General features: G+C 39.3%; 6 protein-coding genes across 6 annotated transcripts in view; 4 read left to right on the top strand and 2 right to left on the bottom strand.

The window, feature by feature from the left end:
- LOC308083080 (monocarboxylate transporter 1-like) overlaps positions 1–4,135 on the top strand; it is a gene marked incomplete at its 5' end in the record, with an annotated part of 5,008 nt that extends 873 nt beyond the window's left edge. The window contains 4 exon segments of the mRNA XM_080425216.1: positions 2,282–2,425; positions 2,624–2,955; positions 2,958–3,390; positions 3,530–4,135. Coding sequence (XP_080281342.1) covers positions 2,282–2,425; positions 2,624–2,955; positions 2,958–3,390; positions 3,530–3,765 — 1,145 coding nt within the window. The 3' untranslated portion in view covers positions 3,766–4,135.
- A 2,496-nt stretch (positions 4,136–6,631) lies between these two features.
- On the top strand, positions 6,632–16,611 carry LOC308082491 (uncharacterized protein). Its single transcript, XM_080424253.1, has 34 exons — positions 6,632–6,754; positions 6,873–6,916; positions 7,024–7,188; positions 7,344–7,411; positions 7,530–7,603; positions 7,700–7,758; positions 7,846–7,912; positions 8,152–8,225; positions 8,321–8,429; positions 8,873–8,967; positions 9,043–9,227; positions 9,331–9,398; positions 9,482–9,543; positions 9,630–9,746; positions 9,881–9,985; positions 10,287–10,390; positions 10,487–10,604; positions 10,724–10,794; positions 10,907–10,988; positions 11,449–11,511; positions 11,597–11,659; positions 11,739–11,801; positions 11,898–12,014; positions 12,098–12,208; positions 12,307–12,399; positions 12,491–12,565; positions 12,679–12,756; positions 12,885–12,992; positions 14,321–14,395; positions 15,030–15,110; positions 15,236–15,301; positions 15,764–15,868; positions 15,993–16,037; positions 16,193–16,611. The coding sequence occupies exons 1-34, from the start codon at positions 6,724–6,726 to the stop codon at positions 16,331–16,333; spliced, it is 2,982 nt and encodes a 993-aa protein (XP_080280379.1). The 5' UTR covers positions 6,632–6,723; the 3' UTR covers positions 16,334–16,611.
- Positions 16,612–18,962: 2,351 nt separating this feature from the next.
- On the bottom strand, positions 18,963–29,046 carry slc5a8l (solute carrier family 5 member 8, like). The gene is made up of 15 exons (XM_080424082.1): positions 28,640–29,046; positions 27,988–28,053; positions 27,674–27,725; positions 24,164–24,231; positions 23,251–23,405; positions 22,780–22,920; positions 22,336–22,465; positions 21,954–22,042; positions 21,550–21,662; positions 21,082–21,149; positions 20,822–20,908; positions 20,407–20,588; positions 20,031–20,140; positions 19,696–19,781; positions 18,963–19,102 (listed from the first exon to the last, which is right to left on the bottom strand). Exons 1-15 carry the CDS (start codon positions 28,991–28,993, stop codon positions 18,983–18,985), a joined length of 1,821 nt encoding a protein of 606 aa, XP_080280208.1. The 5' UTR covers positions 28,994–29,046; the 3' UTR covers positions 18,963–18,982.
- Positions 29,047–39,307: 10,261 nt separating this feature from the next.
- Positions 39,308–41,197, top strand: tshba (thyroid stimulating hormone subunit beta a; the record flags this gene model as incomplete). The annotated part of the gene is made up of 2 exons (XM_080423505.1): positions 39,308–39,469; positions 40,922–41,197. The coding sequence occupies 2 exons, from the start codon at positions 39,308–39,310 to the stop codon at positions 41,195–41,197; spliced, it is 438 nt and encodes a 145-aa protein (XP_080279631.1).
- A 3,969-nt stretch (positions 41,198–45,166) lies between these two features.
- On the top strand, positions 45,167–52,402 carry slc25a55a (solute carrier family 25 member 55a). Its single transcript, XM_080424120.1, has 10 exons — positions 45,167–45,280; positions 46,530–46,652; positions 47,025–47,150; positions 47,839–47,894; positions 49,260–49,350; positions 49,451–49,569; positions 49,682–49,877; positions 50,166–50,320; positions 50,437–50,512; positions 51,150–52,402. Exons 2-10 carry the CDS (start codon positions 46,633–46,635, stop codon positions 51,307–51,309), a joined length of 999 nt encoding a protein of 332 aa, XP_080280246.1. The 5' UTR covers positions 45,167–45,280; positions 46,530–46,632; the 3' UTR covers positions 51,310–52,402.
- An 889-nt stretch (positions 52,403–53,291) lies between these two features.
- On the bottom strand, positions 53,292–64,964 carry LOC308082151 (CD9 antigen-like). Its single transcript, XM_080423814.1, has 8 exons — positions 64,644–64,964; positions 61,723–61,825; positions 56,899–56,996; positions 56,043–56,117; positions 55,855–55,947; positions 55,675–55,746; positions 55,242–55,325; positions 53,292–55,042 (listed from the first exon to the last, which is right to left on the bottom strand). Exons 1-8 carry the CDS (start codon positions 64,710–64,712, stop codon positions 54,977–54,979), a joined length of 660 nt encoding a protein of 219 aa, XP_080279940.1. The 5' UTR covers positions 64,713–64,964; the 3' UTR covers positions 53,292–54,976.
- Between the last annotated feature and the right edge of the window lie 7,125 nt (positions 64,965–72,089).

The raw sequence follows: 72,089 nt of genomic DNA, 5'->3' as shown, positions 1-72,089 counted from the left end.
GGATAGGTGCTTGCATAGAGTGGAAGACCAAAGCTGATGTTTGGGCTTGAATGCAATGCTGAATGATGTCAGCCACTCAGGTGTTGATTTTCAGCTGCATTATACCGTATTCAAAGGGACTCCCTTTGTCCTACAAGATGCCCATGGAGCGACATCAAAGGACTGTCCTACATTAAACTTTTGCTTACTATGAAGTTAGTTAAATTGATATTGGTATAAACTGTACCCTATTTAATCTCAGGAAATGTAAGTAAAGTTGCTTTTTAAAAAGAAAACTATGTTATACAGCTTCAATTTCAACTTAAGCAATTTCATTCCATTGTATTTATCACCATTGTACTAAGTCTAATGATCACATATTCATTGCATTCAAAACAGGAAGTTTAGCTATAAGCCCTCATTACCCTAGTATGTAACTGCCATGTTTCCTGTAAAGCAATCAGTGCTGCGTATTGTTCAGCAACAATATTCCTTTTAAAAAGCAGCACTTAACCCGACTGTTAACAGTAAAGTATACAGTATATTTTTTTTAGGCAAGCTTTTATGTTTATGTGTTTGTGTTGTGGAAGTGTTGGAAGAACCTCTTGAAGGGTTAATAGTTCTCAGTGCTTTCCTCTTTTAATAGTGCATTGCGTGTTTGATTGGCACTGGACTGGACACTTGAGTAGCAGTACGTGATGAACACAGGGGTTGTGTAGGCTTATCTCTGACCTTTGTTCAGTGCCAGAACATGCCAGTGAGATTTGTACCAGGATGGCAATTCACTCCTAAAAAGCAAAGGTTATGGACTACAGTGAACTGTCTGTTTAGTTGCATAAATCAAAACAAGCCTAGCAAGTTAGGGTTTTATTTAACTATGAAGCAATGTATTCTATTTTAGTCAGCCTGTTAGAGTTTCTGAGCACACCTCTTCATGAGAGGTTCATTAACCACCTGCTGTTCTGCAAGGTACTTTTGTACTCCTTAAATTTTTTATTCATTACACTCATAATTCTCTACATTTGTTCTGTATCCAACCTTTTTATCTTGAGCAACTCTCCCTACGCGATGGAAGGAAAGAACTAATTGTTAGAGTGTGCGCTGCCTGCTTTACAATCTAAAAACCCTTTGTCTCGCTCTGTGCTGGCAAATGAGTCTGGACAACCTCTAAACAAAAACTGTCAGACTCTGTTTAAGTTAATTGGGCAGTGCAGGGATTTGGCAGGCTGACTGAAACATCTTCTACATAAATCCTCGTTCTCATTTCGACCTGTTATTATAAGACAGAGACAGAGAAGTTATTCTGCCAATATATGCTATATATATTTTACAGGGGAATTGGCATTCCAGGGAAATTGAAAGGGGAGTTTTTGCTTGTTTTCACTGTCCCCCAGGCAATTCTATAGAATCAACGCTAGAGGGCAATGCAAGCCAGACATGAGCCCCACACCACACACCCACGCATGCACACGCGCACAAACGAGCACGCACACACGCATGCGCACACACACACACACACACCCACCCGCGAACAGCCTTATTCCATGCAGTGCGTGTGTGTGTGTATATATATATATACATATATATACATATATATAAATATATATATATATATATATATATATATATATATATATATATATATATATATATATATATATATATATATATATATATATATATATATATATATACATACATACACACTTGTGATAGAGAAGGGCTAAATAAACTGTAATCGAAAGTGTGCACTCACGCTTCCTCACTCACGCTTGCACACACACACACACACACACACACACACACACACTCACACAGTGTTTTCAGTGGCCTTTTCCGAAAGTGTTAGAATTCAATTTAAGTAGGGTCCTGTAACGGATTTGTTTTCCTGCAAAATGGAGGAACCTGTGAACCATAATATATTGATGCCATTACACTTTGTTTTCTTGTTCTTGTTTTCTTTGACATGAGAGATCACATTAGTAATGGTTTGAAAGGACAGTTACTGCAGTGCAGCATTGACAGCAATGATTGCAGAAGTTGTATGAATTCACTACACAACAGCTGTAGCATTGATGCCCTCTAGTGGTCAAATGTAACCTTTTTATTTATGGAGCGATTTGATTATGGAGCTATTTGCCAATGTTTGCACTGTGTGTGTGTGTGTGTGTGTGTGTGTGTGTGTGTGTGTGTGTGTGTGTGTGTGTGTGTGTGTGTGTGTGTGTGTGTGTGTGTGTGTGTGTGTGTGTGTGTGTGTGTGTGTGTGTGTGTGTGTGTGTGTGTGTGTGTGTGGGGGGTCTAGGTCCTATTAGTAGCATCCTGGTTAATAAATATGGGAGTCGCGCTGTTATGATAATGGGAGGATGCCTGTGTGGAACAGGCCTCGTTGCTGCCTCTTTCTGCAACTCTATTCAACAACTATACTTCTGTATCGGAGTGGTGGGAGGTACGTCGTAAATAATTTTCATACTTCTCATGGTTCACTCATGGTTTATTGATCTCTGTCACCATCTAGTGCCCTATTAAAGAATGTAACTGTTACAGAATGAGATATTATGTATTTATATATTATAACTAAAGATGTGTTATTGTCAATACAAATATACAGCTAACTTTTCCATTGATCTCTTTGTCTATTTTGTAGGTCTAGGATTGGCATTCAATCTTAACCCTGCCCTCACAATGATTGGAAAGTACTTCTTCCATAAACGGCCCATAGCTAATGGAATTGCCATGGCTGGAAGCCCTGTCTTTCTTTCCACATTGGCTCCTTTAAACACCTGGTTCTTCGACCAGTTTGGTTGGAGGGGGAGCTTTCTCATCCTAGGAGGGTTGCTTCTAAATTGCTGCGTTGCTGGTGCCCTGATGCGACCAATAGGACCAAAGCCTGTGCCACCTGTCCAAACTACAGAGAGGAGGACTGTGTCACAGGTCATGAACAGCTTCATTGACTTCAGTCTGTTCAAACACCGTGGCTGTATATCCTGGGTAATTTTATCCTGTTCTTCGGCCTATTTGCGCCCCTGGTGTTCCTCAGTAATTTTGCAAAGAATTTACACATCCCCAAAGAGAAGGCAGCTTTCCTACTTTCTGTGCTGGCTTTTGTTGACATGGTTGCCCGGCCCTCCATGGGCATGATCGCCAACACCAAATGGGTCCGCGCCAGAATCCAGTATTACTTTGCTGCTTCTATCTTGTTGAACGGCGTGTGCCATGTATTTGCCCCTTTATCAGTGACTTACACAGGCTTTGTCATCTACGCTATGTTCTTTGGCTTTGCCTTTGGCTGGGCAAGTGCAGTACTGTTTGAGACCTTGATGGACCTGGTGGGGACGCAACGCTTCTCCAGTGCTGTTGGACTAGTCACAATTGTGGAGTGTGGTCCTGTATTGCTGGGGCCTCCTTTACTTGGTGAGTGTATTGTTATTAATGGGATTGAACATGTATCTATCTATCTATCTGAAATACAACAGTATTTTTATGATATTTGTTACATGACTGACAATGATAAAATGATAGTAATAGCCTACATCTCTTTTGATCTCCACAGGGAAGTTCAAGGACGTCTATGATAGTTACACGTACACCTACCAGGGCTGTGGAATCATCCTCATCGTTGCCAGTGTGTTCCTGTTTGCAGGAATGGGACTCAACTATCGGCTTCTGGACAAAGAGAGAAAAGAGGAGGAGAGGATGGCCAAGGTGAAAGGCAGAGGAGAGGGGTCCAGTAAGGGCAGTGCTGCCAGAGAGGTGGCAGAGGTTAAGGCTGCAGAAGACACAGTCTAACTCAGTGCTTTACTGTGTACTGTTGCCAATTAGATGTGATATGATATATGAATAGTATGAAATATTGATGCTTGTCTTCAGCAGTATTCAGGAAAACATTGTAATGCACATTTTATGCTACTGTTTGATGCTGCAGTATCAGATGCCCCTGCAATATATTGATGTACTTCAAACAATTACAATATAATTGATGTACTTCAAACAATTGCAGTCTATGACCTTTTTTGAAAGTTAATGCATTTGTGAAAGCACTTGATCACAGTATTTGGTTTGCTTGTTTTTTTTAATCTCTCTCCCTCTAACCCCCCCTCCCTCTTCTGGGACACTTTTGTAAAAAGAAAATGTACATAAATAAAAGTATTTGAAAGGACCAAGTGGCACTAATAACTCCCAGAATATCTTCCTGAAGGTTATTCTTATACTTTGTTTGCATATCCCATTAATAAACATGCTGGGCCTTGGGTCCTGAAGGCCTATATTGTTTCAATATCACTGAACTATGGTCACAAATAAACTGAACATGTGAGCACTGACATTCATTGTACAGTGTATGTTTTTGTGTGTGTGTGTGTGTGTGTGTGTGTGTGTGTGTGTGTGTGTGTGTGTGTGTGTGTGTGTGTGTGTGTGTGTGTGTGTGTGTGTGTCGCAGTGAGAGAGAGAGAGAGAGAGAGAGAGATGGATGGATGGATGGATGGATACATACAACTCTGCCTTATCCCATTACTATCTTACAATATAGTAGTTCAGCCCTATTTAAACATTGGCTATTTGTCGCGATGCCACGAGTTGTGAGCTTGTAGATAGATCTGCTATTTAAAAAAAAAAGATTTTTATGCGTTTTAGACATAATATGCAACTTGTGAAACTGGACACATTACTTTTGGTACTTTAAGTATATTTTTATGCCAATACTTTTGTACTTTTACTCAAGTTATTTTGAATACTGGACTTTAATAAAGTATTTAAAAAAAACAAAGTATTAAAAAGTAGTAAAAAGAAATGTGGACGTATTTCCAATTTTCAGTACTTTTACTTCTACTCCACTAGCTTACATCTCAAAGGCAAATATAGTACTTTACTCCACTACAATTATTTGAAAACTTTAATTACTAGATTTTCATTATTATTACAAAACACACATTAACCACTTCACCCTATATATCTATTTCGGCCATTTGTAAATAGCAGATCTACAAGCTCACAATGCATCGCACAGTGTGAGCTTGCAGATCTGCTATTTTAAAAATATTTTTTATACATTTTGTGAACCTGTGAAATGGAACATTCTGCATAATGAGTACTTTTACTTTTAGTACTTTAAGTATTTTGATGCCGATACTTAAGTACTTTTACTCAAGACATTTTTTAATACGGGACTTCTACTTGTAACAGAGTAGAGTATATCTACATTGCGGTATTGAAAATGTGAGTACTTTTTCCACCACTGCGCGAGGCGCATTTCAAAATCAACTTCTCGCGATGCGTCTGCGGTTCTGGTAATCAGCCTCCTCCCTGCGCTCGCGCTGCACCTGACCTAACTGCTGGCAGTCCGCCTGTTCATCGGATCAAAAACCCGCAAACTATCATTAATAACTATCCTTAACTCTAATTTAGCGTTTGTTTTGGAGTTATATTCCACTTGGCTGATTATTATGTCCTTTAAAGTTGTTGACTTGGGTTAAAGGTTAGCTATTTCGTCGTTGTTTTATAACGTCACTATAAATGACTGATGAGATAATTTGACAGTTGATTTCTTTTTTTAATGCGTAGCTGCTAACTAGATTAACAGCTATAGCCGTCAGTTGTGTACGTTATTCTAACTGTTTAGATTAAAGCGATTTCAGTTTAATTTGACCAGAAAGCCTTACAATTTTAATTTAGTGTTAGTTTAAGGGGAGGGTGTAAGTATAAGCCTTGATTTATATCCGTCTGTTCGGCAAGCGACACCGTTGTAGTTGTAGCCTACTACGCAGTTTAATTATACCAATGGTTAAAACTCTTATGACGTTGTAGGAGTTTTGATGGTGTTGCTCGCCGCAAATAGCAGATTTACAAGCTCACAATGCTCTTTGTTGTGAACTCGTTTCTTGTGTAGCTATTGCCATGTTGTTGTGTGTAGTGGTGGAAAGTACTGTACTTAATTACACATTTGAGGGATTTTTACTTTACTGGAGTATTTCCAATTTTCAGTACTTTCTTCTACTCTATTTTTTATTTACATCTAAGAGGCAGATATTGCACTTTTACTCCACTACATTTTTTAAAAAACTTTAATTACTTTGTAGATTTCGATTATTATTACAAAACATGCATTAGCCATGTCAGCCCTTTATACATTTCGGCCATTTGAAAGATCTACAAGCTCACAATTGTGAGCGTGTAGATCTGCTATTTTCAAAATATTATTTATACATTTGAAAACATTGGTAACTTTTGGTACTTTAAGCACATTTCGATGCCAACACGTTCGTACTTTTACTCAAGTAAATTAAAAATTCCGAGTATTTCTACATTGCAGTATTGATACTTTTATTTAAGTAAAAAATGTGACTACTTTTTCCACCACTGTGTGTAGCTATTGCCATGTTGTGTGTATTGTCCTGTCCAGGATGGAGAAGGACAAGCCATTCAGCTTCACTCTGTTGGTGCCTCCCAGGACAGGAGGACACCCAGTTAAACCTCAGGAACCTGTGAATGACTGTGGAGGGTTCATGCAAACATTGCAGCAGGCATGTTCTCCTGAAGGGTTTAATACATCATACATAAATGATATAATACTGTACTCTAAATAAATGAGTGTAACAGCAAGGTTAGCCAAATCAGTTACCAGAGTAGGAGTATTAATCTATGGTACGGTAAATTATTAATACTACTATTATGTTTTCCCACTAGAGCTACAGTAAATGTGTTGACAAAGAGCGTGCTTCTTCTCAGAGTCTGGTTCTTCCCAATTCAAGCATGGCTTTGCCAACTAAACCTACCAGAACAGGTACAGTACTGTATCTTTAATTTTGCACCACACAACATTTAATTTCAAAATTTCATCTACCATTATAAAATACTGCACATTTTTTAATTATCATGGTTTATTCTGTTTTCTTTAAAAGATGTTCCCAAGATGAGAGTTGTTCCGGCTATGGAAAAAGAGGTGGTAAGAAATGTGGAAGAAGTACTTACTATGGTAAGTAACTAGGCCATTACAACAACTGTATCCCCCTATTTGTTTGTTCATAATCCTACTTGTGTAATATTTCCCAGGATAATGACAACCCTGCACAGCTGTATTCCAAGGCATTTGAAGAAGTTGAGAAAATAAAGTCTTGGAAAGTCAAGGTTGATGCTGAGACCATGCAAAAAGAGAGGAGACTGCAAGAAAACAAAAGAACTATTGAAAACCAGCGAAAAGCTATTCACGAATTACAGGTCTGTGCATTCAATAATATGACATGCCTATTATTGTTTTTAATATATCAATGGATAATTAAGGAAAAAATCTTCAGTTTTAGTTCACCCCCCTTTGGCGTGGTTGCATGTCAAACTGCATTGCTGTACTATGTTGCTCTTTCTGAAATTTACAGTTTGGAAGTGAAAGTCTCAGCATAAAGTTGGAGGAACAGCTCACCGAAAACGAGGATTTGAGGAACAAGTATATTTTCAAATTTTTGTTTAGTTTTGTTTAAAAGAAAAATCTATATTTAACTGTTGGCTCAGTACAAGCTCATTCAACTTTAAATTTTGATTTATGGTGTGGCTTCTCTATGCAGGAATAATGTTACACGAAACTTGTGTAATATACTGAAGGATACCTTTGAACATTCGGTTGACCGCATACATTTATGTAAGTAAAATATGTCAAGTATGCCAAGAAACAGATTTTTCATTCTTCTTTTAAAATAATTACACATTGACATTTAACATTTCCTTGCTATTTTAGTTGAATCTGAAAGAGAGGAAAGCCATAATCTCTTTCTTCAAAATGACGAGAATATTCAGGTAAACATTTCTAGGATATTAAAACCAGACGTAAGTGACTACAAATACATTACAAAGTTGGTTCTAATAATAAAACTTTTCCTATAGAGAATGATTGCTGCATTTGAGGACCTTCGCGTTCAAGCAGAAGCTGATCAACATCAAATGCAGAAAGGTACTTATTTAGTGAATGCTTTGCAGGCTTTCCCTCACTCTGGAAACCACAGAGACTTGAAGACTCCTTCTTACAACCATGAAAATCAAATGCATATTAAATTGAAATTATAAATGTATAAATATGTCCATGTAAATAGTATTGATAGTGTCATGTCAAGGAAAATTATGTGTTGTAAATTTGACTATAATTTGATGAAGACAAATTATAATTTTACTAATTATTTTGGTATTTTTCAGTTAAAGAGGCTCTACTGCAAGTTGAAGGCCTGAAGGATCATTTTCAGCAAGAATATAACATGGAACATGAAGAGGTTAGTAAAAAGAAGGAAAAAAATATAATTTTAACAGTGCCTATGACCATCGGATAATAAGACTAGTTAAATAATGGGGATACACTCCTTCACAGGCTGCAGTACTTCAAATTAAGTTGAAGGATAAGGAGACTGAACTCCAACAAGTCTCTGTTAAACTTCATGACACCAAGGAGAGTTGCAAACAACTGCAAGAGTCAGCAAGTAAGATTGATATTTCAAGATAATGAGCTGCTATTAACCACTTTAACCCTATATACTACTGACTTTTTTATACTCTTAACTGAAAATAGCCGATGTAAAAGCTCACAACACATCCAATTTCAACGCTTTGTGAGCTTGTAGATCGGCTCTTTTTGCAGAATGTTAGACTATTTTTGCCAAATGTTCACCTATCATGAGTCATGACATAACCAAAATAGAGTTGCTAGGGTTCAAGTGGTTAAATAAAAATGCAATAGTATCATGAAATAAATGGTGGCCAATAGAGAGTGCTATAGTACTATACTGTATTTCAGTTATTCTCTACTTTATGCTCTACTAACTTGTAAGAATTAAAACATCTTCCCAGCATGACCCAAACTACTAAAACACTATAGAAAGATATGATGGATCATATTAATTATTATTTACTAACCACCTTACAGACCAACACTATGAACTTCTGCAATGCTCAAAAAAGGAACATGACTCGCTTCTTCTAAAACTAAAACATGCAGAACAGCGTGTTAAAGAAACAGAGGTAAGTCATGTTATGTCTTAAGCACTGAATTACAAATAAGTTGTATGGCGCACTAACGTTGTTCTTTCTCAAAAGGAAAATCAGATTGCTATCGCCAGGGCGCTGGAACAGAACAAAGAGGAATCTGCTGATATTATTTTCAGAAAAGACTCTAGCTTGATGGAACTCAACAAAGTCAAAGATGAACTAGAAGATAAGCTGATTGAGATTCAAGCCACTGCCCAGGAGTTGCAGAACTCACTAACACTTGAAAAAGAAAGGTATGATTGTACTGCACAGACAGTTGTCAATATACGTTACGCTTGTGTAAACAAGGATTAACACTGTTAATTACATACCGTATATTTTTGCTGTTATTTCAAGGGCCATGGAGCTTGAGGTTCAACTCGCAACAATCAGCAAGGAGCTAGAAAACAAAACTGTAGCTCTGGGTAAGCAGCATTTAGTGAAATGTGTTGATTTTCCATTGATGTTCTCTACCTGTGAAATTAAGAGAAAATATTTTATCCATTAGGAAAAATCCTGGCGCAATGTGAACAGAAAAATGGGCAGATCAAAATCGTTGAGGATGAACTGGTAAAGATTTGCTAGTGTGCTTAGCTCCTACAGCATTTCACATAATATGTGTTAGTTGGCTGAAGACTAAATTAAATTGTTTTTAGATCTTAAAAACAAAATCCATTGCATCTCTGATGGAGAAGATTGAAGTTATTGAGATCAGACTAGAAGAACTCAAAGCTGAGCTTTCAAGGAAAAATGAAGAAGCCAAGCTTATCCAGGTAATGCAAATGCACACCTCATCTCAGAATTAATAATAATAATTGTCTGAAGTTGTTTTGAAATGTCTGTTATTTAATTTCAGTTAGTGTTGTAATTCAATACTAGTAATTGATGTATTTTTCTTGCCACACAGAATAAAGTTGTAATGTTGTCTGCTGAGAAAATTCAGCTGGAGAAGGCTTGTGAGGAGGTGGAAAACACGCACAGTGATTTAAAGCAGAAGACTAACATGACTGAGGTTTGGTTTGACCACATTTAACAAAATTCTCTCCATACTTTCATTAGATACTGTACCGTGCGCCAGCAACACAGGCGCGAACAATTGGGGATAAACAACTTGCTTATTCAACTATGTGAATCATAGCGTCTGAGTCTGGTTTTAAAATGCAGAATTTAAGTGAATAATCCATGCATAGTGCTGGATTTATTTCACAGAAGTTATTTCTATGATTGCTGCCAATTAAAGATGGCTGTTCCACACTTTAACATTAACTAGAGGCATTACCACCTAATGTTCTTGGTATGTTTCCTACTTGCAGATAAAACTACAGGAAATGGATGGCAGGTTATCTGTTGAACTGAAGAGAAATGAAGCCACCATGCTTGAGATGAAACAACTGAAGAGCGACATAATGCTACATGAGTGAGTACAGTATATATTGTACATATACAGTCTCACATTGGATGATACATTTCATTATGATATGTTCATTGAATATTTCGGTAATGTCTTGTCCAGGGCAAAGTATAAAGAACTATTATCAGGATTTAATGAACTGCAACTTGAGAGGGATACCATTCAGGAGCAGGTTGAGAGTGGATCATCTGAAGTAAAGACTCTTGAGGATAAGCTGAAAGTGTGTAAACAAGTTCAATATGCCTGTGTATATCGTAAATGTCTATTGTTCTTAATTAAAGATTTTCTTTGACAAAATGCAAATGTAATGACAAAATATAAACTTATTTAACCGATCAGACGAGCAAGGAAAAGGGTATGAACCTCACCAAGGAAATGAAAAGACTGGAAGAGGAGAACCACTGTTTACGGTTAGTTTGTACGCTTGACCCATACATTTAATTACCTGGCATTATGTATTGTGTCCAGTTATGCTTAGAGACATTGAATACTGTTGTAATTTTAAGTTGTTTCATTCAATAGAGAGGATGTCATCTCACTGAACACCAGAATTGAGGAACAGTGTCAAGAAACTGAGAACTTGCAAAGGAACACTACAGAAAATGTAAGTGATTGTCAGCTGTCCTTAAACAAATGTATCGGTGCTGCCGGGCAGAAACCTTGTATCTCCATATTTCAACTTTTGATGTTCATCCATAAATGAATGCCCTACTTCGTCGTACAACAGTGTCATGCAAAAGTAGCAAAAATAGTTGATCTACAAGCTCACAACGTGTCAAGCTTGTAGATCGGCTATTTTCGCTGTCCGAAACACATTGGAAGCGGTTAAGTGTGTCTGTGGGTTTTACAAATATTGGAATATAAATAATAACTACATTTGGAATCCATTTTAACACAGGTTATTTAATTTTTTCATTTCCTGAAAAGTAACAGTTTTGGATATAGGAGTTTCCCACATGACAGTGACAATATGATTATTACTATCTTAAGAAACACAAAATTCCATGGAAGGTCTGTCAGTATTGGTGATATCTTGATTCTTTTAAATTTTGTCTCATTTCTAGTGTGAAGATTTGCAAAAGGAATTTAAAAAAAAAGAAAAGCAGATCAAAGCAGTTGAGTCAAAGGTAAGAACGTTTGGAGTAATACTTATACTGTAGCTATTATTATTGTACTGTTTTTCAGGAATAATCAAAATACTTTGACTTTCAGCTTTCCATCTTCAAGACCAAATTTGAGGCTAAATCCAATGAATATGAGGAATGCCACAAAGAGGTTTGTAGTGGATATGAAAATACATTCAGATACTTAACTGCTAGTTCATTTATTTAACGCTTATCTTGTTTGTTTTCAGAATAAAATGCTTAAGAAGCAAGTGTCAAAAGAGATTTCGAAATCCAGTCACCTTCAAGATGAGGTATGTTATGAGCCCCGTGATGCTAGTCAATAAATCGCTGAACCTTCCTCTCTTCCCACAATGTAATGTAAATGTGGGCTTTTCTTTTGATTATAGATCAGCAATCTAAAAGAAGAGACCCTTAATCTTAAAAGCCTGAATGAGGAAGAACAACTAAAATTGGTTGAAGATCTCTCATCCAAATCATCCTTTGCAGAGGAGCTTAAGAACGAGGTTGTTCTTGAAATGTAGTTTTATGGGTTTTATAGTTTCTATTGTGTAGAAAAAGAAAAATCATACATATTCTCCTTGTGTAGGTGCAAAACCTCAGACTTGCAGCCACAGCAGCCATTAAGAATAAGGAGGACACTGAACTCAAGTGTCAGAACAAAATAGCTGATATGGTTGCACTGATGGAAAAACACAAGGTGCGGTCAAGTTAATTTCTGTATTGGCCATCTTTGTCTTGTGTAGCTTAAATTCATCAAGCAATACTGTATGAGTATGAATTTTGTTTTGTTATTAGAGTCAGTATGACCGAATGGTTGAAGAGAAGGATGCAGAGCTTGAGGAAAAGAAGAGAAACGAGATGGAGAGTGTTGCCAGTAGGACATCACTGGTATGACGATGAAAAATTAAAATGGATTAACCAAGAGTCATTACCAACAGTGTATTTCAACACTGATTTGTTCTTTATTGTTGTTGTTCAGGAGTTTGAGCTTTCACATACTAAGACCGAAAATGATAGTCTGAATACTCAGCTGAAGAAAGAGATGGCAGAGAAGGTAATTTTGGTTATTAGTCTACCCATGAGTGCAATATATTTGTTAAATCGTTCTAATTCATTCATATTTAAGACAATTAAGTTTGAGTGACACTCTTTTCCAATGAATGTTAGGAAAAACTGCGAAATCAGTTAAATCAACTCGAAAAAGAAATTTCATCACTGAAAATAAGTGAACAATCGTCCAAACAGGTACACTACACATAATATGATCCCAGCTAATAAAAACCTCCTAACATTATTCTAATATCTACTGCGCATTACCCACTCACCATTGTTACAAAATGTGAGTTGCTTAAAAAAAAGCATGATGTTCACAGACTCCTCAGGAACCTTCTCTAAAGAGACATGTGTTGGACTCATTAAAGACAAGAAAAACTCCCTCCCAGAGAAAATGGCAAATAAATGCTGCAAATCCAAAGGTGAATGTAAGTTTGCTCTGTTTTGTTCAAGAGATGTTTTAGTAGATGGGTTTAGAAAATGGTGTAATTGTCTCCGCCAGGCCGAAAGGCATGGCGAGAGAGTATGTTTTACCCCCTGTCCGTCCGTCCGTCCGTGTGTCATTCTGTCATTTTGTGGACAGCTAATCTCTGGCACCGTTGGCTTGATCGCAGCGAAACTGTGCACACACACTCCCTGGATGCCAGAGCAGAACCTCTGCTCCAAATTTTTCACATGGGCCTTTTATAGCGCCACCAGGAGGCCGATTTGTGCAAAACATATTTTTGGACAGTACTCCTACAGATTTTGGCCAAAAATCCCCCAAATCGGTACACAGTATCTCTATAGTCATTAAAAGAAACGGCTCATTTCAGATTTTTCATATTCCATCCTGATTGGCAAAAATTGGCTTTCAAAGTTTGCAGGAGTACTCCGTTTCGAACAAAATGCCTCAAATCATGAACACAGCATGCAATTTCCGTGAAATTTTGCTCGCACATTCCCATTAGGCCGAGGAAGAAATGCCATTTGAAAATGTTCAAATCAGCCTCATGGTGGCGCTGTAACAGGCCGATTCGTGTTTTTACCTATAACTGCACCGATCAGTGTAAAACTTTGTATGCACACTCTCTAGAGGCCAAGGAAAAACCGTTGCCCTGCATTTTTCACATTTGCCTTTTATAGCGCCACCAGGAGGCAGACTTATGTAAAACACATTTTTTGATATTAAGCCTTCAGATTTGATCCAAATTTCACGCAAATAGGTACACATGATCTCTATAGTCATGTGATCAAGACGGATCTGTTTGATTTTTCATATTCCATCCTGATTGGCTAACATTGACATGTAATGTTTGCAGGAATGGCCCGTTTTGAACAAAATGCCGCAAATCATGAACGCAGCGTCCGATTGTGGTGAAACTTTGAATGCATATTTGCACTACGTTGAGGAGCAAATGCCACCCTTTTAACATTGGCCTGTTATAGCGCCACCAGCAGGTCAAATTTAGCAAAACACATTTTTAGAACAAAATGCCTCAAATCATGCATGCAGTGTCCGATTGCCGTGCACAGCCTAGGAATAAATGGCACCCTTTTCACATTGGCCTATTATAGTGCCACCAGGAGGCCATAATAACCTACCTGACCTGGCGGAGACTTGTGCTCCGAGGAGCACTTTTTCTAGTTTCTCCTTCATTTTTATGCAGGAAATGGCTGTGAATGCTCGAACGGTTCAACAATTTAACAGTTGAGTTCTGTACTGGTAACTTGTTTGACTAGTATTTTAACTGGCATTTATGGCTTTATGTTAAAGAATTCTGAGATCAACATCGTCAGAACCCCACTTGGGCATGCCACTAACTGGTTTGGAAATGTATCAAAGGTCAAGGTAAGAATTTGTTTGAGCGTCTTTATAGACCTCAATAATTTGTTGACTGTTCCCCAAATGAATATATAAACTCACAGAGCATACAATCATTTGGGGCTGTTATTAGTGCCATATCCAGCGTGTGAAATATAAATACCCTACAGCAACCAGTAGGTCCATTTAGCCATTTTGAAATCCATCTTGCAAATGATTTTGTCCATTTAGTGCCTTGCAATGTCTCCCTTTTGTTTCACATGCAAATACAGGTGTGGCCCAATAATAGCTAAAATAATAATGGAATAACACGTGGAAGCTCCAATTGCTCTTTATGTGTTGCTCTACTCTTTTTGATGTGCATAACATGGATAGTTTGTGACTGTATCGTTGATTTAAATAAAGCAATGATCTTGAGATTGCTTTGATGTCGGTGTGTGCCGAAATAATAGAAAAGGCGTTATCTGATAAAATAGGCTTTTCAATGTTGAGTAGTCTAAATAATTAGCAATTCTTTTTAGACCCCCTGTATGTTGCACTCTGGCCATAACCTGTATCATTCTGTATTGTCAAATGAGATAAATAATAATAATCATAATCATAATAATATAAGATAGATAGATAGTAAATAGACCCGCTTTGTAAATCTTCTGTGTCTAAGGAAAGTGACAGTGAAGCCAGCAAGACCCCTTCTCAGGACACCACAAAGGATCTCCATCCTTTATATACACCAAAAAACATGGTAAAACCTTTTACAATTTGTGTGATATCTTGCCATTCAGTCCACCATCTGAAGCTGCATAACATGATTGATAATACTGTAGCTCAATTTAACATTGTCTACCTTTTATGTCAAATGAACTTCAGAATGCAGATATCAAAACACCATCTTGGAGCACCACTAGTAAGAGTGGTACGACACCAAAAATCAAGGTAGAATCTGACAATATATAAAGAGACAATTCTCTGATGACAGAAAATGTTTACTCATTGTGTGGAGTTAAACAGCATGTGATCATAGTTTTTAGGATGTTTCTGTTTCATTGGAAATGGAGCAAGTGGATGTATGAGAAACTGACCGGTACTGTAGTCTGAATCGCTTCCTAGAGGCACGGAACACACACAAAAATATGTGTGTGTGTGTGTGTGTGTATATATATATATATATATATATATATATATATATATATATATATATATATATATATATATATATATATACAATTTTTTTAATAATATTATTTCTTATATATTAATATTTCTGAACTTCTAGTGTTAAACAAAACAAGTCAACAAATTCTAATATGTAATATCAGCAAAGTGCCTCCAGAGTGATCAAGTGAGATTTGATGTCCTGTTTTCCTGAGAGGTCTCAATCTGTGAATTACTTTGCAGTCCTACAGAATAAGAACACCCCCATCAACTGAGAAATCCACACCTTGGAAAAAGAGCATCCTGGAGCTTGACCCAAAGTCTGACAGCTCTGAACACGATACCCTGGTAAAGATAGTAATACTTCTATGACAGCAGATGTATTTTGTTTGGTTTATTATGCATTCAGATGAATTTCTGTGCAATCTTTTATTGGTGTGTTTTTAAGATTGCCTGTTCCTCTCCATGATAGGCTTTTGCACCTGAGCCAAGGTTATTTGCTCCACAGTCCAAGAAGGTAGTGTGATTTTGTTGATGTAATTTTTTTTAAATCAATTGTTATACCCATAATTGTAAAGAAGAAAGTCACTGGCATGTGTTGTGACTCACAGCTACTCATTCCTATTTCCAATCAAAAAGGGTATGTGTTTGTGTTTGTGTTTTTTGATTCAGAGCCCTGCCATTCATAAGTCACCAGGCAACTCCATGAAGCTGGCTGCAATGAAAAGGATGAGAGATGCTGGCTGGACTGCTGTCACTGGGACAGCTGACAGAAAGAAGAAGAAGAAGATCACAGAAAAAATCTTTTCATAGGTGTTCGTGTCATCTTTTAAGATGTGACTTTTCAACTGAGTTAGTAGATCTCTCAGAAGTTCACTAGTGTTCCCTAGAAAATCAGTTAATTATATAGTGTATTTCATACAGTAGTTCATACTGTATATGGTGTGTGGTGATTTTAGGTTCACCTTAGTTTAGACTAAGGTGAACGTGTTATGGAAATGTGGAAATATGGTAAATGTGTTATGGAGTTTTTTATAATTAATTTACTGTTGCCTAGTTGCTACCAATTTACCTTGTATTAATTCATTTCAAATGTGTGCTCAGTGCTGTTGCTGCATATGGTTGTTGTATTCCTTTTTCTTTACAGTTTGATATTGTTTATGGTTTCACTTTGTATGAAACAATTGTTATATTTGTATCTCTTTAATTTAATTTATGTAATTGTATTTACATTTGAATTCAATGTGATTTATTTGTCCTATATTAAAATATTGGACACAATATTGTACGCAATCTCACTTTATTCTCAACCATTATTAACCTGTAAAGTTAAAAGGTGAAATGACATGGTTCCATCTTTCCATGACATTGCTGAATAGAGAAGACACTTGATTGGTTAGCTAGCTAATAGTCGATGCCAGTGAAGCTTTTAATACATCCATTCAGTGAAAACATGTCATTTCAACACCTAGGATTCTTCTTCACTGAGGAACTCGGAATTGAGATTGTTCTATGGTGGTGGTTGGTTGATTGTCATAGACTCCATGGCCGTCATACAGTCCTCCAGAAATGACAAGAGTGTCATCTGCTGCAAAAAGATCTGCTGGAAATTTAAGTGCTCCTTAGCTAGTAATTACTAAGTTTTAATTGTTTGAATGATGAGCAGAATATTTAAATCCTTAGTTTCCTCAGTGTTGTAAAGAGATTAATGTAAGTACTGACATATGACATATCTGATTACATCTATGGAATATATACATTGATAATCCCAGTGCAAACACAAGTATAATGCTGAAGAGAATTGTGATATTTGTTTCTGAACTGAAGAACCTGACCTAACGAAGGAAAAGGGGAAAACATTCATTTGGGGAAATTTAAAACCAGTGAATTTTTTTTTACGCATTAACCACTATAATAAGGAACTTATAAGCCTACCTTGTGTGGCTGTGTACATTTTCTCAGAGGTTGTATAGACAGTTGGAGAAATGAGTGTAGATTGGGGTGTAGTCCTAATATCAGTCACAGTAGTATTTACTGCTGTGGTCATTGAAGATAACTCATCTGTTAAAGCAGTCCAAACCGTAGAGTGACTGGTATGTATGACTCTGGGTGTTGAGGCTGTGTCTCTAGTGAGAGTGATAACTTCATGGATAGTAGCCTACTGGTGGTAAACGGAATTGTGCCTTCAGTCATATTTGAAATTACTATGGCAGAGAGAGTCAGATCATTTTTGACACGCCATTGAGTTACCACCAAGCCTGGAATTTCGTCATTTTAGGGGCAAGGCCACTTGCCATTGGTGGTGTACATTTTTTGTGGGCACAAAGGCCAAATGCCAGGGCAGGAAGGCCATTAAATAAAACAAGATTTTAGTCCATTGAAATAATTAATTGAATTTAAGGTTGGGTTAAGGATGATTTTAAATGTAGACTATCTGCAGTGAAATAAATAAAACATGGTATTTACAATCAGATCCATGCTCAACCCTGCACCAATCAAAGTTACTGGATTGGTTTAAAGATGGGGACTCAGGGGAGTTAAGAATTCAGAATCTCAACAAAAGGCACTGGTGTCTACTGTCTACATGACAAGAAAGAGACACTGGTGTCTACATATTGACAAGAAAGAAACAGGAGAAAGTGGTACAGTCAGCTGGGGCATTAAGGCCCCTGTGGGATGCACCTGGTCACAGATAGAAAAGAACGCCAGTGACCGAGAACTCTGAAGGTCCCTTTTCGACGGCCTATACCCCAGTAGGGGTGTAAGGCTTAAGTAAGTAGCAAGAAAAAGAGCAAATTATCTTTGGTTAAAGAGCAAAATGTACCCTTACTTGTTCCTTCCCTCTAACATTTTAAACAGAATTATGTCTTCCTTATTATTATTCAATCTTGTACAATAAAAAGCAGTACCATAGGTCAACAGCAAAGCATTTTCACAGGTACATCTCATTAGGTTTCTTTGGCAAATAGATAAGGATCTATGTGGTAAAAAATGACCATGGTAGTTACAATGTACTGTATCTTACAAACTTCATATCTGTCAGATAAAGTCTTGAAAGACTTTGAAAGACCCTTTTTGAACAGTATAAAGATTTGGCTTCCTGGCGCACGTACGTACTGTCATTAAGTAAATTGTGCAGGAACAGAGAAAGTGTCAAAGAATTCATAACCTGTTGCCCCACCAACACAAAATGAAATATAATATTTTTGAACACAGATTTTGCATATTGGCAGCATTACTTAAAAAACATATACTGTACATATTTATTTCAACATAAATAGTTACATTGAAGTGTTAAAAGTAATCATTTACAGTACAGTACAATTTTCCATTAAAATGTACTAGCATGATTAAGAATACTGTAGCTTAAGAAAACTGTCTTATCTCCATTGAAGTAAGGAGTAAATTATTATGTGAGTATGAAGATGAACATGGCTGCCATGGTGTATTGACTTTGTGCTATCAAAATCGAGTAACTTTCTCCACATCTTTATCACTTTTGGCAAACTGATCATCTGTGAATTCAGTGTTGTCAATTCCCATCTTCTCATCTGACTCAGCCTTTTCTGTGAACTCAGATGCCTGTAAAGGATACAGAACATAAGGTAAGGCATTTTATGGGCAATTTGTTTTACTTAAGATATAGTTAGTTAGTTAGTTTCTTTCGGCCATGATATAACAGCTGAACATTCAACAAGATAACTATTGGCGGAAAAAGTATGGGCTGAAGCCGAAGCGTAGGCTATTATGCACACCTTATTAACATTCAAATTAATCTTCACAAAAGAAAAAAAAGGAAACAAAAGAGCAAAATATAGAAAACCAAAGTATCAACCATGCTGCAAATCTTATACAGTACATATCAGAACAAACAAAACTGAACAAAAAGAAACATTTGGCTACACATCAGTTCTTCACGTCTTGATGTGTCAAGACAGGTTGGATTCACACCGAGTGCTCGTGCTCACAAGAAGCATTATGTATCCAGGTATAGCAGAAAGTGACGCACCTCTGCACTTTTGAAAACACGCAAATGAGCAAAAAACTGGCTGAGCTATCAGGCACCCCATATATCAGAATTTCCACCCCAAAACAATGATTGTATTGTGAAACATAATTTCCACCTCCTAGAATCTTCTAGCATTGATTTGATCCATATGGACCAGTCTCTTTACCTGTGAACTGCTGAACCATTTGAAACAGACCAGGTCATTCTTGGTCACAAACAAATTCGAGTTCAGCTTCTCCTGCTTACAGCCACCTACACACACACACACACACACACACACACACACACACACACACACACACACACACACACACACACACACACACACACACACACACACACACACACACACACACACACACACACACACACACACACACACACACACGCACAAATGAACATCTAACTGGAATTGTTTTGTTGCAGCATATTGAACATGTAGACCAAATCATCTGTGTTTTGTCTCCATAGGGTACTTGGCTTAGAGGAGGGATAGCTCACCTGTGATGCTGCTCACTATGAGGCCAACAATCAGCGTGCACAGAGTGCCCACAGGACAGAAATAAAGGTAGGACAGAGAATACCATGTGTCTGCCAGGGCTGGCCTGTAACTGAGAGGGAGCACATTGGATCAGTCATTGCTCCCGCATGTGCGACCCAAAGGACATTTATTTATACACTTTTATGTTTATAGCATATTCTAATAATTATGCCACAGATTCTACTATGTATTTACATGTGTTGTAGTCAAATCCACTTCATATGAAATACAAGTGTCTTTGTGTCTTCATTCATCATTGCTATTACCACTGTCAAAGACCTACACAGTTTAACTTGCTCTTCTACAGTAAACTGAGGTGACGATAATGAGACTCACTCAGGCTGAGCACTGGTCCATGATGGAGCAATGGTTGTAAAGTTCTGGCTCAGTGTGCTGTTGCAGGTGTTGATGAATAATGGGAGGGGGTTAGTCTTCTCATCTGAGGGTGGGTACATCTGGGCTCCGATACCCACCCACAAAGTTATAATCAGGCCAAAGATTAAACCCGCAAGACTTCCCTATTCAAGAGAACACAATTACAATAATGTCTTACCACTATACAAGCTTTTAATCATTTTACCAGAATCTTTGAATTGATCCGAATGTTTCATCAGTCCCATAAGTGTGTGTGTGTGTGTGTGTGTGTGTGTGTGTGTGTGTGTGTGTGTGTGTGTGTGTGTGTGTGTGTGTGTGTGTGTGTGTGTGTGTGTGTGTGTGCGTGTGCGTTCTGCTAGTGTTAGGGAATACTTACTGTTGGGTTTGCTGTTCGGAAAAAGAGTCCCAATAAATAAAGACCAAGGAGAGGGCCGCTGATCATTCCAAATACAGACAGAGCTGCCTAAAAGAAGAAAACTGTCAGAGGGAATTGAATGTAATCCTTAATAACCAGCAACAGGGGGTGCTGTAAAAAGAATGTATGGTTGAAGTTGAATTCCTCATTGTCCATAAATAGTGCAGTGCAATATAACAGTGATGCTAATGCATGCTTTATAATGATGTATATAAGTTTACCTGCAGAATACTCCCCATTAGAGAAGCCACTCCTGCCATCCCAATGCACACAAAACCAAAGAAAACACCTGGAAATAGTTGGAAATTTATAGCATGATCATAATCTTATTAAAAGACAGCCCCAAAGACTACATAACACAAGTGAATTTACAGGAACAATTGATCCCTTGCGCACACACCACACACATCAGTACATCATTATTAAGTTCTAATCAAATGGCACCATTTTTTCCCACTGAAATCTAGCATATACATTTTTGAAATGTTTAAAAAGTAAACCCTTTTGTCAGTTAGTGTGCGTGTGTGCGTGTGTGCGTGCATGTGCATGTGTGCGGGCATGCGTGCGTGCGTGCGTGCGCGCGAGCGTGCGTGTGTGTGTGTGTGTGTGTGGTCGCCATTGCCTAGTATTCTGTAGCATATTACTATTAAATGATCAATTATGAATCGCAGCACTATCGCACAACTCACTCAGGCCCATGTTGATCCAGGACAGCTGTTTCTGTGTCAAGCCTTTCCAGAAGGGCCGTATGTAGTCCTCCACGGTGACAGCCACAAGGGCGTTAATGCTGGAGGACACAGTACTGTACCAAACACACTCTTAGTGAGAATAGCGTCCAGTAAGAATTCAAAACCATTACTGTGATTATTGTGTTACATTTTGTAATTTAGGACAAGTTGCTTTGTATTTTTCAGTGGGAGGGTGAGCCACCAGGTAGGAAGGAATGTAACCATGTTGGTCAAGCCTTCCCTATAGTACAGTCCTATATGTCCTTTATCTGCTAGCATCCCATGACTTAACACATTTATTCTCACCCACAATTATGCTTACATGCACCGGAAAGGATAAGCTGTGTTCATGTGTCAGGCCTTACCTTAAGGTCCCACTGTATGCAGCAGCCACAAATAAGCCTGGCACTCCAGGATAGATGGCCAGGGTATCCATCACAAAGTAAGGAAGGAGCTGGTTTAAAACAAATGCTGCTGTTTATTGAGTTTATTAGGATTCCCATTAGCCATGGTGCATAGCATCAGCTAATCTTCCTGGGTTTCACACATAACATAACAATAAACAAGACAATTACAAAACATTAACATTAAAAACTTGAAAGTCAGTATGCTTCCTTTTGACAATATGCTCATACATCCCTGAGTTCCCCTTTCCCAGGAAAAAATAACTTAAACAAAATCTGCCTTCAATTCTATTGCTGTTACACCAACCACATTAAAATAGTCACACTTCAATGTCACACTTACCTGGTCAGGGGTGCTTACATCACCGTTAGTGAACGGATCACAGGTCTTGTAAATAGAGTACATGGTGAGGCCAGAAAACACAGCCAGGCTCACAGTCACCCACAGTCCAACCAAGTTCACATACAGCGACCTGAGAGATAAAAGACAAACCTTTAATGACCTGACGAAGATGTAATCGAAATGTTGTCATTTTTTTTCTGTGCTTTGCACCCTGCTATTAAAGTAAAAAGGCTCCAATCATCCGAGTTGCTCCAGCGCCTTCTTTATTCAGTTATATGTGTCCGCACCTGAGACGCACCGGATCAGCCTGATTTCGGCGTGGGGCGCGGTGGAATATCCCTTTAATACAAACCTTTAAATGTTGCACACACTTTAGATCGCACATGCACACAACCCAGCAATTGACTAAATGAGAATGAATCCATGACGGTCTGAAACACTTACATCTTGGCATGTGTCATGGTTTTGCAGGAGATATAACGCTGCACCTGGGACTGGTTGATGGAGTAGATGGATAACCACATTATGCTGCCACCCACCACAATGGTCCAGAAAGTGTGACGCTTCAGGGGGTCTGGATCAAAGCTGGAGTGAAAGAAGAACTTAGAAATGGTACAGAATGGACTGTATGATGCCATCTACACTGCTCTGGGCATTTAGAAGTATCAATAAGTTAAATATTATTCATATTAGTACAATATGTTCCTCCTCCTTTGCTGTGATCATTTTTGCTAATTTGGAAACCAGATTCACTATTTTCAATTACTTTCCACTGTTTAATTTTCCTTTCTTAGGTACCTGATTGGTGACGCAGACGCTTGCCAACTATGACAGGAAAAAAAAACTCAACAAGCAAGTAAAAACAAACACTGAGAAAAAAATGCTGTTTGACCAGTGTAGCTGTGTGTACTTTACTCGAATGCATTGAGTCGGCCTCCATCACCAGCATCCTTCCAGATCTTTCCCAGGCCTCCCTGCAGCACAGCTCCCCTCGCTATGACAGCAACAAACCCTATTAGCATAATTATCATCTGCAGCACATCAGTCCAGATCACTGCTTTCAAACCGCCCTGTAACAGAATCACAGTCTCAATCATTCACTAGTTAAATAGATGTCTTCAATGACTATCAACCATATAGACTGAAATCGTGTTTGCTCCAATACAAATGATAAAGTCAACATATAATGTACGTAGGTCTACATTCTTTATGTGCCGAGAGCAACATTGGGACTGATAGATTATCAATCATATAATTTGTAATAAATGATAATAATTATACATATTTCATCCCACAGGGGAAATTCTGTTTTCAGCTTCACCCTGCTTAGTGCTTCTCAAATAAGCAAGTGGGGGGGGGGGGCAGTTCAAGTGTCAGGGACACCTCTGCACATTGCCGGGGCTCAAACCTGGGACCCTCTGCTCTCTACCTATTCAGCTATGGCCACCCCAATACATAAATAATGTAGTAATTTAATAGTAAGAAGTATTTGTTCAAAACAATTAAATTAAACGTATGCTCAATATACTGTTTATATACACTATTACTTTTGATTGATGTAGTGCATACTTCATATACTTACAATATGCAATTTATACTTATCATGAATAGAATGAACTGTATATTTAGATTTTATATTTTGTATAGTTGTTATTTTATTTTGTTGGCAGTTTTTGCAGTTTGTCCAGTTGTTTGCGTTGAATGTTAAATGGACCACAATGGAAACAAGCCTTTGGCTTTTTTGTGTCTCATCCATTTGGTGTTTTTAATTAGATTTATTTTAAAGATATCAATAAAATATTCAATCAATCAATCAAATACTACCAACCAAAGTGCAGTAGATGATGCAGACCACTCCTGTAGCCACCAACACTCCCCACAGGTCAAGCCCTGTGACTGAATACATAAATAAAAACAGTATATAATGTCAAATTGAAACAGCTTGAGTCAAAACAGCTGATGACATTGATGGGTTCAAATGAGACACACTTTACAAATTAGATACTCCTTTAAAACCACATTCAATGCGTACTTTGTGTTTTTATATTTAATACTTTTATATGAATTACTATTCAATTCAGTTCAATATAGTTTAAACAGGAGCACACTCATAATGCTGTGCCTATAGTGTACTGGGTAAATAGGAACGAAAGAAAGAAAGAAAGAAAGTTTTAGTAACTAGGCTACACAAGATATCTCAGCAGATTCTCTCTCAAAATACAGCAGTAAAAAAAGAGTAAAACGACCTTGCTACTACATAGAAACAAACCATAAATGACTTAACTGGAGCCATGCCTTTGATCTTAGGGAGTGATGGTCCTCTTATCTGTTCTCACAGGCAGAGGCCTCCCTTGGCACTTACTGTAGGGAGTAATGCTTATTCTGACTCCTTCCACTAATTAATAATGACCTCAGTTTGCCCAATGAAATTCTTCATATTTATTTTAAAACGTAAATGGAAATGTAAGAGGTATAGGAATTGACATTGGTTTTAAGAGTAGAGGGGATGTGGGAGCTTGGTAGTGGTCGTAGAATATGAGGGGTAGAAGAAAAAGTCCTTTTGCACACCTACGGAGACGTGCATGGGTCGGAATAATGAACTTGAAGAGCAAAACCGCACACTGTCTTCACTTACAAGAATGTATTACTGTAATAGGGATACAACGTTTGGACCTTCATCAGGCTGATGAAGGTCCTAGTGACCGAAACGTTGTATCCCTATTAATACATTTTTGTAAGTGAAGACAGTGTGCAGAACAAGAGGGGTAAAATGGTATGCACAATCAAATTACACTGAAATATGCCGCTCTATGCTTTTTCATTCTTGCTCTTCTGATACTGTACTGAATTATAGTACTAATCTGATGTCTCACCACCTAGTTGGAGATGATACATTCTATGGCCAAAAGAATTTAAGTAAATCATAGACTTAGTTTGTAGAACAACTTCAAGCAATAACACACTCAAGGGCATGTACTGCACATTACGTTTGTCTTTACATGAAATATTAGTTAGATATTGAAACTTGACTCAAGTGAGTGATTGACAATTGCAGATTGTTGCTAACTTGTAGTTTACACACAACTATTAACTGGGCTACAGTAAATACATTCTATTCATTTATATGATTGTTTCCATGTTGTTATCTAGACTAATACTCATACACATACAGTCACAGACAGTCAGTTTAGCATTTGTCAATAAACAGTTCATTCTGTCCTCTTATCTTATCATTCAAGATAAATTCTGCTTAGTCTAGTAATTGAATGCCCGATGACTGAAGTTGGTAACTACGGTGATTCACGTTTTTTTTTGTTGCAAAAGTCATTATAGTTGTCACGTCCTGGGTCTGGCCCCAGCCCCTCCCTGCTCCTCTTGGTCTCTGATTGCCTAGAGTGGACTCAGCTGCGGGTGGCAGCTGTGCCTAGTTGGCTAACGATCCTCAGAGACTATTTAAGACTGTCTGTGACTTTGCTCTGTGCTGGTTCATTATGTAGTGTTCAGGTTCCTAGTTTCCAGGTCCCCGTGGTTCACCTTGTAATGTATTCGCCCTGTGAGGTGTACCTATGTTTACATTATTATTATTTCAGTAAAGATGTTGTTAAACTGTCCACCTTGGTTTCCTGAGTCTACTTTAATGTTGAGTTCTGCATATGGGTCGCAAAACATCCGGGTCCCTGACAGAATGAACCAGCCATTCTGGACCCGGCGGAACTCCCAGCCAGAGAGAGCCTCTGTTCGAGACAGTTTCCTTTCCCCACCTTGTGGCCTCGAGTTCTCCGTTCCTGCTCCTGGATGTGTCGCCTTCTCCGTGGCCAGCTACACGAGATGTCACTGTGGCCGTCTGATGGGTGTCGACAAGTGTCGACGCCAGGGGGCCCTGCCTGGTGGGCCGTTTTCCGGGTGCCCTGCTGCCCAGCTGATGTCGCGGTTCTGCCGCTGTTCCGGCGTCGCATCTCCTACGAGTGGGGTCTGAGTTCTCCCGGGGTCCAGCGACGACGAGACGTCGCCTGCCGACCGGGTCGTTTGTTTCCATAATGGCTTTCTGGTTCGTCGCTGGAGGCGGGTTCCAGTTGGAGAGTAATCCCCGGTTGAGCTGCGCGTTCTGACGTTGTGGACTCGTCGCTGCCCAGTGCCTGCTTCCTCCCCGGAGGTCCTACTCCCTACTCCCGCGTGACGTTCTGGCCTTTGGGCCCGTCTGAGTGACCCGGGTGCCCAACCTGCGGTTCCTATGCCAGAGGGGATTTCGCCCAGCGTCACTCCGAGGATTCGTATGCCACGGATGTCAACTTGGGGTTGGCGTCCTATCAGCGCTGCCAAAGTCTTCGGGCCGGCCGGCGTGCCGCACCTACGTCGTCCAGAGGTATTGGCGAGCGGTGTTGGTGGTCCGGTCGGCACCTTCCCCGGCTGCTTGTGCCCTCTGCTCCACTTAGTGCCAGAGCCCTGGCAGCTACTCCCCCCCCCCCCCCCCCCCCCTTGACCCTCAAGGTTTCAGCCTCCAGGAAGAAACTCCAAATAGTCAGAGAAGACATAAAACACCATAAAAACACCACCGGGGGGCTTAATGAAGTTCTATCAACCTCATAGACACATGGAAAACAGAAAAAGTGCAAAAACATGGCACCACCTCTTTAAAATGGAGTTTGAAGTTACAATGGGTGTGTATAGGAAGGGGGCGTGTCTGATAAAATGAATATCAAATATGAAATATCTAAATTCTGAATCAAGCAACTTAAAAATTGTCTGGGAGGCGGCTGACAAAAGCCTGAGTAGATGACAAAATGACCATTTAAAAAAAAAGTGAGATATCCCTTTAAAGCTGCACAAAATGTAACTTTCCTCTTATACCCCTGATTTGAACCTGGTTTCCTGCGCAAGTGCTGATTTTGTTTTACCATTGAGCTAATAGAGCTTGCCTGCTTGCTCAAGGGATACATTGAATCTTGACCATCAGGTCAAAATACGTGTCAGATCCTGTGTCTAGGTGAGACTTGACCTTTGACACGATCTAAAAGTCTCAATAGAAGAGCCGGGAGATAAAATACAACCACCCCAATTGTATAAGTTATATTGTATTAACATACTCTACCATAAAGATTGGACCAAATTACATTTTATTCATTAAAAAAAAGGTACATAGTGCCGCTTTAACACTTTCTTTGGGGTCGACAAACTCCTCAGTAGTTTGCAAGTGCAATGGAGAACAGTAATGGGCATTTCAAATGAGAATAACACATAATGGACAAAAACAGCATAGAAAATACTACTTGCCGTCATAGCTTGCAAAATATCTAATATACTGTATACGTGTACAAGCAAAATGCTGTTCAAGACTTACTTTGGTTGAGTGCAAGAGCTGGGGCATAGATGACCATGCCAGTGTAAAGGATCTGACCCGGTATGGAGAGAGCCAGCCATTAGTTGATTGGATGTAAACAAACATGCCATGCACATTAATGAGCTGTGGGGATTCTGGGTTTCTGGATTAAAATGTGCATTAAGGAAACAACAACAAGGAACAAGGAAAAAGACAGATGTCGTTAAATATTGCAAATGTGCCATTATAAGCTGTGGGTTTTGTCCCTCTGTTTCCATTCCAAACACAGAAGGCATTTGACAGCTGTCTTCTCCATGGGGGAACACTTTAGTTACCGTTTGTATGATGTACATGGTTGTCCCAATCATCCGGATTGTCCTGTTGAAGCGCATTTCCAGGTACTGGAAAGGAAGGCGGCCACATTTAAACAGATGATTTGATTTGATTAAAAGGCACTTTTTCATCTACATTTCCCATATAACGTTTTTTTTTTTACTTTTTGAATTAGCACACAGTCTTAACCTAAAACCATGACTCATAACCATGTTTGAAATTCCAAAGCAACAGACTATTTTCTTGAGGTGTGTGGCCAGTTTTGTTTTGACAACATGTTTTATGGCATTTGGACACTGAATAACTCTTCATGGCCTTGAGGCCCTCGTCAGTTTCAACCCAAATTTTCTCAAGATCAATCATTACTCACATGAAAACGTCCAACTACTGGTTGCATCCCTGGTTCGATTCTGGCTGGAGATCTGTGATACATGTGTCATGCCCACACCCCCCGCCTTTAGATTCCTGCCCCTCGCCCTCAGATTCCTGCCTCTCTACTATCTCAATAAAGTAAAAGCAATGCTCATAGTTCTAATCTCCCACCTGTGAAGGAAACCTTTACTCTCCTGCAAATCACTTTTTTTCAATTGATAATCTCTGTTATACATTCACTGTGCATACAGTAAGTTGCAGTATATTATTATGTCTCCTTACCTCATAGGTGCTGGTGATCCCCAGTCTGTAGAAAAGGGGGACAAATATCTCAGCAGTAATGACGGACATGATGGCATAGGAAATGCCAAAGATCCAGAAGGCAGATCCAAACCGGTAGGCCTCGGCCGGCGTGCCTATCACGGTGATGCCAGACATAAAGCTGGCAGTGAGTGACATGGCGACTGGCACGGCTGTCATCTGACGTCCACCCAATAAGAACTCTTCACTGGTGGACTCCTTGCGGCCACGAATAGCTGCGATCAGGCCGATCATGGCAGCCACCACGACTATTCCGACAAAAACCACATAGTCCCACACAGAGAAAGAAGGCACAGGACCTCCAGTCGCAACCATAGTTAATGAGTTCACCTGAACGGTTCCTCCTGGTGCTGACACACCTGCTGTATCTCTCCTTCTGAATGAGGTGAAGACCTGTTCGATTCCACAGGTTTGCTGTCTGAGGCAATCCTGCTAATGTTTAATTTCCCCTCGATCCACCACTTGAAAGTCTATTCACAATCGGTGTTGGGACTGAATTTCACAGTCACTGAACAGCTAGGACGCTGTCTTTAACACACACACACACACACACACACACACACACACACACACACACACACACACACACACACACACACACACACACACACACACACACACTATATATATATAAAACTATATCAAATCAAATAAACAGAGATTTGAAATACACAATGTACATTCAGATAACACATTGTTTATAATTATTATTTATAATACTTACAAGAATATCCCATATACATTGTTGAGCCTGATTCCATTAGTCCAACAGAGAAATTACAATTCCTGTTTCCTGCACAGAGCTTTTGGTTCTCTCTGGTTACCTGAGAAGTGAGAACAATGAAAACCCTCAACCGCTCCTCTGACAGTGAACAGGAGCCTGGTACGCACTGATGTTGCTAGAGGTCTATAAAGTTTGGTTTAGTTAATAATCCATCAAGGACAAAAGATACTAAAGTCGGTCATGACTTTCCTTGATTGTAAAACGTAATAAACAGTAATGAACATAGGCTATAGTCTATACTTGATGTTTGTAATATACACTTATCTATCGGCTACCTGTTGCTGCTCCTCATGGATAAACGGTTGAGGTGTTTCTGCTCTTGTGTTAGAAAATGGCCCGGCAGCATTTCATGCTGCTATTTATAGTCAGACACAAAGTAACTCAGCAAATGATAAGGCAGAGGAAAAGACAAGTAAATTCTCAACTGATTGAGTCAACTTCTGAAGGCTCACTCCAAGGCTGTCATGAGTAAGCATTGAGAACAGGACCATATTGAAATTTGCTGACGATACAGTCATATGTGAATCTGCCACATGTTAATAAATGGTAAATGGTGCATTTATGTAGTGCCTTTACCCAAAGTGCTTTACATTCACCCATCGATGAGGGAGGAAACCATGCAAGGTCCCAACCTGCTCATCGAGGGCAGTTAGGGGTTCAGTCAGTGTCAAGGACAATTCAACACTAACCCAGGATCGAACTGGGAACCTTCCGTTTCACAAGAGGCCACAGTACCTCCTGAGCCACTGCCACTGAGTTCAGACATGGCCCAGTCCTTGAAGAGTTTGTCACCTGGTGTGACAAATCAGATGCTAGCTAAAAACTTGTTTCTTGGGACCATCATAGACTCTAAATTGATCTTCAATACGAACGGGTAGTGTGAAAAAACTGACATTAGTGTTTGTTTTGTCTTAGGACAGTGTCCCATTTTCACATTGAAAAAATCATGATGACACAATCTTGTCCTTTTCCCTTGTGTTTGGTAACCTGTCTGAATCAAATTATCATATGGGCTAGTAAGCTTATAAGTGAGTCTCAACTCACCTATCGGTTCTTGACTCCTCAAAGCTGCAACGTAAGGTGAGCTCTATATTCTTCAAAACTGTTCTCATCGTACATATATTGACCATTGTTTTGTGGCCCCTATGTGTAGAACAAAATGATACAGAAACTAGAAAAAGTGCTCCTCGGAGCACAAGTCTCCGCCAGGTCAGGTATGTTATTATGGCCTCCTGTATTTCACAGCAATCGGACACTGCATGATTTGAGGCATTTTGTTCCAAAAATGTGGTTTGCTAAATTAGACCTGCTGGTGGCGCTATAACAGGCCACTGTGAAAAGGGGGGCATTTCTTCCTCGGCCAAGTGGGAATATGCGTACAAAAGTTCACGGAAATTGCACACTGCGTTCATGATTTGAGGAATTTTGTTCAAAACTGACCTATCCTGCAAACTTTGGAACTTTGGACAGAATCTGAAGGAGTAAGAGCAAAACATTCGTTTTACAAAAGTCAGCCTCCTGGTGGCGCTCTAAAAGGCAGATGTGAAAAATGCAGGGCAAAGGTTTTTCCTTGGGCTTTAGGGAGTGTGCTTGCAAAGTTTCACGAAGATCGGTGCAGTTATAGGTAAAAACGTGAATCGGCCTGTTATAGCGCCACCATGAGGCTGATGTGAAAGTTTTTAAGTGGCATTTCTTCCTGGGCCAAGTGGGAATCTACGTGGAAAATTTCACATGCTGCGTTCATGATTTGAGGCATTTTGTTCAAAACGAACCAATCCTGCAAACTTTGGAAGCCAATCTTAGCCAATCAAGATGGAATATGGGAAATCGGACAGATCCGTGTTAATCACATGACTGTAGAGATACTGTGTACAGATTTGCGTGTTGTTCGGACAAAATCTGTAGGAGTAATATCCAAAAATGTGTTTTGCAAAAGTCGGCCTCATGGTGACGCTATGACAGGCTGATCTGAAAAATGTGGGCAGAGGTTCTGCTGTGGCATCCAAGGAGTGTGTGTGCGCAGTTTCACAGCGACCGGGCCAACGGTGGCGGAGATTAGCTGCTCGCAGACAGAAGGACGGACACACGGACACACGGACACACGGACACACGGACGGACAGGGGGCAAAACATACTCTCTCGCCATGCCTTTCGGCCTGGCGGAGACAATAATAATAAAATAAAACAATGAATACAGCAATTGTACTGTACAGGTTAATGATACACACACACAATTCTATTGATTACTGATTCATTCAACTCTAAAAAATACAAACAACTACAATAAGTTGTTTAGTGTCCAATCAGGCGTTGTCCTGATTCCGGTCCATTCCTCACAGAACATGTGACTGGCATTGCATCGCATTGCAAATGTCTTTCTTGAAATTTCCTTTACATAGTTCAACGAACACAGTGTTCCATGGTTCTTATCCTGCGTGACGTTGATAACGCATAGTAGAGAGTGTCATGACGTGACACTTATGTCGTTGTATTGAAAATATCCATGAAATGTGAATCATTCCATTCGATTCACGAGAATCCACTTTCTTGTATTATATTGTGCTACCTGGCTGATGTACCGTTTGCACAAAAACTCTTCTTTGTTGTTGCTCCCTCTTTTTTGATTGGCCAGGTCTGTCCAGACCTCTTGGCAGGTGGCAATGATGCTGTGGCAATTGTATGTCCTCCGACCTCCGCAGGCATTGATGTTTGGTGAGGTGATTTCCTCGTGGCAGGATGATGTTTGGCGTCTGATGTCCATCATGTCCTCCACAGGACCAATAATGTTCTAACTCTCTATCTGAGTCAGGCATTTTTTCACTGGACCACCATCTGTACTTTGGAAACAAAACTCACAGCAGCGGTTGACCCCACCCCCCAAAAATAGCCTATTCCTCTATTGTATCTATACCTTTATGGGATGTCTTCCCTATTTGATTCACTGCTGTTTCCATCTATATATTAAATGTTATTATCAAACAATTTTTAAAAAACTAATCTTTAACAATATTAAGTTCTGCATCTATGGTGCAATTGTTAGGCTACAGGTGTGTATATTGCTTAATACTCACCATTTCCATATTTGGCCCTCCTTGGAACTGTACAGGGTTTGTTATTATTACTAAGAGAAGGGCTGAAAGGGCCTGTTCACAGCATTTCATGAGTCCATACAGTTACAGGCATACTTATTGTTAAAAAGTTAGTTTGTTGTTAGTTGTTAGTCATACATTCCAAAACATTCACACTGTGGGGAAGAAATATTTGTTAACACACCATTGTGACACTTTCAAAGACATGACATTATTGTTAAAGTCATGACCAACCACTCAAATAAATAGTCAGCTAGACACTGATATGTTTCAGTCCGGGATTTCCACTTAAGTCTTTCAGACCTCCCTTTAACAAAAAAATAAAAATAAAAATAAAAATAAATATATATATATATATATATATATAAATATATATATATTTTTTGAACTGCAACTAGACTTGGTAGGATTTTTCCCTTCCGGCATGCGCGTCCACATGACGATATGGGACAAATGTCTACTTCAGTCAAACCAAATCTCAATATTCTATATATCTCAGACATTCTATATATATATATTGCATATGTATGAAATTACTCTATTAGAAGTACTCCTACTGTTTGTTTCAAAGAGGAATGCAGTATGTTATCAATGGATAGCGTTCCTGACTTCTCTTCATATTGTGCTGCATCTTTCTAAATAACTAAACTGCTGATTGCTGATGCTAGCCCTACTTTATCTTAAAATTTTCTAAATAGATTCTTGCTTATCCTGCCCTTACCACACTATCGTTCAGCACACCAATTGTGTACAAAAGTTAATCTCAGGGACATGTTGTTGCTGTGTCTTTGGCTGTTTCGTTGATTTGAATATTATTCCTTTACTCTGTGCATTAAGTGTAATAGCATTACTGCTGAATTACTCATTTTACTGCTAATTCTATTGACAGACGAAAACCTTCGAGTGCCCAGTATTTTACAATTCACTGTAGCCAAAACATGCCATGTTCTCATAATCTACACCAAATGCATTTCCTTTTCAAAATTGGGTGTAACATGTTTCACTTGCATATATTCCTTATACTATTTTGTTATTATGGTTACTTATACCTAACCCTTATATTTCACTATATACTTGTTGTATTTAGATAAACACTTATGATATTTGGTATCTTGTAAGAGCCTAAATGTCTCCAGCAGGCATGATATCTATTGTTTATGTTACAGCTTATCTTGTTATGGTTCAGCCTGTCCTTGAAGTGCCAAATGCAAGTGCCAAATGCAAACTATTTATATTTTGCTTCACTTAAATACTTGTATTACTCTGCCATTCATGTAACATCAAACATATTACACTACCTCTGCCCTACCTTACCAGACGTATTTAATTGCCAACCTGACAGAAGAATATTTCATTTCACATCTTTTGGGCCTGAGAGGTGTGGCTTGACATTTGTCCAGCGGCTCCATAACACGGTCAACTTCTGATGGAACATAGATGCAAAAACTGTTTATTTTGTTTTCCTGAGCAAGCCCCCAAAATGCTCATTTGATATTGCAGATTTTATTTCCTAATAATAATAACAACACTCCATTTCCTTAGGAATATAGCATGATTCTACAATCCTTTTATCAGCATCTCTGTTCGCCTTAAGATTTGGATTATTAAACATTTTGTACTCTGGCCTGTCAGTATTAAAGACATAATTCTTCTACTCGTTGCACATAGTGCATGTTCCACACACAAGGCAATTTGGTAAGCTAATAAAAATAAAAAGTGTTATGTATACACTCCTAATGCTGAGGTTAAACAGGCATGCACTACTGGGTCACAAAAAAACACGACTGTCCACTCCTACACTTACTCACTGTGTGTAATGCAAGGTAATCACAACATGCTGCATAACTTATATCTCTCTGTATGCTAATCATTCCTAACACAAAACCGCTCTGTATTGGAGAAAAATAACAAAACAACTAATAGTAATAATAATTTAGTTACATTATGGCTTTCTGCATTTTCACCTTTTTTTCTTTTGGTATGCTTTGCTTGACCTGCTCTTCACTTAAGATAGGGTGATGTGGCCCTTTTTAGATATAAATATATATTATGCTACTCAACGTGGTGTAACACAGGCTACCATTATGCTACAGAAATGTATACTTTACATAATGCTGTGGAACACACAGGCTCAATATGGCACATGACAGGCCACCATATATGCTATCTTATTAACAGAAAGGCAGGCTTTTGATATGGACGGGAACACCGTCACCTCTGTGGGAAAATACCAGACTGCTGTAGGACCTCTACAGGCTTAAATACTGTGACCGGACCTCTGGTATACCGACTCAACTGGTAGGACAATGCACACCACGTCACTTGTAAATGCAATATATATGGCAACAAGTGGGAATCTACGTGGAAAATTTCACGGAAATCGCATGCTTCGTTCATGATTTTAGGCATTGTGTTAAAAATGAAGCAATCCTGCACATTTTGGGAGCCAATCTTAGCCAATCAGGATGGAATCTGCTAAATCAGACAGATCCGTGTTGATCACATGACTATAGAGATACTGTGTACCGATTTGCGTGTTTTTTGGAGAAAATCTGTAGGAGTAATATCCAATAATGTGTTTAGCAAAAGTCGGCCTCATGGTGGCGCTATAAAAAGCAGATGTGAAAAATGCAGGGCAGATGTTTTTCCTTGGCCTCTGGGGAGTGTGCGTGCAAAGTTTCACGCAGATCGGTGCAGGTATAGGGAAAAACGTGAATCGGTCTATTATAGCGCCACCATGAGGCTGTTAGGAAAGTTTTCAAGTGTCATTTCTTCCTGGGCCAAGTGGGAATCTACGTGGAAAATGTCACGGAAATCGCATGCTTCGTTCATGATTTGAGGCATTGTGTTCAAAATGATCCAATCCTGCAAACTTTGGGAGCCAATCTTAGCCAATCAGGATGGAATCTGGTAAATCGGACAGATCCGTGATGATCACATGACTATACAGATACTGTGTACTGATTTGCGTGTTTTTTGGAGAAAATCTGTAGGAGTCATATCCAAAAATGTGTTTTGCAAAAGTCGGCCTCATGGTGGCGCTATGACAGCCTGATCTGAAAAATGTGGGGCAGAGGTTCTGCTGGGACATCCAGGGAGTGTGTGTGTGCAGTTTCACAGCGACCGGGCCAACGGTGGCGGAGATTAGCTGGTCGCAGACAAGGACGGACGGACGGACGGACTGGGGGCAAAACATACTCTCTCGCCATGCCTTTCGGCCTGGCGGAGACAATGAATGCATACCCTGCAGCCATTGCACTAAACAAAGATAGCACACAATGATGCACTTCGCATATGCATTTATTTTTACTCGATTCCACAGCTAAAAATTGTGAAAATACCTGATCTACTAGTAGACATTGGCTATTTTCAAACATTTCACCTCTTTCTGACAATTTGGCCAATGTTTAACCATTTTTATGATATATTTGGTTAATTACTTTTGACGCAGTAATGGTCTTATTTTTTTCGTTTCATTTTTTTCATTTTAGAGGTATTAAAAAGGTCTTACATTGTCACTTTATAAATGTGCAGATACCCTGTATACACTTATACTTTATGTTGGTTTGTTTACTGCTGAGTGAGAAAACAATCTTACACATTAAGCAAATCATCTGGGGTTAGACCCACAGTTTGAGAGACCACTGAGTTAGTGTACAGTATGTGCACTTTGCCATTACTTCATATTGTTTTTTGCTACTATGATGATACTTGTTTTAAAGCATTTGTTTTTTATGTCTTTTGAACTCTTGTAACACTTGTATTGGGTCCTCCACAAACCTGCGGACAATCCGACACAGATACATGGTTTTTCAGTTCTCGGAAACCGGTGGTCCTACTTGGCACTGCACACCACTGGGTCATCTGGGACACACACACACCAAGTTTGAGGTCAATCGGTCGGACGGTGCCCAAGTTATGCCCAGGAGAGACAGACACACCGAGATTTTGTGAATGTATAAATATAGATATTGTTGCATTTGTTTTTGCAGGACGAAGACTTGTGATGTCGCCAATACATCATCACCCTGACATGACGATGAAAGGTCCATAAAAACATATTTTGCTCGCTCAGTTGAAGCTTATTCTACTATTGCCCTCTGTGTAAGTGGTCTTGGTTAAGAGTGCCAGATAATGCCTTAAATGTGAAATTAAAGTGTCATGCTTGTGAGAACTGACTGCCAGGCTGGTCACTCTTGTGGTTCATAAAGTACTGTACAGTCTTATAAGATACATCTATCAGGTACAACTTATTCAGTCCTCTGGAACATAATCATAGAAAAAGTCAGGAATTTCTACATAAAGATAAAGGTCATAAATTATGAATGCATAAAAGGTGAAAACAACAGTGAGACATATTTTTTGCTAATTAGCTTCCCTTACATTTTAGAAAGATCTATAACCACTCCATATTCTGGGAGAAACATTAGCCAAAAGCAAAAAAGATCTTTCAAAGCTGTGAGAAATATTATAAATATCAAATAATGATTAAATTACTCAAGTTAATTATAGGACATTGTTATTTCTACACCCTGCTATTTATCTATTTCAGTTTTACCAACAGGCATACTGTATGTAATAAACTGAAAACACTTTTGATCAAGCTTCATGTTTAAGAACTGTAGATTGAATCATTAGAATTAGAATTCTAATGATTGAATGACTTAGAATTAGAATGCAGCCTTTGATCAGGCTGCATTGTCAAATGACTAAATGACTGATTGATGATGATGATCAAACCATTGTGCTTACGAAAGAGAGGGTATTGTTGTCATGTCGCAGCTCTTTTTGTTTGATGTATAAATTCTGTGCTTAGATTGTTCAGCGATGATGTGTCTCTAGGGATCCCTATCAAATTAAATGATTGTATCACCATATCCTGTGGTTATTTTACTTTAAGTTATAAGTTAGTTTCTGCTATTACAAAGCCTCACCAGGAACCCCCACACACCCAACCAAGCTGCCACTCTCATCTTAGAATATCCCAATATACCCCAATATCACTACCCCAACAGGTTAGAAGGTGGATGGTCTCAGGTGGGGGTATATTGTGTAGTGTGGACTGTGAGATTTATGTTTATCAATTCAAAGCTTGAAATTAAACCTGCTTCTCTCATCTCTTGGGATGATGAGAGACAGGTTATACTTTAAGAATAATTAACTTATGAAATTCACTGATGAGATTTCCCCACAAGGTAACAGCCGGAATGACACCTGAGGTTGTCATAAAGCAGTTAGGCTAACTGCTTTATGACAGTTCGTAACTGTTATCAGTAGAAGTAGAAGGAATTTGGACACATGATGTAAGCTCATTGTTTTCAACAAAGTCCTCAAATAACCACACTTTCTAAGTTTTCTGCTTCCTGTTCTGTGTAACTGTCATACAGTGTAAACTTTCTGGCTTCCTTACTCAATAACTTTGAACTTTGCTTAATGATTGATGCACATTGTTATTCTCTGTTATGGACTCTGTCTCTCACACTGCTTTGTGGCAACCTGCAGAATTTGCTCATGCTGTTCTGTGGACAGAGGCACAAAGGCAGCTGAATATTGAGTTAAGTAAAGTTTGTAAATTAAATTAGACTCAAGTCAGAATAAGAGCACTTGCCTGAATAATACCAATAAAAGTAATAAATAAAGAAATAAAATATATAAGATATTTTACCCCCCCATACAAATACGAGCAAATCATTTGGTGGCAAATTTTCAGACCAAGGTTTCAGTTGATTGGGAGCTAAATGATGTCAAGTAAAGCCACACTTTTAAAACTACTAAATACTAGCACAGTAAATAAACGAATAAACTGAGTTCCCACACCTCTTGTTGTGAAATGCGATGGGTGCTTATGTTTCAAGTGCTTTCTCACTGTTATTAGGGGAAGCTATAATTGCCTTCTGGCTTCTGTTAAGGTTGAAGCTGAAACAAAGCAAATGTAGGCCTACTTTTATTTTGTGTGACACCTAGTGGCTATTGCCTGCACTACATCTAATGCACAGCGGTTTGAGGTGCTGTAAAGCAGTGGTTCTCAACCTTTTCAGGCCGTGACCCCCCAAAATAATCATATTTGAACTGGGAACCCCCATTTTGTGTGACTTCGTTTCACAGATAAATATTGTGAAGCTCACAACGCCTCACATAGATCGTCTATTTTCACAATTTTGGCCTCTTTCTTATATTATTTGACAATTTGGCCAATGTTTTATAGAATAGTTTGTTGATTACTTTTGAAGCAATATTTGGTCTTTTTCTTTTTTTCCTTTCTCTGGGTATTAAAAAGGTCTTAAAAGTCCTTAAATTGTCACTTCACTATCATCTGGGGACCCCCTTAAAATCATGTGGGATCCCTCTGGGGGTCCCAACCCCCAGGTTGAGAACCCCTGCTGTAAAGGTTCAGTCAGGACCAACGTTATTGATTTCCTGTGTTTATGGAGGATATCATTAATGCATGTCATTCACATAATGGACTGTCGAACTTGGGATGCAGAGCTTCCCCTTCCATCAGTGACAAGAGATAACGACTGTCTGGGATAAAGGTGGATTATGATGTTCATATAAATACTGATCTGAATATGTGATCTTCATTCACAAGGTATCATCAGTACCAGACGGTGTACACATCTCCCAGGTGAGCGATCTCTACACATAAAGAAGAGCAGCATGGGTCAATAATCTGTTTTTAGAACAATGTACCAAAGTATTGGATGATTTCTGCTGTTGATTTGTCCATTTGTCTTTCCAGTGCAGGTTTTGCTTAACATGGATTCTTCTGTTATCATCTGCGGCCTCCTTTGCTTGCTGTTCAGCTCAGCCGTTCCCATGTGCACACCCACTGATTATACTCTGTATGTGGAAAAACCAGAGTGTGACTTCTGTGTGGCAATCAACACTACCATTTGCAGGGGGTTCTGCTATTCCAGGGTATGTACAGTGTACATGTTGCAATGAAAAAAATCTAATAATATCTATGTCAGACCCTGCCATTACCCTCCTGGAATGGCTATAACATGATGTTTGTTTCCGAATGAATTATGTATTACAGACAATCGACAAAGGCAATATGTGTAATATTTTGCCTGGCTATGTGTTCTGGCCATTTTAATACACTGCTGTGATAAAGTGGAACAAGCTTCCAGCTGAGATTTTATTCCTATGAATCTGTTGAAGCTGTTGAAGGATGGGTTTAAGTGTGCGATTAGATTTTTAGACCATCACACTAAACAATTTGTCTGTATTATATATGCCTGTTGAGTTAGAATTCAAATTTTGGGCAGGCCACATATATTAGTTAAAGTTTGTAGATTTGTACCTATGTCCCGCACGACATGTGACATTGAAGGCCAATGGAAATAAATACTGTACTTAAATGCATTGCTCCACAGGAACGCAGAGGCTCACAAGGGCACCTCAGCGACCTGCGGGTATTTGAGATGTATTTGAGATGATAGAAAATTGAAAACTAAACTAAAACATCAAGACTAATTATTTGACTATGTTAATAACTCATAGCAGTTATTATGTGAGATGATAGAAAATTAAATTGAAAACTATACTAAAACATCAAGACTAATTATTTGACTATGTTAATAACTCATAGCAGTTATTATGTGAATACAATGATAGCCTATTTTTATTGAAGTTTGGGACATATTTTCAGGGTGAAGAGCTGGAGTGTTCAACTGACTTCCTAACACCCCCCCTACTGTTGAGCCTCCTATCAGCTTATGTTTACTCAAAGATTATAATCACTGTTTCTCTCATCCTCACATTAATTGTATTCCTCCTCCAGCAGAATTTAAACTGCAACTGACAGCTCTAAATATCCCACACAGCTTCTTGCAACAGTCTTGTTGCATCCCACCACCACCCTGTTCTCCTCCCCTCCTCCTTAGATTTTAGGTTACAGGGAAATAAACAACCAAATACAAATAATAAAGGGGAAGTGTATACAGCTCAACCTATTCAATTCAATTCAATTCAAATGTATTAAAGTGTCAAATCACAACAAGTTGTCTCAAGACACTTTACATGTAGAGAAGAGACCCAACCTAGGTCTCTATAGGGCTGATATCACCCCCATGGGTGAATAAGCTGGACAAACTTTGGAGAGTGAGATGTGTAAATGTAGCTGCAATTATAGCAGGCACGCATGTCTTGTCGTTGGGGGCAAAAAGATTGAGAACTAATGCTTGAATGTGCTATTCTCAGGAAATTAACTGTATTGTAATGTACCTTGCCTTTGTTTGCAGTAATAAGTAATTTAATACAGAAATATGGTTCTGCCAACTGAAGAGATTAAATCTTACAGTATCTAATTGCAATTAAAGTAATTCAGTTGATAATGTGTCTTCCCTTGCACATGGTAACCAACAGGACAGCAATGTGAAGGGATGGGATTTAGTGGGACCGCGCTTCCTTATCCAGAGTGGCTGTACCTATGATACGGTGGAGTACCACACAGCCATATTGCCTGGCTGTCCTACTGACACCAATCCGCTCTTCACTTACCCTGTGGCCCTCAGCTGCCACTGTGGTTCCTGCAAAACTGACAGTGATGACTGTGCCCAAAGGACCAGCGGGGATGACGCTCGCCGGTGCACCAAGCCACTGAGACATATCTACCCACGCAACTACATGCTCCCCTTCTGATTCTTCTTATGTTCGTTTGTTGCTGTTCATTAAAACTACACTTGAAATGGTTCATGGCTCCTGGGATTTTGCTGTGATTTGATAATAGGCCTATCAACTGTGTCTGTACTGATACTCATTGTACCGTCTTGATCTGTCCCCTCTCAGTTGCCGTATGGATCTGTCCAGGTGGATGTGCCATTTGTTTACAATTTAGTTCACAATACAGGCCATTCCTGGTATTCTTTATCAGCGTCATTACTTTAGTTAATGTTCTGTCTGCTCATATGACTCATAATAGATAGAGCTATTTTGTCTGCTCTGGAACCAATACCCTGAATGCAACTCAATTAAAGCTGGATTCTCAAAATAGTTCCCTGACTAATCTGCATCACATCCTGTACTGGACTGTGACATGATGTCACACAGCAACACACAGCATTGTTTACTATATGCAGAAGCTGATGTCACTGGACACTGTGTTGCTCACTTCACCTCGTGCTGATATGAGCCCTGACAGTCATACCGGCAGTCACCTGACCTCAGTGAATCACCTGTACTGAAGAGGATTAAACAGAAAGACTAGCCCCAACACAGATGATATACAGTTATTTTCCCTTCCCAATATGAGGCACGTGTGGTTCTGAAACCCACAAAGGTAATCCGGGAAGACAGCTGGTGTTTATTAATAGACCACCAACTCAGAGTAGGGTGAGGGGGTAAACTGTATGATAAGCCTATCATGTGGAATACTATTACATATCTCTCCAATTGTATTCTTATAGAATAGAATAGCACAGCCGTCAAAGCTGGTGATTAACTTGGCATCCATCCATTCTGGTGGAAGTGATATGCTGCCTAAATGTGTATAGCCTACTTCATATAATTTTTTTCAAAAGACAACAGTTGACACGATTTGAGTCTAAAAAGCTGATAGAATACACACATCACTTGTCGAGTGCTGGGTTAAAATATTTTCACGAAGAAGAATAGAACCTGCACGTTCACATGCTCCAATAATTGTTATGACCCCTTCGACAGGTCCTGACAAAGAGCGCAGGCTTGAAACGTTGTCAGTAACATTTAGTGGGGCACGTGAGTGTTCGGGCTCTATTCTTCTTCGTTCTTCCCATTCTAAAATAGTCAGACATATCCAATGACACACGTTTGAATTGCCCAGCTGAAATGCCCTTGTGTTGTTGCAACCAGTCGGAGACTGGGTAGGTTGTTTTGAACACTAAAGCCTTTATCTACCCAAATAGATAAAGCAATGGATGAAATGGAATTTGCCTAACTCAGCATTCTTTGACCACCAGCTATGTGGGGCACATACCTATCACTCTTCCATTCAGACAAACCTTTATACAGTTCTGTATTGTTATTCACACACATAAAATAATGTAATTAACTAACATTCGGTTGGGAGGGCTCCATGGCTCCATGTACCAGAGGAGACATGGTTGTACACCCTCCCCAAGAGCAACAGTATAAGGGTTGGCAATGACAGGGAGTGGGGTGGCATGGGGAGATAGTGAATAAACTGGGTAGAACAAAAAACTGTTATACAATGTATTAAAGGTAGAAGTGATATTCTTTTGTTAAAATAAGTGTTAAATTGCATTATATACTGATAGTACTCATTGGTATAAAGTGTTTGTTCAGTAACAAGGTCTCCCCGTCCTTCCTGCTCTTGATTAAACAGAAAATACATTTTCAGGTCAGAATACCAATTTTATCCAATCGGGAGAGAGAACTCACACAGGATACAGATTAAACAAGTGAAATTGGAAGTGATGACACAAAGAAAATAGCAGCAAAATTGGAACTGGAACATTACACATTTTAAGCTTTTAAGATATGGAGAGACGCAGAGAGACCTGCGTCTCTCCATATCTATAACAAACACTCTATAACCAAAAAATATCACTTACCCTACCTTTAATTAAAGGATAGGCCTTGAAGTGCCTTAAAAGTAATCTGTAAAATCTTCAAATGAGCCCTAAAACAGACAGGCAGCCACTAAGGGAAGTTAAATATATATTCTCTTCTCCTGGGGTTTGCATTGGCTATGGGGCAAACAAATGCCTTTTAGCAAAGATTTTGAGCCTAATGAGCCTTTTTTTGGTTAAGACGTGTTAAATCCCCATAGTGTATGAATAAATAAAAACATGCATGATAGGTGTCTTAAACTGAAAATATATCCGATCCGTAATAGGCCTATACCTGAGATAATAAAACATGTCACACATATGGCTCTCAAAAGGCTGGGTTCGAATGACGCACCATGCTGTTTTATTGCCAACAGTCCTTGTTTTCAATCTGACCTGTATGCACTTTGGTTGACCCTTGGTCAGTTTGAGTTGAGTTGAGTCCTCCTGACTCCTTGTTGGATAATAAGTACCAAATGTTTACTGAATTAGAAAATACTGTCAAATTATGTCATTAATGTGAAATCAGTGGTGTAAAGTAACTAAGTACATGTACTCAACTGACAACAACTGTACTTAAGTACAATTTTGAGGTAGTTTTTTCTTCGGTATTTACTAATTTCAATACTTTTACTTCTACTCTCTACTACATCTCAGAGGACAATATTGTACTTTTACGCCACTACAATTATATGAAAACTTTAGTTACTAGTTACTTTGTAAATTTTGATTATTACATTTTGATTATTACAACTTGTATAATTCGGCCATTTGAAAATAGCCGATCTACAATCTCACAATGCGTCTCGATGCCACGCATTGTGAGCTTGTAGATCTGCTATTTTCAAATGATTTTTTATACATTTTGAACTTGTGACATGGGACATTCTGCACAATAAGTAGCCTACTTTTACTTTTGGTACTTTAAGTACATTTTGATGCCGATACTTTTGAACTTTTAGCACATTTTGAATACAGAACTTCTACTTGTCACAGAGTATGACTACATTGCAGTATTGACACTTTTACTTAGGTAAAACATGTGAGTACTTTATAAGGTGACCTACATTTCAGAAAGTTTAGTGTACCAACTATGTAACTTACATAATTCACCTGCATTGTTCAAACCTGTTTTAAATGCCTCTAGTCATTATTCATGTCTGCACATCTCTCTGTCTAGGTCCTCCCACGAAACAAAGAAGATAAAATGGGCATGTGGAGCCTGAAATATCATGTGCGCTTTAAAGTATTTTTCACATCCTTTGATATAGTGTTTACCAAACACATTATCTGGACAAACCACAATACAGCTCCAAACATAAAATTATGTTTATGTAATTATGTGACTACAAAGCAGTGGTTTAAAGTAACTAGGTACATTTACTGAAGTACTGTACTTAAGTACAATTTTGAGTTTTTTTTATATTTCTTTTTTCTTTACTGGAGTATTTCCAATGTTCAGTACTTTTACTTCTACTCAACTACATCTTAGAGGCAAATATTGTACTTTTACTCCACTACAATTATTTGAAAACTTTAGCTACTATTTGTAGATTTTGATTATTATTATTTCAAAACATACTTTAACCACTTCAGCCCATTTGAAAAATAGCTGATCTACAATGCGACGCATTGTGAGCTTGTAGATCTGCTATTTTTAAAGCTTTGTATACATTTGAAAACGTGTGCAATTTATACATTGCAGTATTGATACTTTTACTTAAGTAAAACATTTTAGTACTTTTTCCACCACTGGCCATTTCCAGACAATGGACTGACCATGGGTCGGTGATAGTGGTTTAACCATAGGGTTTGACCCCAAGTGAAGGCTGTCATGTCTTGTAGAGTAAACGGATCCTGGATCTGTTCCGGTGTTATGCCCATGTTTGGTACGTGGTCCGCTAACAGACGGACGTTTTTTTCAGCCAATCAATGGCCAGTGTGAAAATGAACGATGCAGCTGATTGGCTAGATCATCACGGGCCTCCCGCCTTGGTCAAGCCCCGCCCCTCCACACTTGACAACTGAATGGAAATTTCCACCACACCACTTGTTCTACTTATTTCCCTGAGCGCCCAGTAGGAGAGAGGAGGATTTCATAGTTTCACGACAACCTGAACCAACTACACCAGTTAATAATAACTAACAACTTCGCTGCAAGACACATCTGTTTTAGGTGAGTAACTAACAAATGCTCGATTATTGTATTGAATAGATGATTGTGTTTTTCTTTCTGGACAGCATTTCTTTGTTGTAGCTCCGATGAATGGGTATGCCGGTTACCGACGCGTCTGCGTGCAATGTTTAGAATCAGATCTGTTTCTTTCTGATATTTTTTGTACACAAGCAGTGGTGGGGAAAGTACTCAAATGTTTTACTAAAGTACCACAATCTAGAAATACTCAGTTACACGTAAAAGTCCGGTATTTAACATTTACTTGAGTAAAAGAACAAAAGTATTTGCATCAAAATATACTTAAAGTACCAAAGGTAAGTACTGTGCAGTACTTAAGTAAATGTTCTTAGTTACTTTACACCACTGGTAACTATAACGTTAAATATTTTCATAGCGAATGATCAAACAAGTGAACACCGCTCTCCCAGATAATAGAAAGTGTGTGGGGGAGGGGCGATGGTTGTGGAACACATTTTGTGTAACATTTAATGTTTCATAACATTACTTAAAAATAGTTTGGTTTACATTTTACTGAAACCCCTAGTGGCCCCTTACAACCTCGCCCATTTCTTTTTGACAGGAGGTGTAATTTGAATGAATGACTGACTGCACATTTTTGGAGTAATGGTATGCGTGTCAGGACACGCCCACTGGGTGTCATGTTACTTGTGACTTCAAGCCGGTGTTGCCGGGTCTGCTTATTATAAGCGACTTTGGGCTTGTTTTTCTGTAAAGGTGCGTGTAAAAATTGGTGGTTGAGCTTGTTTCTAAAGTGTAGTTGCTTATTTAGTCTTGCTTCCACATTTTTTTAAATGTATTTAAACCAGTGGTTCGCAAATATTTTCATAAAAATGTTTTGTGCCACAGGGAGCATTTGTGTTAGAATGTTTCTTAAAATATTACACATTTTATTGCAAGAGCTTTTGGAAACAGCCGATCTACAACATCGCAACGAGCTTGTAGCTCGGCTATTTTCAAATAATAAAGTGCTCATGTGGCCTAGTTGCTTGTTTTCCTACACCTGGTTGCTTATTAGTTTAGTTAAGTTTTCTCACAAAACCTGGCAACACCTCTTCAAACCCCTGTGATCCTTTTTACTCTGTCTGTGTGTGTGTGTATACAACTAGATAAGCCAAATCCACTAATGTGTGCGTGGGATAAGCTTGGTGTGTAACCTGTCTCCTTGCATTAATGTTATCAGATCATGTCTGTCTGTGAACTCATACTATTATCCTTTATCCCCTTTTAGGATCCTGTTCATTGACTGACTCAAGTCTCACTCTCAAGTCCACTTGGAATCTACTACTTGGTTTTACATCTTCTATTGTACTGTACACTCCCTGAAAGTCAACATGTCTCAACAGCAGATCAGGTAAATATATACATTCCTCATTTACCATCATTTCCCCTCAGGGCTCAATACTAGTGTCTTTCCTGTTTTCCATTATTGTGGGGAAAGCTTTCGCTGAAAATAGCAGATCGACAAGCTCACAACGCGTCAGCGAAAGCTTTCCTCACAATACCGATGCTCGGTTTAAGTGGTTAATGTCATTGTAGGCAAAAACAAACTAAAATCTAAAATGGCAGATCTACAAGTGCACAACACCTCACATCGTTGTGAGCTTGTATGTCTGCTATTTTTAAGGGGGAACCTTAAGTTGTTGTGACATTGTTGTCTAATTTTAATGTATCTTTGTGGTATGTTTATGTTAATATTCTAATGCATTTGCTTTTCCCCTCACAGCCTGCCAGCCAAGCTCATCAATGGGGGTATTGCTGGTATTGTTGGGGTTACGTGTGTGTTCCCCATTGACCTGGTCAAGACCAGGTTACAGAACCAGAGAGCAGGGCAGCAGGTCTACAAAAACATGTGAGTTTTCTTCTGTAATGTTGTTTTGATTGCATATTTTATTAGACAGAAATGCTAACAGCACGAGTACTGTCGTACACTTGGTCTAAAAGGATTTACACAAAAAAGTCCTAGTGGACTTGTTTCCTTTGAGGTCCTATATATTAAATTCATCAACATAACATAAAAATAACACCAAATCAATATCATCATAAATATAAAAAAACACTATGTACAGAGTAGGGAAAGGGGGGGGGGGTGATCACCTTTCTAAGGGAGAAGTGCTAATTTCATTGGTATCCTCTGTAATGTTGTCATTATTGTTCAGTACTTGAGTTGTATGAGGCTCCTTTGTCTGGTTTGACACATGGTAATTTTGAAATCGGTGTCACCGTGACAAGTTCATGGTCTGGCAAACGCATGGTCTGGCAAACTATGTCAACTAGCCCATTTTGTGTACCATTCCTGACCAGTGAGTAGCCTAATCCTCTGGAATGTGCAGTGAGAGTGGAAATGTACCAACACATTAACCCTTTGAGCAGCCATCTTTATTCTGTAGCAGGAAAAGTAGGAAAGTTACTGGGCTGTGATATAGATTATTATTTTCATAGCTGGAGTTACACTTTTTATTGTGTTCTACACTTACACACAGGACATTTCCTGTGTGTGTGTTTGTTAAAATTCTCTTTTCCATTTTTCTTTTGTAAAGGGTGGACTGCCTCATCAAGACAGTTCGATCTGAAGGCTATTTTGGAATGTATAGAGGTAAGACCATAAAACATTTGACGCTATTGGCTGCCATAGAAATAATAATATTAATAATAATAATACATTAATAATGTTGTTAAGCAGGTTTCATGTTCCTATCCTATAATTGTCTATGATATTTTTTGGGGTACACAAATCAACTACATAGATTTGGAATTTAATGTTTCTATATTTCAGTGCATGGCTTGCTTATAATGATGTAGGTAAATGATGTAGGCAAGACGGTCTCATGCAAACTAGATTAGCAACTTTGTCCCCTAGAAGATTGTTTGAACTGTTAAATGTAGCATTTATGCAGTATGTAGAAATGGGGAATGCATTATCTGCTTAGTACTTTTAATGTAATAGAAAAACTATGTTTGAACTTAGCTTCTTACTAGGCGTGTTATGGGGGCCTTTAGCATGGGTCTCAGCTTTTGTGAGGAATGCGGTTTGTTTGCATCTGTGTTTTTCATATTACAGACTTGGGTCCCCCTGGGATATTGAAGGCTAGCCGATAAGGCGCTGCCACGCTGGAGGCAAAGCTTTAAAATGGTTCTTACTGCTCTTGCTCTATTTAAACCTAGGCACAGTTACTGTTTTTTGATTTCCTTATTTGTTCTGTATTTTGACTCCTTGACTAGATTAGCAAATTGTTTACTCTTTCACTCTGTTTTCGCTGTCCCTCCACTCTTATGTCCATAGTCTGTTATGAAATCATCATGTCTTGACCATAGATTGTGCCCCCACAGCTTGAATGCTCTTGCAGATGCACTGTATTATGTGTTGTGAAAATGGCACATGCTACAGTACATGGCTATGCTCTGATCCAAGTTTACTCCAAGTCTGAGTGGGCAGAATTTCTGGTCCTTTTTCAAGACATTTGGATTCAGCCAGTCCTTTTACTAACCTCTCAAATTCCTTTTCATGTAGTGCTCATGTCTAAATCTTTGTTCTTAACCATCATTAACTCACTTGACTGACCTGACTAGATTCCATATAGACAGATTTACATAATTCTCATAAAGTCCTCAAGTATCTAGTTGATAAGAAAACATAATTATGGTATTTTCTTTCCTAATGTCTGCATCCCCCCTTTTTTTGGAATGTTTCATAGTTTTTTCATTGACCTTGATACTTAATGCTTGTTTCTCACCCCTGTCATTGAAATAATTGATCTTGAAATTGATCCCCCTCCATTAATCCTCACGGTGTCTGATAATACTGAGCACTGCATTTGTTTTGTTATTGTATTTGATTATTCATCTATTGATTACATTCAAATGATGGGAGGATAATGATAATGTTTTCTGGAAATGTTGTGACATGTTGATAAGCTCGATTGTAAACGCATCACTTAGCTGTAATTATTTTCATTCTCAGGTGCTGCTGTAAATCTGACCCTGGTCACCCCCGAGAAGGCAATCAAGCTAGCGGCCAATGACTTTTTCCGCCAACACTTAAACAAAGATGGGTAAGCAATAGCATTAAGCAATACTATTTGTCCCTTGAAGATCACCATAATGCCTCAAAATGCCTTTGAGTTATCTAAGCTGTCTGTTTGCTTCCTCCAGGAAAGGGTTGACTGTGTTCAAAGAGATGCTGGCAGGTTGTGGTGCTGGCATGTGCCAAGTTGTCATTACGACACCCATGGAAATGCTCAAAATTCAGCTGCAGGATGCGGGCAGACTAGGTGAGCAAACAGGAACAATAGATCCTAGTATGTTTGACTTGCGTCTGTCTTACGATAGATCATCCTCTGTCCACCGTGTATTACATCATTAACGTGTAATACATCTCTACAGCGGCACAGCAGAGAAAGCCAGTTGCGATGTCTCCCACTAAGCTGGTGGCCACCAACACGATGCTCAGCCGATCTTACAACGTGGGCCCATCGGTCCCAGCTCCCCGGGCAGTGTCAGCAACTCAGATCGCCAGGGAGCTGCTTCAAACCAAGGGCATCCAGGGGCTCTACAAAGGTCTGGGAGCCACTATCATGAGGTATGCTCTCACTGATCATTGTCTTTCATGTAACAACTTTGATCCTAAAGGCGGTTACACACCGGCGAATATACGCAAAATTCGGACTCGTTCCGAATAATTAAAAGATGCTTTTTCGCTTCGCTTTTTCGCTCCATGTAAGCTTGACTTTATAAGGTTTTTTAAAAAAAACGTATTATTCGCATGAAAAAAATCGCCCCTGTGTGTAAGGACCTTAAGTCTTTGCGATTATGGAAAACAAAATTCTCATTGGTTTAAAAAACTTTCTAATATTTCTCTCTCATATAGAGATGTTCCCTTCTCGATGGTCTACTTCCCCCTGTTTGCCAACCTGAATCGACTGGGTAAACCCAGTCCAGAGGAGTCCTCACCCTTCTACTGGGCCTTCCTCTCTGGCTGTGGGGCTGGATCTATTGCTGCAATAGTTGTTAACCCTTGTGATGGTGCGTTTCAGCAGTGTATTCACATCAGCAATTTTGTGTCTATCTATTCTATGAAGAAGAATTATCATTCAGTTATTGTTGGATGTTACTATAATGTAGTTTCCTTCCCCCCCCAGTGGTGAAAACAAGATTGCAGTCTTTGAACAAAGCGGCCCATGAGGAGACCTACGATGGTGTTGTAGATTGTGTGAGGTAAGACAACAGAGAACCATCCTTACCCTGTAGATGCTGTTTTGATTTATTTGATAAATTCATGATACAATTCACCAAGCATAGTACAGTAGAGTTATCAGGATGGCACAAAAAGTCGGAAGACTTAATTCCATTGTGGCCATAAAACCAGTCATAAAACAGTGCACAAGAGACAAATAAATAAATAGAACTTTACATTTAAAGCACCCAATACCAGCCATACCAACAAGTTCCAATGCAGACCAACCAGAGGCCCCTGACTCTATTCTAACTTGCCCATCAGACAATTTTTACAACTGTTCAATGACTGGGCAAATTTAATTTCATGTGGGATTTTTTGTTCCACTCCTGCCCTGTGTATTGGAATGAGCTTCTACCTACCTTGTATTTTCTCTAGGTTTGGTGGTTTAAGATCAGCTACACTAGCCCTTGTGTTCACGCTGTGGTAGTCACCAACATTCTGGAAATAACCTTTTTGAAGTATTTTGGGCATTGGTCTTTTAAAAATGTTATAGACCATAATAAGTCTCAGTTGTTGTATTCTACATTCCACGAGGAGCCAATTTAGTGCTTGAAAATTGTTGTGTTATGTTGTTACAGTCATTGTAACGTCTCCCTTATGTGTGCCTCCCCACAGAAAGATCATGCGGAATGAGGGACCATCTGCCTTCATGAAAGGCGCAGGTTGCCGGGCGCTGGTCATCGCCCCACTGTTTGGCATCGCACAGGTCATGTACTTTGTTGGCGTTGGAGAATATATCCTGGACAATTCACCCCTGAGGGGGCTGTCGGCGTAAGCACTACAGTCAACCACGCACCTACAGTAGCTAGCTGGCTATGCACAGGACCTACTTCTGATTGAAGTATATCAGTTATTAACTGGCAGCTACCATCAGTACAGGACCATCTCTGTATCCACAAATTAAAATAAGAACAGACTGCTCTTATTTGTCAGATGACCTTCAGTGTTCAAAAAAGGAAGAAAAAAAAAACGTGGGTTTTTAAAGACTTCCTGTATGGTCTAATGACTGTGTTGCACTTCCATACCTTCTTTTTACTTACTCAATGTGCTGTGACCAATTTTGGCATTTGAAGCCATCAGCCTTATTGGACTAGGAATTGAGAGCTGCAGTGTTTTCTTTTTGATGCTTGGCAGTCCTTTTCTCTCTCTCTCCCTCTGTGAGGGAGTGGAGATGGGAATGACTTCAGCTAAGTGACAAGATGTTACAAAATAATATTATACATATTTATATATTTAGTTTTTCATGTTTTTTGAATATGTAAAATACACTTTTGCATGGTTGGATACATTAGTGTGAATTTAATTGCAACCGCAAGCCTTTGATTGACAGTACTTACAGTTTGGAGAAAAAATAGGGCCTAACTTGCATGCAGAAGACTGTTCTCTTTTTATTTCAATAAGAAATGTGACGGACACTCCCACCTGTCAGGGACCACATGGTTCACGAAACCATGACAACCTGTTCTGTACTTGATCTTGACCCTGCAGTAGTTTATGAACTATCAACAGCGTTGAGTTTTCTTTTATTGTACCAATACTTGAGCTGTATTTATGCACCGTATGATACTTGTGTGCGTGTGTGTTTGTCCTCTTGACTTTACAGCTTAGTTTGAGTTGAGAGGGTAAAAATAAAACTTGAAGCATACTTTCCACTGTTTGGTAGCACGTAGACGCTGACTCTGAAGTCAACTCTGAAGTCAATCATCTTTCTGGTGTATGCCTTAACTGAGAGTTGCATTGCAAAAACAAACCTCATGGCCAAAAGAAGCACTCGCCAATACATAGTGCATGTTGAACTGTTACCATATTTTCTATGTATATTCTGTCTCTTGTTTTTGTACGCAAATATATTAAACTTTTACTATGTGCCGAACCTGTGTTAATGAGGTCATTATATCCAGATCAATTTTACAACCTATTCTAATATCTTATTAGAACATGTAAGGATAGCCCAATGAATAAAAAGGTTAAATATATAGTTTAGCAGATGTGTTCAAATAATGTATTTGTTATTTCAAAGCTGACTTTGGGCTCTGCTCTGGGGGCCAGGGCTCTTGAGTTCTGGGAACCCAGAAATTATTTTATAGTGAAAATGGTTGTGTAGATCGGCTATTTTCTTATTTAAGAAAACCAATTAAAATAGCCAATCTACAAGCTCACAATGCCTTGCTTTGAAATCTATTTTCACTACTTTTATGCAACTTGTATGATGAAGTAGAGTCTTAATTTACAACAAAACAAAACGTTTTTTGATGCAAGGTTTCTGCCTGACAATATCGTTTTTGTTTTTTTTACATATCTCTTCCTTCAGGGGTGGTTCTGGTTAAAATGGAAACGTAAACATAAAATACATCACAGAACTTCCTGGGTTCTGGAAGGGTTTTAGGTTATGGAATATTCTGGGTTAACTCTTCATAGTTGAAAAGAGCCTTTAGGGTCAAAAAGGAACTCAAGAGTACTTTGTGTATTATAACCCATCATGTTATGTACAGTAAGAGCCTGAATGGTAGAGCCCTTGCCATGTAACTGATAAGTGCACATTGTTGTAATACTTTCAAATCTAACTTGGTTCAACTTGGAATTTAACACCTTCCTTTCTGTCAGCATAACTCGTGCAAAATGCTGATAATGCATGTAGCCTACTGAAGAAGCCCACCCTACCTCCTTACATTCACTTGGAAAGAAAAGCAAACTTTGAGACTGGTGAAACTAATAAAACAGACAGTTTTATGCACAACTACACAAGAGATGTTTTGTAAGGAACCAATATTTATTTTGTTTTATTTCTGTTTACAGTATGTTATGAGCCTACATCAACTACATTATGCTACAATTCACATCTTATTGGCACACCAACAAAAAATGTACATCCACAACAATTCACACAAAATGCAAACTAGATAGATCACTGTTATTGTTCACATAAGCACCAGAAGAGCTTGAGTAGGACATCTCAAAAGTTCATTAACATTTAGACCAGTTTGGACATTTACAGAATGGCAGTTTGTCATCAGACTTCCACTTACCCTTTGGGAAGATAACATCAAGCTTGTGCTTTTAAGGTGAAATACTTCTAGAACGGCCAGGCAGGCAAGCACAGCAGATATATACACGCAGTGGTTTTCAAACTTTTTGTGCCCAAGGCACACCAATGGGCAACTCAAAATCTCAAGGCACACCTGTATTTGTAGTGAAAATAGACGATCTAGAAGTTCACAACGCGTCACATCGATGCATTGTGAGCTTGTTGATCTGTTATTTTTGCTATTTCGGAAAATTTTTGAAAAATATAACATTTTTATTTTAAATGTTGACAAAATAGGGATCCCAGGTTGAAAGCATTTCAAATATATATATATATTTTAGGATATAAAATGTGCCTCTGTATTGGGAAATGAATGCATACAAAGTACTGATATAGTAAATACAAACATTATACAAATAATAGTTGTATACTGTATATTGTAATAATAATGTGTGGTTGTCACAAAATCCCAAGGCACACCTGGACTTGTCTCACGGCACACCAGTTTGCCTCAGCACACACCGTTTGGGAACCACTGTATTACTGTACCCAGTACCTGAAGGCTTGTCTATGTGTGGCTTTAAACTCTGTGGTGGAATAACAGGTATGATGCACATCTGCATAGTAGACACAAAATGAACTTCATGCTGCAAAAGGTAGTGATAATCCTCAAAACATTTAAGCATACAACTCAATGATCGGCGTTAGGCCTATAAATTACACAAAAAGGGCTATAAAATATATCAAATAAATAATGTTAATTAATGGCAGATACCTCAAGTGTCCGTATTTACAGCAATACTCATCAGACATTCTTGCGTCAAAGAAGGCTTTATGTGCCAGCGACAGTATGGTAACCAATGGAGAACACTGGCAGAGTAACAAGATGCTGCGAAAACCAAAGGATGTTACAGAGTAGTGCCAAATGCTGAACGTATGCTATGGACATGAACATGGAAAGTAACTTGTGTTTCAGTGCTGGTATAGTTTGAGAGACTGTATAACATTAGTGGTCCGTTATTTTGTGCTGAATTTGGTCCTCGATGCTAGGATGGTTGGGGAAGTCCAGTTGATGGGGGTTGGGGACAAGTTGACATAAGTTTTGCCATTGTCAGGGAAGCAGACATTGTCTCAATTCTAAGTCCAGGCTCTAGACTCATGTATTCAGTGCTGCCTACAACCAACATTAACTCCCATCCTAACAGCCATTCTCTTCCCTTTGGACTTCTGACTTAAATTTTAACATATTTTGATTACAAAAAAAAGAAAACCCTGATACTTTTGGCTTTGTGAAACTCAGTAAACCTCTCCACCAAATTGCCCTGGACTTAAAATTATATAAAAATGGTCCTTGGTCCAGTACATCCCTGCACAAAAGGCTGGCTGGTAGGATGGGAGGTGCGCCACAACTCACTGTCTATATAACCTCTCTGCTGTTTCTGATTGCACAACAGAGGACCATACTGAAGATCATCCCTATAATCTGAGGAGAGAAAGACAAACAGAGGGTTCAGGATTCAGCTAATCCTGTTCAGAAAAATTGTGGAATTTCATGCAAGGGTGTGTGCAACTAATGCACAGTTAAAAAAGCATCTTACATAGCATTACATTTAGCGAATATCAAAATTAATTAAAACTAAAGTATTAGGACCTATGACAGAACATTTTACAAAAGTCCTCACCATTACTCCTGCGGTACCAATTCCAACATATCCAATGATGTACAGCTTCTCGTTGAAAAAGTCTGTTATTGCAGTCAGGCAGTCCTGTGTACAACATTCATTATTTACACTTGTTTTTACAGGTATTATAACATCTCATTGTCTATAATCATCCTTATATTTTACATCCAACTAATCAATTTCAGATTCTGATCAAATTTAGGATTGAGTTTTAAATCCTTCTCTTGACCCATCCTGCAGTATATCAGTGAATTACTGATCCCATGCAAACCAGTTAGTCCCTGTTTCAAAAAGTGCTGTATAAATAAAACTGTCATTACTTAGACCTACAATGGACTTTTATGGCACAGTGCTGCAATGGTGTGGTTTTAATAATGGTGCAATACTGCCACTGTGTGGCAGAACTGTGTTACAGCAAGGATGAGAGCTCTACCTTGGCTTGCTCTTCACCTTCAGGAGTCGGACAAAGAGTAGAATCCGGTGTGGAGCCCCCACAGCAATTCAGCTATATGCATAAATAAACAAGAAATACAAGTTTAATATTTCTAGTGACAACAACTGACATATCAAGGACAAAAACACCATACATGAGTACAATCTGTATTTTGCTTACAACAGTGTGGTACATGGATGCTATCGCGGTACTGTTGGAATCGGCGGTGTCAGAAATTGAGCTGCTGTAAAACTTCTGGACTTCCTCTACAATCTGAGACAGATGACAGGACAATCGGTCAACGATAACATTGTGAATTGAGTCATTACTCTATGTCAATTTGATTCAGAAAACAACTACTTTAGTACCTGATCCTTGTTTAGGAATCCAAAGACGCCCGCTGCAATCTCTGCACCAAAAATGATCACGAGGCAGGCAAAGAACTGAAAAGGACAGGAGAAAGATGACACTGTGTAACTGGAACTGGAACTGGTGTTAGTACCAATGTTGCAGCAGTCATTCAGATTGACTGCAATGGCTCAAGGTGTTTTCAAGGTGTTTTCAAGGTGTGATCTCTCTTACCCCTTGCCCCCAGCCCCCCCCCCCCCCTCATTTTCTTCCCTTTCTTTTTTTTCTCTATGGAAATAACTAAACGATAGAACTTCCACGAAAACAAATTTTACCACTTTTTTACTTCTGTAAACCTGTGATGTGACAATAAAGCAGATTTTGGAGATGTCTGCAAGGTATGATGGCCTTACACCAACTCCTGAGCAGAGCATGTTTGTTTTTCCCTGGATTAGTGGCATCCACTATTATATCCTGACCTAATATCAGCGGCAGCAGCACTGCACTGCCCCCTGTATCTGTCTAGACTATAACCTGCCCTGTACTGTCTAGATCTTTAGTTTATTAGTATTTTGTTTCATGTTATGTTATCTTAGTTTACTTACTTAATTATTTATTTGCAGCACTTTTCCCCTCTATTGACATTTTCCTCATTGTTGAAGATTTTTGTTAATTTGAGTTTGTATATATTCTTTTTAAATCTTAAAATTCAATAAACATATCCTAAAACAAGGAAACCTAAAGTGTGCATAGTTCAGGTGCAGTACCCTCTGGTTCACACATTTGCAGACAGAGTGACATACTGTGCAGTACATAGAAAGAATACAGACATTATCATTAGTTTCATTCGTTCACTTTTTGTACACTGCAACCCACCGATGCAAGAAGACACTGAGACTCGCGTACAGCCCCGAAGCAACCAAAAAACCCAACCAGCATCATGAGCCCACCTGCACCGATGAGGATGTAGACAGCTAGAGGAGAAGGAGAATGGAGACAATTAAAAACACTTAATGGCAATATAGCATCCAGGAAGAACAATATATTATGACTAGAGCCTGAGCCCTGCCAATCCCGATTTTGGAAAGTCCTAAGCCACCGATTACCAACGTTTTGCCCAATCTTCTGTCAAAAAATGCAAAATATTCAGAAAAACTTCAGATTTGAAACTAAGTAAACTTAGAAGTTTCTATTTGAGAACATTTTAACTTAAACAGAAAAAACTTTATAACCACTTTATTTGTTTACATTTCTCCTATAGCCTAATGACATGCCGAAAATAGGGATGCCCGGTTGAAAGTGGTTAAAAATGTGGGAGACATCGGCTGCACAAGCTGATGTCGTCAAAAAAGTCAAATAATAGCCGTTATATTGGCCAAACTGATATGTCGGTCTGGCTCTAATTATGACCACAAATTCTAACCCTCTGTAATTTGCATATGGCCTCAGGAAGTGCTGCTTCATAGTAATAGAGAGGAATATTATGAGCTGTGAACACCTGCCTGCCATTCAGACACACGCCTGAGGGTGGCAGAACGTTATCATGAAGGGCTTGTTGTTCTGTAGTCTACATAAACAGTAAAGTGTAGGAGGAAAGTCTCTTTTTGTTGCTGGCTGAGAATTAACTGGCATGCATCAAGATGAAAGAGATGTGAAAACAAAGAAACAGACTGTCATAACTTCAAAAGAAATAGTCCTAGTCTCTTTTTCTCATGGCTCCATTGTTCACTGTAAAAAAGGAGTTCCATCATAGTGACTGCTCTGGACATATCCTGAATAGCATGGAATTCAATTCTCTACAGGAATAATAATACAATCTGGTTTGGGACAGGTTGTATGGTGTGGTGCTTGTGATGTTTGCTTTACATGCAAAAGGAGGTGGGTTCAAGCCCCAGGGGAACCATTGATTTTAGAGTGGCAGTACAGCTTTAACCCCACAGCTTCCTGCTGCTGGTGCCTGCTGGAAATGGCTGATGATATGATATGGTACCTCTAGGAATCTAGCCCACATATGTCTGACGCAGCGGTGGAAGTACCGAAAATGCTCTTTGGTGTATGATGAAGTATTTCGCAATTGTTCTTTCAAAGGAAATGCATTTGATCGCCACGGCTGTTTTTTTTTTCTATCACTGCTTATCCTCTATGAAAGATAACACAAACCTTTCCAGTGTTCTGTTAAACATTTATGTGTACATCATTTTCCTCAAACTAGTACTAAGCCAAACCAGAAAGTCAGCACCCCGGTTGTCTAGAGCCCGTGGGCAATGACACCCCTAATAGGGAGCCAGACAGGTGAGCTAACAGCAGGTCCGATGAAGACTACCAGCACTGCTGGGGTCTCATCTGTTGCAACAAGATTTTCACTGCAGGCTGAGAGCCGCGATGGCGTCACCTCCCCTGTGCAACTCCCTTGCTCCCGTCCCTCGCTACCAACCCCCTTGCACTGTAACTGTACACCAGGGCAGTCTCTAAGGTCCATGTTAAGGGCCTAATTAGTTTTGCGGGCAGGAACTGCAGCAGCAATTTAATTAATCCACATGGGGAGAGATGCTCGCTGTTGTTTTCTTGCTACGAACAAAAGGGGAGATAAGGAAGAAGTGTCCCACGCAGAGCAGACAACTGGAGGGAAGTGGAAGTTATAGAGACATGATGCCTCAAAGCAGATCATCTGGTTCAGCAATGGAAACCATCACAGGGGGAAAGACAGGTTCTATAAACAAGAATTATACTTTAAGCCAGTCTTGGCCTGTGAAGGTTTCCACCACTTAAGCTCTGGCTTAATATGCACCATATTAACTGCAGCCATCCTTTTCCCATTTGAAACTACTGCTATCTTGGTTAAGGGTATCAGTTGCACAGTTGGCAATGCAAATCAATGAGCATTGAGTGTGCAAATGGGCCTCACATAGACCACACACACACACACACACACACACACACACACACACACACACACACACACACACACACACACACACACACACACACACACACACACACACACACACACACACACACACACACACACACACACACACACACAATTGTATGCACATACAATGGTTTTGACTCAGCTCATTTTACCCACAGCACAATGCAGTCAAAAGTGGTGACAGAATGGAAAGTGAATCACCCGCAGGGAATGCAGCTACCTTTCCCTGCTATGGTATCACCATGTTTAATCTTGCAAGGTCTCCTTGCCACAGTGCATATAGGCAGCCATGCTCCGCCATTCTGTTCCTGGAGCCATGATAATATTTATGTGGTTGCTAAGGCTCCCCCGGAAGATGACACAACACTCTGATCAATCTCCAATGTGATATTGTTATATTGCTGCAGAATATTACCACTTATCGTACTTAAAAAATGTAATCCATTACAGATTACTTACTTATAACAGTAGACAGTATAATGCAATTCAGGCCTCAAATGTGTACTTTTGGATTACTGCCTTCATAATCAGTCGAATGTTATTTTACATTATACATAACAGATGAGGTACTGTGATAGTTTGAGAAGATGGGTGGACATTGTGACTGAGGCATGTAAACTTAAATCAAGCTAAGCATAATATTATCATACACAGTCAAATCCGGTGGATTAATTTGACTGTGAAAGTGTAAAAATTGACCCAGGTCCATTTTTCTTTTTCAAAGTTAGATTAATACTTCATAATTTACTGTGTACCAACAATACATGCAACATACTGCTTGCATAATCCCTAAAATGATGACAATACAAACTATAAACAACTAGAAAAAGTGCTCCTCGGAGCACAGGTCTCCGCCAGGTCAGGTAGGTTATTGTGGGCCAGCAATGTTCGGAATTAGGATGGAATATGAAAAATCTAATGGATCCGACTTGATCACTTGACTATAGAGATAATGTGTCCCGATTTGCGTGATGATTGGACAAAATATGTAGGAGTACTGTAAAAAAAAAATTTTAGCAAAAATCGGCCTCCTGGTGGCGGGCCCAACACATCCTGGGAGTGTGTGTGCACAGTTTCGCTGCGACCAAGCCAACGGTGCCGGTGATGAGCTGTCCACAGACGGACACACGGACGGACACACGGACAGGGTGCAAAATATAGTCTCGGCAATGCCATTCGGCCTGGCGGAGACAACAATGCTTGGGAATCAATCAATCCAGCATTTTTGTCTCATGTCTTTACTTTGGATTTACTATTTATTTACTTCATATGTAAAGGGAACAAAGGAGTATCTGTTACCATATTCATTACTATGCATGATGAGGCAATGTTTTTTGTTTTGTTTTGAACTGACTGTCATAGACTACTAGAGCATGGCAAGGAGAGGTCCTTCACCTGCCCCACCCAGTGAAGTGTCTTTCCCCCGAGGCCAGCAGGCAGTTCAGAGAAAACATGGCAGACAGCTGATGAAGTGAAGTCACCATTTTAGGTCATGTTCTAAATGGGAGTAACAAGGCCACATTCTAGTCATCTAGGCCCACACTCTCTCACTGAGAGGGGGAGAGAGAGAGAGAGAGAGAGAGAGAGAGAGAGAGAGAGAGAGAGAGAGAGAGAGAGAGAGAGAGAGAGAGAGAGAGAGAGAGAGAGAGAGAGAGAGAGAGATGGTGGGTGGGAGAGAGAGAAGACCCTATTGTATGGAATACTACAAAACGACCGCACAGTAAATGGTCTCTCGTAACACAAGACCTTGCCTGGTCTGAGGTCTGCTGTGAAAGACCCCTTGTGGAAGAAGAGATCAGCAAATTGTCTACTTGTGTTTCACTGTGGGTGTCACTCCTTATTCAGAATCAATCAAAAGCCACAGCTGTACTAAGTGGTGCGTGAACCCATAACCTTTTGAGTCTAGAGACAGAAGGGTTCATAAATTGACAAAAAGTTCCTTTTAACCTGTCTAATATTTAAAGGGGGACATCCATCAACTTAATAATTCATGTATGTTATTCCTATCGTAGAAAGGTCTAAAAATGTTGTAAACATGGGCAGTTCTCTCCCAAATCAAGATACAAGAAAGTTCACTCAAAATTGCTTTATACTGCAGTTAGTTCTGACCTTGCACTGTGAATTGTAATGGTGGCCGTGTTCTCAGTGCTATATCGGGAGATATTGCCACTCATAGAATGCCTCTCAGGCAATCACAAAGTGAGGTCGGAACTCAGCTGTCAGTTACTGTTAGTAACTCCATAGTTTTAGTTTTCTTCTCTTTCTAATCATAAATATGAATAATGAAACTATGGTATAATTGAAATAATACACTTGAGGGTATAGTGATATTGGCACTGGTGTGCTGGTCAGTGGTCAATAGACCATATTCACATGGCGGCCATGTTTCTATGAAGTCAATGAAAGTAGCCACCCTGGGTGGCGGCACTTTCAATGTTAAATTCCAATATGGCCGCCATGTGAATATGGTCTATGGCTGCAGCACACCATTGCCAATATCTCACAGTATAGCACAATCTCGGGACTATTATTGCTTAAATGTCATCATGCATATAGTCTGAAACTGTATAGTCATTCAACATTTGTATTATCTGAAACTGCATGGCTGCATAAGATTTGTGTTAAGACTTTATTCAGAACCAAAATACACACCACAATAGATAGAATTAATTAACATGTAAATATTTATATTATTGTATATAATGAGCAAGGTGAGTGTTTTGTGTAAATCTGATCGCATGTACAGTAAAGGCCGGCCTCTCACATACCTATAAAGAAGGTCTCAGGAGCACCATCGCCTGTCAGGAGTTGGGCAGTGTCTGGGTCGAACCTCAGCCATAGTCCTACAGCTAGCACCAAAGAGCCCGACAACTGGGAACATAAAAGAACAGACTTACCAGTCACTAATTACGCAATGATGCACATATTGTAAGACACATTTACAAATTAGAAAACGGTCACATATGACATTTTTGACCTCTTATTTGTCATATAGTATGAGGTGTTTTTTTTGTAATGCAGAACCATTGGTGACATTTGTAGGTGAGAAAATGTGAGAAACAAACTGGCAGGTGTGATGTGCCTGATGAGTCTCACCTCATCACAACACCACAGCACGTGGCCCACTGAACATCATTAGTCCCTGGGCAAACTTCACCAAAAATAAACCCATCGATTGAAACCCAGTCATATAAAATGGCGTCGCCCTGAGTCAGTTAATCCATCTGTCCTCCATAAAGGCTAAAAAATTGCATACCTCCTTGCAGCAATAACCCCATAACCAAAGTAAATCGTGGTGAAATCCACAATTCTCAAAGGATGACAGTTGATAATTAAAAGAATAATCTCCTTCAAATGCTACTGCATGTGAAAATGCATGTCTGTTAAAGTTCCATTTTTTATCCACCATCTATATGTGAACAAACATTTATGGGTTGAAAGACATTTTGAAATTCATGATAAGTCTGTCAACTAGTATCTCTTGTAGTAATATACAGGCAGCAGCACCAAGCTGGAGCAGCACTCACACCTGGAGGTGGCATCATTTCAAGGCTTAGGCCTAGAAAGCTAAGCTTTCTGGGCGGACGAGAGGAACATTGGATTCTAATATTATGGGAATAAAACTGAATTCAAGGATCGTAATAATGAACTGTCTGCAACCAAACTAGAATTACTTTATTCCACTATTATATCCTGGCCTGTTTATACTTGTTGCATATACTTTCCAACATGACCATGCACTGATTGCACTGTGCACATTATCTGGAATTTGTTTGACTTGGTGCAGCAGCTAGAATACAAAAGTGGTAGTAGTCGCTAATATAGGAGTATCATTCCCAATCACAATTACCATCACCATTAGCAACAGTGCCCCATCTCCCATGGTGTATTTCAGCCACAGGCTGTGCCAGCCTCACAGGACTTGGGTGATGTAACTCACATTGGCTGGCATCGGCTGTCTACTGGCACTATACCCCAAAATGACACTGTACTGTACGCCCCTTTTGGCTTGGCTGACAACGACACTGCTTTTAGTCCCAAACCTCTGCAGACAAAGAGTCCATTCTCTGATTGTGTGACACCACTTTAGGAACAAATGATTGGTTTACAGGGACATAGATCACTGGAAGCAGAAACTTAAACCAATGAGGCCATATTAATTGGATGTGAAAGATACATATCCAACAATGAAGTCAGTGACTTGGGTCAGTAATGCCATCTTTCATAAACTACTATAGTACTACAGTGTTATACTACATTCACAAATAAGCTGGGCACAAAAGTGACAGATCTAGTATTGTATGATGTTGTTTAGTTGATACATCACATCCACACAGAATTAAATAAAAATAGAAACATGACTCTGGAATAGAAAGGCTTTGTATATATATATACAACTGTAATATCTAGTAGCCTAATGACCATCAACTGAAATATTCTAATGAATTCAAATTCTGTACGTCTGTATGATCTGATTGTCTGCGTAATTTACAAATTATTTTCCCTGCACTATTACAAGGTCAGAACTTTAGGTGGGACCTGTTGTTTTTAGTTATGCTACAAATGATCCTTAAAAATGGGACACAAGGCAACCCACATGGGCAGTGACAGTGTTGAGATAATACAACATCTTGTGGTAACAAACACCCCTCAGTGATATGCCCACAACAGATTAACCCCAGTGTAAACCAAACACATTCCCAGACGTGGACCAGGAAAGTCACATCACAATGCTAAACGAAGAGAGGGGAATCGGGACAGTGTATGGCTTTCATAGCTATGCTGGAAATGTAACAACAAACTGCAGTTCTGCTATGTATGTGCTGCATTATGACTGTATGACCACTAAAAGTAACTGTAGGCTATAAATTGATATTGTGGAATTTTGCTTGCTTATATAAATCTAGCCTACACATATACAGTACTACTAGCCTACTTAGTTGTAAAACTGTCCTCATCTGTAAACACATTGCGGTCTATGACTTGACTTAACAGGCTATATTAGCCTACATTAAATGAGATAGGCCTATTACCACCAGATCTACGAAGTGGAAAACATTCAGCAAGCATCTCCCTCTTGTTAAATGGAAAGAGACAGGGAGGGATATGGTGGAGAGAGAGAGAGAGAGAGAGAGAGAGAGAGAGAGAGAGAGAGAGAGAGAGAGAGAGAGAGAGAGAGAGAGAGAGAGAGAGAGTGGGAGAAAGAGAGAGAAAGAAAGAGAGAGATGGGGGGGACTGCACGCCCACAGGATCAGCACCCACTCAAGGGCTGTCGGGGGGATATTGGAATAAACACTATCATTCAAGCCATACTGTAACAATATTTTAGTATTATTGCGCATGCAATGTTATTATAAGTAGACTATATAACAAGTGTTTGTTATATAAGTGAATGAAAGGGAATGTGTTCTAATTGCCTAGTAACAGCCTACACACTACAGTGTCCAGTCTGATTTCACACACACACACACACACACACACACACACACACACACACACACACACACACGCGGCTAAAATGGAGATAAACGATTAAACACCGGCACACGCGGTGATACATTTCTGCGGCTGAGAAAGAACAAAGGTTACAATTAATTCAACGAACAAAGAAGTCTCTGAACCAATGAATGCAACATTGTTTCATGCAGATCAATCATCAACCATTTATTTCGGAAGCGCGGTCTCTTACCCAAAATATGAAGTTGAAAGCGAATAGGAGATATTTCACGCATTTCATGGCACCCTGCACTTTGCTCATGATGCCAGATGATGATGGTATCCTTAAGTGACTTGAGTCTGCCGCCAGTCTCTCTCTCTCTCTCTCTCTCTCTCTCTCTCTCTCTCTCTCTCTCTCTCTCTCTCTCTCTCTCTCTCTCTCTCTGCCTCTGTCTCTCGACCTGGATCTCTAGATGTGCGACTCTTCCAGCTGGACATAAACCATAAACCATGCAGCGATCGTTCAGATCTGCACCGATCAGATCTGCACCAGCACCACTAGCCTACTCCACACATGAAAACATTGGACTGTACCGGGGCGCGCTTTCTTGGCCCGCCCATTTCTGTGCAGGCCGGGCACGCTGTTATAGTAGCGCTCAACTTAGCCAATAGCCATGGATCACACGACTGTTGTCTGTCACGACCGTCATGGATGAACTTTAACCTGGTGTTTGCACTTTCTCCCTTTTTGGTCCGTACATCTATAAACGTTCACATTTCAAATATAAAGTGCTTACCCCAATGGCCACGGATGTTACAATTGTGTACGGGCCTTCAGAAGTACCCGTATCTTCCGTATTGTTCAATAAAAAGCATTTTAATCCGATCGTTTTCTTATAGAATTATAAAATATCAGAGTGCAATACACCTCCCAACCAATAGGGTCGCGCAGTTGAAAGAAAATGGACAAAATACGGAGAAAATGGCCACCAATCGGATTAAAATGTTTTTTTATTGAACAATACGGAAAATACGGGTACTTCTGTGGGCCCGTACATAAGCTTAGCCATGGGCGAATCACTTTACATTTTACGTTTATGTAGATGTACGGGCTAAAAAGGGGGAAAGTGCAAACACCAAATTGAAGTTAATCCATGACTTTTTTTGTGACTTTCAGAAGCCCTTTAATATTTGAATGCTCATTTCATGCCTATAGTCTAATAATCCGATGAACATCATATGAATTTGCTTAATTATTTATTTGAAATATATTTTTGTATTTTATATTAAAGGACATAGATGTTGAATGTTATTGCAATAGATTTGTAAATATTATGATAAGAGATACATTTGAGGCAACTATGGCGTTTGTGTCCAAAACGAACTCTGTTTTGTATACAAATTACACAATGCAAAACATATATCACATCAAAATGGATAACATACAGCAGTTCTAAGACAAGACAAGAAAATAAGAACATTTACAACATTGTTAATTTGTCATGCTAAATAGACAATAAAACAAACTGAATATAACAACACTCAATACTACCGGGTATTATCTTTGATTGATGTAGGCTACTTTATTTAGTAAGACATGAGAATAACAGTACATGGAAGTACAAATTCACAATACAAGGTCTACTAAACTGGAAGACTCATTAAGCACCGAGCTTGTTTAAGATGAGATCATTATCTTAACAATAAAGTGGAAATATTATGTGTAATCAGTAAATAAGAAGCACTCTGCAGTCTGGCATGGTCAAATCATTTGAAAATAAAAAATACATGATGTGCAGAGTCAAGGCATCACTTGTTCTCACATTGGAAGAACTGAGCTCTGTCTCATTTGAACCTTCTTTTAGTATGGTAGCTAACTCAGCTTTGTTGGTATAGGTCTGAGCATTGCATCAGTTGCGGCAAGTGACAGGGGGACTGCACACAGTTCCATTTGTAGAAGCTCATCCATTTTGACCTCTCTGCCACTCTCCATGAGACAATGATGCTACAAAGGGGATATAAGGGGTTAAAGATTAATACTGGATAGGCTGTCTGCTAGCTTTGGCCCCCTGACTAATGATTGTTTGTTCAGTCACAGGGGTCTCCCCATCTCTCCAGCTCTTTAATAAACTGAAAATGCATTCTCAGGTATAGGTGACAAATTGTCAGCCAATCAGGAGGGAGTACCCATTTATCAGCTTCATTTTGATAATGTTCCAGTTCCAATTCTCATTTATGTGTGTCATCACTTCCAATTACACTTGTTTAATCTGTATCCTGACTGAGTTCTCTATCCTGATTGGATAAAATTGGTATCCCGACCTGAAAATGCATTTTCTGTTTAATAAAGAGCTGGAGAGACATGGAGACTCCTGTTACTGAACAAACACTCTACAGCAATGAGTACTATCAGAATATAGAGCTATTTAACACTTATTTTAACCAAATCACTTACCTTACCTTTAAAACAATGTTGAATAAAGTTCCTTAAAGGAGCACTTCAACTATTTTCAACCATATCTTCATATAATTGGTCATCGGCTCACTAATGCTCATTGGGCATATAAGACGGCACAATTTCCATCAACTCACTCATGTCATTCAGAAATGTGCCTACCAATGACATCATCAATGGGGATTCCATTTCCTAATACACCAGACCAAAGTGCGTCACCGCCTGACGCACATGACAATTTTACATCCGCATTCCATTCTTACAATGGGAGTGTCGGTGGTGTCGTCACTCTCTCGTCTATACCAGACTGACGCTGACCAGACCAAAGTGCACTGCCTACAATTGTAGGCAGTGCACGTAGATCTGCTATTTTGTATAGATTAATCCTAATTTATTAGACTGTGCAATAATGTGATATTGTGTGTGTGAGGCATGTACCATACCACTGTACTAGTGTGGTTCACACTTAATCTGTTCTCATGCACGCTCTTCAGTTAAAGATTAGAGCCTGATACAAACTTGAAAAACATAGTTGGATTTGAGCCAAGAATCTTCTGTTAACAAAGAAAATACTTTAGATGCAAACTGAAGATGATCCAAAAGGGGGACTTAAACCAGGGGCGTGTTTCTAGGACACCGCCTTATCTCAGACAGCACAGAGACTTGGAGATGTTTTGTGACAACTACTTACTAAGCCTAGTTAGATGTGAAAATATTCAAAATAGTGGATTCAAACCAGGGACCTTGTGTTAAAACACTGACATGTCTCTCATGCAATAGAAGCATGGGAGATGTTAAGGATATTTCAATACTTAGCCTGATTACTTAGCCTTTTAGATGTAGAGTGAAAAAGTTCCAAAAGCCAGATTTAAACCAACCTTTTGTTTATGAAACAGCAATTAATCTCCTGCACACACGGCTGTAACCATAATGACAGATCCCAGCCTCAACTCTGAATCTCCGGTGTTTACTCAAAAACGCTAATAAACAGCTTACATTTTGGGAAAGTGAAAAACAGGCTTCGTCAATCGTCACTGTCGGCAATGCGTGTGCTAATGGTCAATACCAGTGTGAAAGTTCAGATCAATTGTGCTAATGGTCAATGCCCGTGTGCAAGTTCAGATCAATTGCTCAACCAACTGAGGAGAACCATGCGGAACAGAGTGAGTGACGGACATTCGTCAATCACGCCATACTGTATTCATATATGGTGTCCGGCAGGAACCAGCTAACTCCATTTTGATGATTTTTTCCCCCATAAATCAGGGCCATTGAACACCCTTTACGTCTGTGTGTTGGTAAAAAAAATATTGAACCAATGAAAAGCATTAAAAAGCGCTTCTGACATAACCAGCTAACTCCATTGGATCCTCAAATTCTCTGCTAAACCAGCAAAGTCCAACAGAGTTAGCTGATTTTGCTGACTCCATGGGCTCCACCCCCTTTTGACCTCCAACCTCATTGTGAGCTTGGAGTTCCATTCAGCTGTTCTTATCAATGATGAACAAAACCTCCTAACTCCACTTTTTTTCATTTCCTGAAAAATGAAAATTTTGGAGTTAGCTGGTTCCTGCCGGACAGCAGAGATATATATGATGATAACCGGAACGCTCGCCCCCATTTTGTTCGTGGAACACTCGCCCCCAGCGACAGACCATTCATCCCATGAATGAGGAAAGTGGACTTGGTGGCCAGAAATACGTGGGTCCGACCGTTCCGAGGTCGCCGGATTTGACCCGGGGCGAGCGTGTTTTGGGGCGAGTGTTCTTGCATTCTATATGAGGACCAATTATTGTATTTGATGGGTGAAGTGGTCCTTTAATTAATTGTAATTTTGCTCGATTTGCCTGACATGCCCAACAGCTCTGTTGGGCATGGTCCCTGTTTTAATAAATAAACATATTTATAAATAAATAGACATTTATTTAACAGGAACCATGCCCAACAAAGCTGTTACAAAACAAACACAAATTAAAGCAAGGTAAAGGTTGCAGGAGCCATTTATTGTTATTATGATGTTTGTTTATGCACAATCACTGAGGTACATGATTAATTGGGTCACGGGCATAGGGGCGGACACATTGTTACCTCAGAAGAGGCACTTGTTATCCTGTTCATAACAGTGAGAGGGGGTGTGTGGGATGCCGTATTTGTGTTGAGCGCTTTATTCGCTTTATTTGCCTTATTTGCCTCATTGTTTTGATCGATGTGATTATGTCATACGTTTGAGCACCCTTTAACTAAGTTCTTTATGTTTCTTTAATAAAAGCCCTTAAACACATTCTTTGGATCCAGCTAATCTTTTTTTGTTACCACATCAGACAATGGACAATGGCCCATCTCATGGCCTCTCAGCAATTTATGTTGTTTGGTCTCCAGCAGTCGCATACAAAGCTGATCAGATAATATTGTACTACATCATGCAACACAAACTAGGCCTTCTTACAGATTAGTCTTTTCCCAGATTGGAATCACCAAGCCAGCTTTCTAACTTCTGTTTGTTTTGGAAATAATAGGTGTAGTTGACCTACCGGTTCTGCATCTGATACTGCCCTACTACTGGGCTGGCAAGTTGTCCATTAATGTTAACAATACATCTTCACAGTAGACTACACAGTGTTGTCATACACGTCTTGAACTGATGTATCTCTTAAAGCCTATATAGGCTTACAGGACAGCTTTAGACACCTAACAATGAAGTCACTTAATAACTTATGGTCTCAGGAGAACTGTACCCTGGAGAAAACAAGACAGAGGAATGGGTTGTTGAAGTATATCTTCAGTCGTTACCCTAATCCGCGTGTGCACATTCATTTATGGCTGCATGGCCTTGTTTACATAGTGATTCAAGATTCCTATATATCTTTATATGAAACTTTCTACAGGCACACTGTCTTGACTCCACTCTATCACCCAGTAACAATGTCCAGTCTCTATTCAGAACCTGCCACCTGCCACCACCATACCACCTTCAATTTATCTCTTTGGGTGATGAGAGTATGACTGCTAATTGTCGTCACTGTACCCTATTTATTGAGTATTATCATGTTGAGAATTCATTTATTTTGTGCATATTGCATTTGTGTACCTGGTGCTCACTGACTGTGACTGACTGGAAGTCATAGTTTAGCTCTTTTTAGCCACCATAGCATTGACTGCACACACACACAAGGTCATGATTGCTATTCTCCAGTATCAGTGCTATCAATTTGCATTGATGGAATAAATTTGACACACCTGCTTGATCATTATATTGCAGTATGGGAAATGAGAGCTGATATAATGATTGCTCTCTGGTTTACATGTAGGTACCCATCTGGAAGTCCCCATAGAAGAATTTCACTTCATAAATATCTGTCAAATATCATTTGGGTTATCCCATCCTGTTTGAATACAGAGATGTGATTATCATGAGATTATTTCCATATTGAAGCCTTATCCATTGGATGTAATCAAGGAAAAATCCCATTATTCTTCCACTCTTCACCCTCCACGACCACCATCCTTGTACTGGGTATAATTATGTAAATAATGGTGCAATACGGCAACATACTGTAATGTCTATAGTGCAACTGTGAGTTACCCTCATAATTTAAAGACATAAAATATAAACCATTGATATCAATCTATTTGACAAAGGCTCTCTCTAGTAGAAAGGCTACACAATGTCAATAGGCCTATTACCCTGGCACTTGGGGAACTGGTTAATTCTCCCTTACGTCTCTGGGAAAAGAATAAAGTACCTTTCCCACTGGCATGTAAAGCCATTAATCCACTGGCTATGTTCCATGTTGGTGTCTTATGAAAATAGGAGCTGGTATCAGATTTATATCTGTCCGGCAGCAGCAAGCAATTAGCTTTGATACAACTTTTTTGGATTTCCACTGGGCAAGTACTTACAAGCGCAGGCAATACCAAAACGTGACATGAAAATACTGCAGACTACTGATTGGTTACAGAGAATCATCACTAGCGTCAGTGTGTCAGGGCAGAGTCCACTAAAGAGAATGTGACGTCACACCATTGAAAGTAGTAGCGAAAACCTCCCAACTGTCGATTGAACTCCATTGAGCGGTTCCTCTAGCCATATAGGCTACTGCATGGAAGTTCCCGAATACTGTTAACACAATTTTAATCTAGCCGTTGTATGTTAAATGAGTCAAGTTTTTGTTGGACCGTATGCGAAATATAGATTGATAGATTCAAACTCGTTAGTGTTCTCTCTAAGCAATGAATGCATCAAAGACAGCAATCACTTTGATACCTGTCAGAGAGGGGAGGGGGGAGTCGAGTGTGTGTGTACTCACACAGATCTCTGATCTTGCCTAGTATCCCTTTAACTTTAGCCGTAGAATACGACTCTCGTAGACGTATTTTATGATTCTGACATTGTCAGAATCATAAAATACATCTACGAGAGTCGTATTCCACGGCTACTTTAACTTATCAGCTTTGTTTATCACTCTCCTTGGTTGGATGTCGCTATGATGACCTGCTATATTGAGGGCTTCCTATCTGCAGTAGAGAACAAAGTATCAAGCAAGTAGAATTCCAGTGGGAAAGTGCCAAACTAGAGAGACAGGAAGCAGAGGTTACAATGCTGCGGTACTCCAGCTATTGCCATTGCGATTATGAAGTCGACACACTATTATCCAGTCACTTGCAACACATCCCAATTCATCACAGACTTGAGAAAAGTTTCAGAGTTATCTGTGCTCTCAGATGACCTTCTCAAACGCAGGGGACCCTGGGAAATGTAGTGCCTTGCAGTTTGAATGATCACCTCTCATGTTGATAGCAAAGACTCAGACGATTTGGATGTATCCCTGGGGGCAAACCGGTGAGGTTAGGGCAAGGATATGTAAAGAAGGAGAGGAAAGATGGGAAAGATACATCAGGCACTGGGAGGCAAACTGTAGCTGGAAGTTTAATGGAATGCATTGAAGTCGACAAAAGCCGGTGGATGCACTATCTTTTAATGATTGCAATATTTGTTAAATAATCGGTTGTGGTCTCTCGTTTTCTTTTATGTGCACACTATATAATTGTATTCAAGTATCTAAAGAGAACAGAGTAAGTTCTGGGTTGTCTATCCTGGAAATCTAAACAACTTCCAGCTCCAGTTTGCCTCTCAGTTATAATGTAGATCTACCCTTTACTTTTTTTTAAACATATACTCAGGTTAGGTTAGTAATCATCATCTTGAGACTACATGACCTGCAAGTCCCTGGAATGAGGATTTGT

Source organism: Gymnoscopelus braueri, assembly GCF_963280865.1.
Source record: "Gymnoscopelus braueri genome assembly, chromosome: 3".
Lineage (NCBI taxonomy): Eukaryota > Metazoa > Chordata > Actinopteri > Myctophiformes > Myctophidae > Gymnoscopelus > Gymnoscopelus braueri.
This window is presented reverse-complemented; position numbering and strand designations above follow the sequence as displayed.

Bases quoted from the DNA above. Each gene is read 5' to 3' on its own strand.
- LOC308082151 (XM_080423814.1), bottom strand. From the start codon at position 64,712: ATGAGCAAAGTGCAGGGTGCCATGAAATGCGTGAAATATCTCCTATTC. The intron at 61,826-64,643 runs GTAAGAGACCGC...TTATGTTCCCAG, and splicing joins CTTTCAACTTCATATTTTGG to TTGTCGGGCTCTTTGGTGCT. The intron at 56,997-61,722 runs GTATGTGAGAGG...CTTCTCCTCTAG, and splicing joins TCCTGAGACCTTCTTTATAG to CTGTCTACATCCTCATCGGT.
- LOC308082491 (XM_080424253.1), top strand. From the start codon at position 6,724: ATGGCTTTGCCAACTAAACCTACCAGAACAG. The intron at 9,544-9,629 runs GTAAAGATTTGC...AATTGTTTTTAG, and splicing joins AAATCGTTGAGGATGAACTG to ATCTTAAAAACAAAATCCAT. The intron at 12,566-12,678 runs GTAATTTTGGTT...AATGAATGTTAG, and splicing joins AGAAAGAGATGGCAGAGAAG to GAAAAACTGCGAAATCAGTT.
- slc5a8l (XM_080424082.1), bottom strand. From the start codon at position 28,993: ATGGTTGCGACTGGAGGTCCTGTGCCTTCTTTCTCTGTGTGGGACTAT. The intron at 28,054-28,639 runs GTAAGGAGACAT...CTTCCTTTCCAG, and splicing joins GGATCACCAGCACCTATGAG to TACCTGGAAATGCGCTTCAA. The intron at 19,782-20,030 runs GTGAGCTATCCC...GTGTGTGTGTAG, and splicing joins CATAGTGAGCAGCATCACAG to GTGGCTGTAAGCAGGAGAAG.
- slc25a55a (XM_080424120.1), top strand. From the start codon at position 46,633: ATGTCTCAACAGCAGATCAG. The intron at 47,151-47,838 runs GTGAGTTTTCTT...TCTTTTGTAAAG, and splicing joins CAGCAGGTCTACAAAAACAT to GGTGGACTGCCTCATCAAGA. The intron at 50,321-50,436 runs GTGCGTTTCAGC...TTCCCCCCCCAG, and splicing joins AGTTGTTAACCCTTGTGATG to TGGTGAAAACAAGATTGCAG.